The sequence below is a fragment of the Malania oleifera genome, chromosome 9 (assembly GCF_029873635.1).
Source record: "Malania oleifera isolate guangnan ecotype guangnan chromosome 9, ASM2987363v1, whole genome shotgun sequence".
Lineage (NCBI taxonomy): Eukaryota > Viridiplantae > Streptophyta > Magnoliopsida > Santalales > Ximeniaceae > Malania > Malania oleifera.
This window is the reverse complement of record NC_080425.1, coordinates 1,616,181-1,688,269: the sequence shown is the minus strand read 5'-3', so window position 1 is coordinate 1,688,269 and position 72,089 is coordinate 1,616,181. Positions and strand designations below refer to the sequence as shown.

General features: G+C 35.3%; 2 protein-coding genes and 1 pseudogene across 3 annotated transcripts; 2 read left to right on the top strand and 1 right to left on the bottom strand.

Annotated features, from left to right (window-relative positions):
• The first annotated feature begins 12,278 nt into the window (after positions 1 to 12,278).
• LOC131163646 (protein YIP4b-like) lies at positions 12,279 to 26,440 on the top strand (annotated as a pseudogene).
• Positions 26,441 to 32,646: 6,206 nt separating this feature from the next.
• LOC131163645 (uncharacterized) lies at positions 32,647 to 45,283 on the top strand. The gene is made up of 12 exons (XM_058120280.1): positions 32,647 to 33,050; positions 35,246 to 35,330; positions 36,023 to 36,074; positions 36,170 to 36,190; positions 36,292 to 36,345; positions 40,163 to 40,213; positions 41,135 to 41,197; positions 42,160 to 42,225; positions 42,388 to 42,426; positions 43,385 to 43,507; positions 43,650 to 43,742; positions 44,854 to 45,283. Exons 1-12 carry the CDS (start codon positions 32,960 to 32,962, stop codon positions 45,049 to 45,051), a joined length of 936 nt encoding a protein of 311 aa, XP_057976263.1. The 5' UTR covers positions 32,647 to 32,959; the 3' UTR covers positions 45,052 to 45,283.
• Positions 45,284 to 50,946: 5,663 nt separating this feature from the next.
• LOC131163346 (phosphatidylglycerophosphate phosphatase PTPMT2-like) lies at positions 50,947 to 67,500 on the bottom strand. Of its 2 annotated transcripts, none has more exons than XM_058119943.1 (7): positions 67,216 to 67,500; positions 66,691 to 67,138; positions 64,173 to 64,295; positions 62,145 to 62,238; positions 52,428 to 52,510; positions 52,259 to 52,348; positions 50,947 to 51,591 (listed from the first exon to the last, which is right to left on the bottom strand). In XM_058119943.1, the coding sequence occupies exons 2-7, from the start codon at positions 66,904 to 66,906 to the stop codon at positions 51,202 to 51,204; spliced, it is 996 nt and encodes a 331-aa protein (XP_057975926.1). In that variant the 5' UTR covers positions 66,907 to 67,138; positions 67,216 to 67,500; the 3' UTR covers positions 50,947 to 51,201. The 2 variants fall into 2 exon arrangements, with proteins under 2 accessions (XP_057975926.1, XP_057975925.1); XM_058119942.1 differs by having other exon boundaries at positions 67,219 to 67,466.
• Between the last annotated feature and the right edge of the window lie 4,589 nt (positions 67,501 to 72,089).

The window sequence follows — 72,089 nt, the reverse complement described above, 5'->3', positions numbered from 1 at the left end:
AGCCACACAAATTTCATCTGATATTTATATCATAAATAAATTTAAGGTAAAATATCATAATACCGTTTTTCATATTTCTTAACCCATAATTTTCAGAAATAGATTGCTATAATTTATTCCCCATACCCAACTTACTGAGATTTCGCTAAAACACCCAATTTCTACGCCCTATCGGCGTTCATAGCCCAAAAACCTTCAATTCACTTTTTTGCAAAATTATTCAACACAACTCCTAGAATAATTTCCATTTAAAATTTCATAGGTTTCATATAATCCAAATTAAATTAAAAACCCTAAAATACACCACTTACCTTGATTTTGAAATGGTGCCTTGGAGCCCCAACTTGAAAATTTGCTCCGCATACGTTGTAGAGAATCTTCCCAAGAACCTCGTGGTAGCTCCTGATCGTCAATCTGGGCTAAAATGAAGCTGAAATAAAGAAGGGAAGGAAAAAGCTTCGTGGGTTTTGGGGGGGGGGGGGAGAGAGAGAGTGAGTGATTTTATTTTGTCTTACAAAACACTTGTAGGATCCTTTTTAATACACTCACTGTAGAGAAAACCATCGCCGGTTTTCTCTGACCCTCAAAAAACCATCGCAAGTTTTCTATTTAACCAGCACAATTTTTACCATTTACCTGTTACCGCTCCACGATAAAACCATCGTCGATTTTCTCTTTTTCTAGCCAAAAACCACTTTTTCCCCATTTCTTTTATTATTTTATTTTCCCGAGTCTCTACATTCTCCTCTCCTTATAAAATTTTGTCCTTGAAATTTTCCATTTCTCACATTTCCACTTCTAAAGAAAAACACCACCATTTTATTAATTATCCTCATTTATGGCAGAAGAATACCGTGGTTATATAGGAGTTCTGGGAGATTACAACCATTGAAAGAAAATTCTCCCCAAAACCATCCAAATCCCAACACTACCTAACCTATACACATACAAATCAAATTACATAACTTTATTCGGGTTACCACTAAACGGCTGTGGGTATCTCTGGCTCATCTTTTCCTCTAATTCCCAAGAAGCTTCCTCTATTGCGTGGTTGTGCCACAGAACTTTTACCAGTGGTATGCTTTTCATACGTAGTTCTTGTTCTTTCCAATCCAAAATCTCCATTGACACTTCCTCATAAGATAAAGTATCACTGAACTCCAGTGCCTCATATTTGATCACATAGGAGGGATTTGAGATGTATTTTCTCAACATAGAAACGTGAAATTGTCACGCCCCGAACCTCGAAATGGGACCCAAGGATGAAAATATAACTAACCTGTCCTTGTATCTGATAAAACATCAAAGATACAGTACAATGGATGAGGGTCCAACCCCGTGGGGTTCCCAGGCACCCTAAACACACCCAAATACAATCATATACGTAGCGGAAAAAAGGTTATTCTATATCAACATATACAGTACCATACCAAAGTCTATACAAGAGCGAAACACAGCTCTATGAAAAACGTATAATCGGGTGCCCAAATACATCTCAAAAGGTCAACCCACCAAAATACAGTCCTAGCACTTACCCAAGTGCTAAACGCATTACACCGGCCACTACGCTCCCTACACCAGGACACTAGTTCCGGTTACTCGAAGGACCTATAAAAATGTACGTACAGCAGGGGTGAGACACCTCTCAGTAAGGAAGAACACATGTTATATCGGTGTGTGGCATTTGAGTGTTATTATGATACACTGACATGCATGGATCAATAGTCAACACAATCAAAACAGTTCTAGTATTTTCACAAACCAAGCAATACAATCTGGTGTCATCACACTCTTCAGCTCGAAGCCGGACTATCTAGTGGTATTTCATACCCTTCGGTAAAAATCGGTGATCTAGTGATATTTCACACCCTTCGGCTCGAAGCCGGACTGTTTGGTGATATTTCACACCCTTTGGCAAACGCCAGTGCCCCCGGTAACCAAGCATAGCATCAGCTTTGAACCAGTGTAGATCTGGTGTTCACACACCCTTCGGCTCAAAAGCCGGCCAATCTAGTGGTATTGTATACTCTTCGGCAAAAGCTGGATTTTCAAACCTGGAACAATTCGGAACCCCATTCCTATTTCATCAAGATACAAAATATGCATGCTCATATAACCAAACAAATCACACCCATTTGGTAATCTAAATCATGGTTTTCCAAACAAATACAGTTTAAACAAGTCAAGGCACGACTATCCCAATAACACAGTATAAATCAACATATACCCATAGGTTTTAAACAAAACCAGGGATGCAGCCCGTCGCCCCCTTTTCCCAAAACTATATTAATGAAAAACCCATAGTTTTCCCCATTAGATTCCCCCAAATGAGTAGCCAAAACACATGCAGGACCGTGAACCGCAGTTCCACCGAGTCCGATTTCGAAAAATAACTAATATAAACATAGTTCCCCTTACCTTTTCCCCGAATCACAAATCTCGAACTCCAAGACCCCTAAACAACAAATCGAGTTCCAAAACCTACAAATCACAGTACAGAATATGCTTACAAGACAGTTACTTATAAAACTATCGGATTAGAAATGAAAACCGAGCCTTACCTCGATTTTTCGCCAAAACCCAAAAATCTCCAAAACGAGATTCCAATCCGTAGAAATTGTAGAGAATCCTTCCATGATCCTCGTGATAACTTCAGATTCCTGATTCCACCAATAATCAGTGAAGAAATCTAGAGAGAGAAAGAGAGAGAGAGAGAGAGAGAGAGAGAGAGAGAGTAGGGAGAGGTTTAGAGAGAGAGAAAGAGAGAGAGAGAGAGATATATATATTTGAAGTTACTTAGTGAAGAAGTAATGAAAAATCCTATTTATAGCCCTTTGACCCGGCCCAATTCATTGACGAAATGGTGCCCTCGTCGACGAATCTTGCACTACCCTCGTCGACGAATAAGTGACCTCGTCGAGGAATCTGGCATCTCTGGTTTTTCCGAGACTCCTTGGCTTCTCCTCGTCGACGAGTCTCTGAATTTCGTTGATGAGAAGAACAAAGGTTTCGTTGAAGAAATATGGCTTTGTCGACAAAATCTGCCAAATTTTCAATTTCGCCCATCTCTTATTTATTTAGCCCATTTATCAGGGTTCAGGTTCTTACAGAAATACATCATGAATTCTAGTCAAAACTGGTGGTAACGTCAACCTATAGGCAATTGGACCCACTCTCTCAAGAATTTGAAATGGTCCAATATACCTAGGGCTCAGTTTACCCTTCCTCCCAAACCTCATAACTCCTTTCAACAGTGCCACCCGCAGAAACACATGATCCCCAGTGTCAAACTCTAACTCTCGTTGGCGTGTATTTGCGTAACTCTTCTACCGACTCTATGCTATTCTGATCCTGTCCCTAATGAGTCTAACTTTATCCTAAGTCTATTGTATCAGCTTTGGCCCCAATATTTGTCTCTCCCTAATCTCATCCCAGTACAATGGGGATCAATAGCTCCTACCAGACAATGCCTCAAATGGTGTCATCCCAATACTAGCCTGATAGTTGTTATTATACACAAACTCGACTAGTGGCATAAATCGTAACCAATTGCCTCCAAAGTCCAGCATGCATGCATGTAGCATATCTTCCAATCTCTATATCATCCTCTCTATTTGTCCACTTGTCTGAAAATGAAATGTTATGCTGAACGACAACTGAGAACCCATAGCATCCTGCAAATTTCTCCAAAAACGAGACATGCATCGTGGTTCTCGGTCTGAAACTATGGACACAAGTACACCATGCATCCTGACTATCTATTGAATGTACAATTCTGCCAATTTGTTTAAAGAGTAGTTAGCTCTGATAGGCAGAAAATGGGCAGTCTTCGTAAGTCGATCCACAACTACCCAAATGGCGTCCTGTTCATGTAGTGTCGGCTGTAACCTAGTGATAAAATCCATCGCTATATGTTTCCACTTCCACTCAGGAATATACAGCGACTGCAAAGACCCCGTGTAACGACTTGTTTAATTTACTGGGTTTTATTTATTTATTTATTTATTTATTATATACTATGACATTCTACATGCTCTGATACCATACTGGGGGTAAACCCAATCATTAGCCTAAGCAGCAAGAAGCAGAAATTACATAGATATAACCATATGTAAATATATATATATACACATATAATACCAGAGTACTAACATGTTTCCCAAAATATACACATATATTTGTTCCCCAAAATACCCTCAACTATGTTGGGATATACAAAAATTCTCCACAATACTCACTTCACTGACAGGGCACTACTGAAGCCCCTCTATCTGCGAGCCTGGTCTGCTCGCCTACCTAGATCACCTGAAAAATGATTCAACACTAGGATGAGCCAATGCTTAGTAAGAAAAAATATGCTATTACTAGTGTATGGCAAATGAACTACAATATTCTAAAAATCTGTTTTCATATAATCATGTATAACTGAATATGTAAATACAGTACAAGTGATAAAATCCACCACCCTTTCCATGTTGCTTAACATAACAGTATTGTCGATTACTATTCAAAATACTTCTAATGTACATAAGTATGTTCCCTGTTTCTGTAAATCTGTATATACGTAATAGTAGCTGAAAACTTTCCCTGTAGATAACTGTGTGTCATAATTTAACCCTTTATGATAGGGTTGTGCGGCCCGTAGGCGGGATCTACACTGGCTGGCCGACTAGGGTAAATTACTATACTCCATCAGTCTGATCTGCCCACCTCATCCCATATCTTATGGGGAGCCTGTCCACGTCAAGGGCCTAGGTGATCGACCTACTACCACGTATTATCTAAATAGGTGGTTGCACTCATAACATAACATAATATCTGTAGCGACGGTACCGTGCTCTGTAACTGCATAGTCCAACATGGTCTGATACTGTATAATATATCTCTATATACAACTATCTAATTTACCATGATTCTGAAATAACTGTAATAACCATGATACTGCATAAACTGTATAGTACTTCATACGTCATAATACTGAGAACTGTATAATCATAACACTGAAACTGCATACTCATAATACTGAAATTCAAATAATCATGGTACTGAGATTCATATAATCATGGTACTAGAATTCGTATAATCATGGTACTGAAATTCATAAAATCATGGTACTAAAATTCATAAATCATATCTCCATACTATATTCATATTCTCAAGTCACACCATACTTTAATACATAATTTTCATAATTTAATAAGCTGTATAATATTTCAAAATTTCCTAGCATAGCATAATTCCCTTACTTGACTACTGAAAAGCCCCTATGGTTTACTAACTTGACACCCGCAGGGCCTCCTACATAACACCCAGAAAGTAACATTTGCCAAAATAGAATATCAGTATTTCTTCGCCTACATCATTTCCTATAACTGTCATAAGGCCAAAAATGGACTAAAAGGCCTTACCCTGAATTTGGGATAAAATCCAACTTCGTCTCACCAACGATCTGCTTTAGCAGACTTGCAAAGAACTTCGCCAAGAGCGTCGTGGTGGCTTTCAAATCGTCGATTCGGTGACTGGTGGTGCCACAATCGAAGAGAGAAGGGAGAGAGACCGTAGGGGAGAGAGAGGAGAGTGAGAGAGAGAGCACTGAACATGGGTTAAAAATCTGAGTTTGCACTATTTATAAAGCAGATTCGTCGACGAGACATGTCACCTTGTTGACGAGTCCTTCAGTAAATTCGTAGACGAACCTTACCCTTCGTCGATGAAATTCAGAGCAGTCCAAAACCTTCGCTCGCTATTTTCTCGTCGATGAAAGGGGACCTCATTGACGAGATCCTGAAGACATTTGTCGATGAAATCCTGCATTAGTCGATGAAGCCTAAAAATTCTTAAAATTATTATTACCTCAAAATGCAATGTCGTTGATGAACGTGAAGCATTCGTCGACGAAGCCTACTGCCTCCTTCTATTTCTGCTTCCATTTCTCTCCCTCATTATCATTTAAATACTGTTATTCTTCGGGTCACTACACCCCGTCGGTCTCTGATGCTCATCTTTCACCTGCTGGTATATCAAACACTGTGCGACAAATTCAACAATCTCTCTTTTCATTCCGCTACACCAAAAAGATTTTCGAAGAACCTTGTAAATTTTAGTGCTACCAGGATGTACTGTATAAAAAGATCGGTGCGCTTCCTCCAGTATCACTTTCTTAATCTCAAGATCGGCAAGTACACATAACCTAGTACGGAACCCCAAGGCTCCATCATCCGAGATACTAAAATCCTCCTCTAGACCATCTTGTACTTTCTCTATAAGCTCTACCAGTTCTGCATCACTCCTTTGTTCTGTTTTAATTCTTTCCTATAGAGTTGGTTGCAACACCAGATTGGCAATAAATGCCTGATGATCACCCTCTATGAGTTCTATCCCCAGTCTTTCCAGATCCATCAGAACCGGATGCTGGATCTCCATTGCAAATACTGATGCACCCATTGATTTCCAGCTCAAGGCATTAGCCACCACATTAGCCTTTCCCCCGGTGGTAACTGATGGTGCAGTTGTAATCTTTTATCAACTCCAACCATCTTCTCTGCCTCATGTTCAATTCTTTCTACGTGAAAATGTATTTCAGGCTTTTATGATGAGTACAAATTTCACACCTACCCCCATAGAGATAATGTCTCCAAATCTTTAGTGCGTATACCATTGCCGCTAACTCCAAGTCATGGGTAGGGTAATTCTTCTCATATTCTTTCAACTTTCGGGAAGCATATGCTATAACTCTCACCTACTGCATCAGAACACAGCCAAACCCTTTATGCGATGCATCACTATAAATCATGAAACCCTCTTCACTTGAAGTAATCGTCAACACCAGTGCAGTAATGAGCTACTGCTTCAACTCCTGGAAGCTCCACTCACATTCATCAGATCACTCAAATTTCACCCTTTTCCTAGTCAATCTAGTCAACGGGCCCGATAATTTGGAAAAATCATCAACAAACTTGTAGTAGTATCCATCCAATCCCAAGAAACTTCTAATTTCTTGCACATTCTTCGGTCGCACCTAATCTGCTACCGCCTCAATCTTACTCGGGTCTATTAAGATACCACCCCTAGAGATCATATCTCCAAGGAAGGTAACCTGCTCTAGCCAGAACTCGCACTTCTTGAATTTCATAAACAATTTCCTTTCCCTCAGTACCTAAAGTACTATCCTCAGATGTTCCTTGTGCTCCTCTGGGATCTTTGAATATACCAGTATATTGTTAATGAATACCACCAAAAACTGATCTAGATATTGGTGAAAGACCCTGTTCATCAAATCCATAAACATTACAAGAGCATTCGTCAATCCAAACGACATAACCAAGAATTTGTAATGGTCATACTGAGTCTTGAATGCCGTCTTTGAAACATCCTCTGCTCTGACCTTTACCTGATGATACCCAGACTGTAAATCTATCTTCGAGAAAACTTGTGTCCCCTGTAGCTGATCAAATAAATCATCGATGCGGGGAAGCGAGTATTTAACTTTGATAGTCACTTTGTTAATTTCTCGGTAGTCAATGCACATTCTCATCGACCCATATTTCTTTTTCAAAAACAATACCGGCGCTCCCCAGGGCGACATGCTGGGCTGAATAAATCCTCTGTCTAACAATTCCTGCAACTGGTCCTTCAATTCTTTTAATTCCGCTGGTGCTTGCGGAGCTACTAATCGTTGTTAACAATTCCTTTCCAACTTTTGGGCAACTGACTAAAAATTAGTAGGGCATGAATTTCATTTTCAAACGTAATTCAAACCGAAGTGGGTTGATCTGACAGGTCATTGAAATTATTCAGATGTCTGCTAAAACTTTCACCTGTAGGCATGTTCATGGTAAACAACTTTTTCATTAGGTGTACCTTATTCGTGACTGATGCATGCTCATACATATTGGAGAGCGCATCCATAAGAGACTTGGTGTTGTCAAATGCTTGATATTGAAGGCAACAGACTTTGCCAGCATCATCCTGATGCTGCACAATTATTAGGAGGGAAGTTAGTATGAAGGTGTTGTGGGAAAAAACTTTACTATTGGGGAGCCAATTACATAAGATTCCATTATAGCCTTGCCGAATTCTATGTATATTCACTCAACTTAGCTAAAATTTGACACTCAAAAGTCTTCAAAATCAATGAATTAATTTCATCAAAATACTTCATAATAGAGTATATTTACTCCTCGACATTCATTCAAATCCTTTCCTCTTTTTTTTGACGTTTGAATGTGCCTTTATAAGTAGAAACCCGATCCACATTAGGCATGCCTACTATAAGCCGTCTTGAAGGTCCATAAAAGACTTCAAATTATAAATTTTCAGAAGACTTTACTTTGGACATCTTGAACATCCCCCTTGTTGTAGTCTCCTTTGTTTTGGGCTTCAATCTTCAATGACTCAATCCCTTGTATGTTTTTAATTCATCAAGCTTTCAAAAAATTATATTTAATTTACTCAAGGAAAAACAATAAATTAATCATCACTTACACCAACATGGTTTAAACTCCTTGTGACCATCCTAAGGAGGTGGTCCATTTTCAAGTATGCAACTTGGGTACTCTGTGTGTGCGTGTGCGCGTGCGTGCAAATCAATATGTTTTTTAACATTGCTTGGTTTGATGCATTAGAATTTTTTTTTAAAGTTGAGGGTGTAACACCCCAAGCCCTTAAACCCGGTTCCGGTGCGTTATATCTGATAAAATCTTGATAATCCATAATTAAATCATACATACGCAGCAGAAAACATAACTATGAACTTCAATCATACAAATAATACTATAATACTAGAGTTTACTACTCCTATCTAAAATCCATATTATCCATCCATCACCTACATTTCCATAAATACACATATCTCCAAAACATTTCAGTATTTTCACAATCATTCCTTTCTCAACAAACTTAAAACATAAAGACATAAAACATAAATATTTACATCCCCAAACTATTATAAAAAATATACCCTTTCTCTTTATAATCCTCAAAAAGGCTAAAAACCCTCGAGCTCCCTAAGTCCGACCTCGAGGATGTCCTGAAAAAGAAATAATCATATTTGGGTAAGACACATCTCAGTAAGGGAAGAAACAATATATTAAACACATTGTGTGGCTAACATGAGGTATATAAATATCATTTTAATAATATTTGCAAAGCATTTTCATAAATATTGAAATCATTCTCTAAATCTAAACAATCACATGCAAAGGTTTAATCCACGAGATTACCCAATGATAGGGGTGATTACCCGCCCATACAAGTAGCACCCCTCTGCTCTGATACTCAGACAACCTTAGGGTCGCTGCTAAAGCATACCAAGACACTCACCTTACTCAGTAAGCTCTCAAGTGTTAGATTGATCTCGTACTCACACAGTTCAACAATGATTTACTAGCGAAAGCTCCAAGGATAGGGAAATCTACCTGCCTATACAAGTAGGTTCCCTCTGCCCTAGTACGTTATGCAGCTACTGTCACATCTGAAGTTACTAGTGTACTAGCCTTTCTCAGCAAGCCCTCGGGCGAAGAGTACGCTCCACCCAATCTTAACATGTTCTACGTACATAAATACTTCTAATATCATAATACATTATTCTTTCTATCATTATTCAATCATTCACATCTATTCATGTTCATAGCTTAAACATTGCATTGCATTTCACTTTACGTAGCCTTCAACATTACATCGTCCACATTTGTCATTTCATTTCATTCATTCGTATTAGAGCCGCTCTTTAGCCGTCATCAATTAGTCCACATAGAAATGCGCTAGAATCTGCTAACACAGTTCCTTTTAACTGTCATCAATTAGTCCACATAGAAATGCACTAGAATTTGGTAATACGACTTTCAACTGTAATACATTTATATGGTTGCATTTAATATACACAAGCAGTATGGTTCATATCATATTTTATCCTTAATACATTACGTACTTAGCCTGCATCTCATACATACATCGTACATTTGCACAGAATTTACATTTACCCATGCCATACAATTTAACAATAAAATTCATACATATTCCTATAAAATAAGTCAACCCACATTTAGTGTTTAATCACAGAAAATACAATTTCCATTTCTTATATAATTACCCAAAAAATTTCTTTCACTTTCCTCAGTTCATTTTCACATATACATAGCTAAATAAATAGTCTTAGGTTCAGAAAACATGATTTACATGGTTGACATTTTATACCCACATGAAAACATATATACATAAATAAAATATAATCCATTTTAATTCATGAAAACCTGATTTAATATATAATTTCCTCTTACCTGACTTCTGAACTACGCTGGTAGGATCCTTGAACCAATACCCATAGCGTTCACTTAAATCAAAAATCCTAGTTTAATTAAAATAAATCCCAACTAACTCAAATATTAAGAAAAATATTTATTTAATATTTCTTAGGCTCCAAATAACAATATACATTAAGGAATTTCCAAAATAATTCACTTACCCTGATTTTAGGATATTTTCCAAACCTCTCAAACCAACGATTAGCTTCTATAAGCTTACAGAGAATGATCCTATGAATCTCGTGGTGGTTCCGGATTGTCGAACCGGGTCAAATCCGGCCCAAAATCGAAGAGAGAAGGGAGAGAAATTGAATTTCTAGAGAGAGAAACGAAGAAAAATCATTTTCTTCACATGGAAGCAACTTTGGTCCTTTTTATAAACGCTGCTGCCATATGGATTCGTCGACGAGACACGTGGGTTCGTCGATAAGCTGTTGAAGAGACTTCGTCGATGAGAAAATACCTTCGTCGATGAAATTCAGAGTTTCAAAATTACTCTCTCGGGATTCCTTCGTCGACGAGGAACAGGAGTTCGTCGACGATCTATAGAAGGACACTCTTCGACGAACACAGGGCATTCGTCGATGAGACTTGCTATTCTTTCAAAAAAATCCTTCCTTTTTCCCCTTATTATCCATTAATCTATTTCATTTATTATACTTCCCAATTATTTTAATAATTTTAATTTTCGGATCATTATAGGGGGAGTTGTGCAGAATTGGGAAAACCAAGGAAAGATTAACTTAGATAATTAATTGAAGTTGCTTTATTTTTTAGAATGTTTTCTAGCTTGTTACTATTTTTTGCAGTCATGCAAAAACAAGCCAAAGTTTGTGTTTTTGGATTTTTTTCTCTTTGTTCCACATGATCATAGTTAAGGATTTCCTTAATATTCATATCACAAATGAATTTATATTTCATCGCTATATTACAATAATAATTATAGGTGTTAAGTAAAAAATGGAGACCTGAAATTATATGAATGAAATAGTCTTATGGTCATCATTATTTATTGGATTGGCATTTTGATTTTGTAGCAATTCAACTTAATTTTTTTTTCTCACTATGGAAAATGCACTTGGAGCATATTCATACGACTTACTACTTTTATGATCAATCTTTTAACTAAATGAATTTAATATTAGATTGTAAATATCAGTTGGATTTTTAAAAACACTATAACCATTTTAAAATATTGAAAGTTAGCAAAAATTTGAAGCAACAATAAAATCTAATTTTTGTTTTCTTATTTTTTTTTCATTTCATGATTTATTCATACTGATTTAATTAAGATCTAAATTCGAAGACTTAGTTTATTAATAATTTAATTTTTATTAAACAATAAATATAAACATAAATTTATTAAATTTATATTTATACGTAGTAATACTATTTGTAACAATATGTAATTTTACGTGCTCTGCATGTACTTTATGCTAGTTTTTAAAAGATCTTTTCTAAGAATTTGATCATGTTTTCTTTACGAAGGGCGTTCTTTCACTGATTTTATTAATTAAGATAGTCTTCTCTTATATAGGGTTGGGCATATGGCCTTTTATAGGAAAATCGAAAAGCGCTTATGTAAAGGGAGAGGAGGATTGGCAAGGGCAGTGCACTCTCAAGTGCTACCCATGCCTCAAATCATCCCCTATGCCTCCTATGCAAGGTCTTACATTTCGATTTTAATTCAAATTCAAATTTGGAAACTACCAAAGTACAGTAACTTTGATGAAAATTTTGATTTTGATTTCAATTTGAAAAAAAATAATGAAAATATAAGATAATGTGCATAAAAAATATTCAATTAATACGAATGAAGTTTCTAAATCATTTAAATTTTACTTATTATACAAATAATGATAATCTAGATGTGAATATTTAGATAAAAAAAATATTGCTGTAAGTTTTTTTATATATAATTTCAAAATCTGTAGTAATAATTATTTTATTTCAATAAAAAAATAAAATGAAATAAAAGTTCACTTTACTTCTAAATCTGAATTCCACAGAAGATCTTGGAAAACTAAAACCTTGCTAGCATCGCCCCTGGTGTCTTCGTTCTGGTGCCTTGCTCGTTGGATCGGAGGAAAACCATAAGACGACGGACCGTTCGGAGATTCGCCTTCGCTTACAGGAATTTCTGGTCTGAGAAAATCTCCACAGATCGGCTTTTAGAAGAATCGAAGCTTCGAGCCTTCAACGAGGCGACGGAGGCTGCGAGCGTGCCGGCGGTTTGAAAGTCTGGGACTCGCGAGGTAAAGCTAGGGCTTCCTTCTTCATCTGTTCCTTCTGATCTTCATCTTTCTTCTCATATCTTTGGTCCTCTCCTCCCCTCCCTTCTGCGCATTTCCTTCCTTCACCTTCTTGGGGGAATCCTGTCCCTAGAAAAATGTCGCACGGCGACACAATACCCCTGAATTCCTCGCAGTCGGACATTGACGAGATCGAGAACCTCATCAATGCCAGCGTCCAATCAGGCCCTGCCACGGTGCTTCCCGCCGGCCCCCCTAGCCCTCAACGCGCCTCGATCCCCGTTCATCCCCTCCAACATACCCCCGCCGGCCTATCAGAAGCCTCCCACTGTTCCTGTCCCTGCTCCTCCCCCTTTACCAGCGCCGGAGATCCGATCTAGCTCCGGCCCCAGCATCGCCGCCACCGGATTTGGGCCGCCCCCGAACACATTGACGGAGCCTGTATGGGACACCGTCAAGAGGGACCTGTCAAGAATTGTGAGCAATTTGAAGCTCGTGGTGTTCCCCAACCCGAATCGTGAGGACCCCGACAAGGCTTTGAGGGATTGGGATCTTTGGGGGCCTTTCTTCTTCATTGTCTTCCTCGGCCTTACCTTGTCGTGGTCCGCATCCGTGAAGAAGGTAGCGTGTCAAATTTTGTTTGATTTGGTTATACATATGAATTCTTTGTTCTCTCGTGTGGTTGGGTTTCTTGGTTTGAATTGTGATATGCAAATTGATGATTTTTTATTTTCAAGTAACTAGTTGTGGATATGCTTGTTTGTTAGTAGTCTATTGTGATCTTGTCATTATTGAAAATTCGTTGGTAATTGATGAAACACATGAATAAACTCGTGCGTCTAAGATTAATGGTATGTTTCAAATGAAATTACTGTTTTGGGTACTGCTATGATACTGTGCTTTGAGTTCCGGAGGCCGCTTACGTTTTTTGATTTTTGGCTAAGCGTCTCTTTAAGTTAGAAGTTTCATATAGCGCTGCAGATTTATATTTGACCAAGAAACTGCTTTGATAATGTTGGCCTGAGTTTACAACAAAGGTTTTGTTGAAAATTTTTATTGTTCATTTTAGCTAAAATTAGATGTAAAATTAATTCTTTGTCGTGTAAATTATGAGAAAATATTCTATTTCCAATCCCATTCCCAACTTGGCTTATTATGGTGGGCCATGTCAACCAAGCAGCAATAAGGACAACAACAATGCATTTAAATCTCATTAGATAGGGTTAGCTATATGGATATTTTTTTTTCACCATTTTGTTTGACCTAAGACAACATCCTGTCCAATTCTCTCTTACGGTCTTAAGGGCCAAAACACTTAAAATACATGAAATAACCTAAATTAATGAAAATTCTAAAATAAGCAGAATTTTTACAAACTAAAATAAAAGTCTTAATTTTAAAGCTATAGCAATATAAGCATCTAAAGTTCCCCATCGGTGGTCCTCCATCATTTAGTCTTTGCATCGGTATTCAATTTTATGTTTAGGTTACTTGGTTTTTGTTGAACAACTTATTAAAATAGTTTCAACACATTTCTTCTGTATTGTCTTCTTTTATAATTGCACTGTTGTTGTCTCTTTTATATAGTTGAATGTCAACCTAGTACAAATGAAACTATTTATAGACTGTTAGTTACCAGATATATACTCTCCATGAAATCTACGAAAAAAGCGAAGGAAAAAAATCAGAACTGTTACCATAAAAATCTCTCATCCAAAAATTTAAGACAACGAACCATTTCTCTTTCCATTCTTCTGAAAATTTCAGCTCCTTTAAAAGTCATTGCATTTCTCTCTCTACGGGCTAACCAGCACTTCACTTGAGGAATGGATTCTAAAGGTTTTTATCTATTTTTTCCCCTCCTCTGAAAGCCCTTACTTGTCTCTCTTGCAAATCTTATTCTGGAAATATTGTTATTCATAAAATATCTTTGGAGTTTTTCTTTTGGGAGAGGGGGGGGGGGGGTGTTGTGATTATGATATCTGCAGTTATTAGAGATTTTATATTCTAAAGGTTTTTATCTATTTTTTCCCCTCCTCTTAAAGCCCTCACTTTTCTCTCTTGAAAATCTTATTCTAGAAATATTGTTATTCATAAAACATCTTCGGAGTTTTTATTTTTTATTTTTTTTGGGCGTGGGGGGGTTGTGATTATGATATTTGTAGTTATTAGAGATTTTATATTAATTTTTTTTTTATATTGTTATCACAGACTAAGGTGGATTTTGATGGTTGTTTATATTTATCTGAGAAGAGTGACCAGAGTGATTGCATACATTTATGTTTTTATATGCTAGACTAGATACAAAAGAAGGAAAAAAAGACATTTATATACTTGCTAGAGTTAGAGAAAGAAAATGTAAAGATTTTTTCTCCTTCATAGTCAGGTTTTTCTGCTTCCTGATCACCTTTCTCCTGGGCTTCACCTTTCTCCTGATTGGCTTTCTCTTCAGCTTCCCTTTTTTCCTTCTCTTCTTTCTCTTTTTGCAATCGTTCTTTCTCCTCTGCTTTCTCTATTTGCTCTTTGCGCTCCTTAAGCTGCTGAACAAGCCCTTTCAGTATTTTCTCCTCATTTTTCAGCTTTGATAACTCTGCCTCATCTTTAACTAAAGCTAATTTTGCTTTTTCAACATCATGTTTTCAGAGATTGATCCCTTCCTTACATGTTTCAATCTTCTTCTTTAGCTTGTCTCTAGCAACTAGCCTCCCAACATGTATTTGAGCATTTCACTTTACCATCATATTCATCACTCCCGTCACAGCAATCGCATATACCATCATTCACTCTAGAAGAAAATATAAAAAGTGGAACATGTCCAGCATTGTGACAGTAGAATTTCCCATTTGGGCATGCTGATGTTCCAGGCTCGTTGGAGGAATCGGGGCAGTCGCAGAAGTCGTCGTTGAGCTGAGCTCTCGTGAACTTGTTCGATCCGTCTCTGCATTTCATCATCTCCGCTGACTTGTAATACTTCTCATCTTTGGGAGCAACTCCGGGAAGAGAGGCTGATCTGGCGGCAATCGGAGATGTGGCGTAGCTGAGTGAGAAGAAAAACAATAACAACAGAAAAATAGAGATGATGACAAGATTGGGCTTTTAGATGATTCTACTTTGAATCAGGATGCAACACATGATGAACCCGCAGTTGAAGTTGCGCATGGCTATGATTCTGGAAATGAAGGAACTCTAACATTGAAGCAGCATGATGCAGATGACGTGAAGGAGGAGGCTGCAGTTGTGCATGTAGCTAGTCTTGATGGTGGAAGCAAGGTGGAGGGTGCATCTGAAAATACTGAGGAATTGTCAAGACAGGAGCTGGGTCACCTTGTTGCTTCTCGATGGACAGGAGAAAATACTGAGGGGCAAACTACCGAAAATGATGCTGTGAAAGATAGTGCTGATGAAGCTCAGGAAGAAAGTCAAGATGGCACTCATGATGAAGAATATGATGGGTATGCTTCAGAAACTGATGATGACCAGCATAGTTATGATGACGATGATGTAGAAGACCAGATAGATGATTTTGTAGAAGACCATGATGATTCTAGTTTTTCGTACAAATCTGATTTGGAAAATGACACAGATTCATCAGATATAACAACCTCAAGTAATCCAACTTGGTTAGAGAAGATACAACAGACTGTAAGAAGCATTTTACAGGCAGTAAATTTGTTCCAGACTCCAGTGGATAAACCGGAGGCTGCTCGTGTACGTAAGGAATATGATGAATCCAGTGCCAGGTTGTCAAAAATGCAATCAAGAATATAGAGCTTGACACAAAAGCTAAAGCACGATTTTGGGCCAGAGAAGGAGTTCTATTCATTTTATGATCATTGTTTTGAGAGCAAGCAGACCAAGTATGTTTCCAAAGTTTGCCCATTTAAACAAGCTTCCCAGGTGGAGGGCCACGGTACAACTCGATTGGGGCACTGGGAGAAATTGGAGCACTCGTACAGAGTCATGCTATTCTCAAATGGGGATAAATGCTGGAATGGACCTGATAGAAGCTTAAAGGTCAAGTTAAGATGTGGGTTGAAAAATGAGATTGTTGATGTGGATGAACCAAGCCGATGCGAATATGTAGCTCTGTTATATACCCCTGCTCTTTGCCCAGAAGAAAAACTTAAGGAATTACAACATAAACTGGACTCGATGAACAAGGAACTGCCAGAGAGTCATGACGAGCTTTAAACCGTCCTTATGGAACTGACCCAGTAAAAAATGTTACGGAGTATGCTGAATGCTTAAGTTGATTGTGTCACAGAGTTGCTGCAGATTGTGCTGACCTCTTAAAACAATTCTCTGTCGTCTTTTTCGGGGAGAATCATCTTGAATGATATTTAGATGCATGGTGCAGCCTTTTTTGTCAGGCTGTCAATCGAAGGTAGCCTCGTTAAGAATTTTTATGATTTGCGGATGACATTGATTTAATGGCAGTTGTTTTATTGGGAGGGGTGGACTGAGGCTTTTGACCACGAGAGATGAGTGTGAGTAGAGCTCCACGAAATTCTGATAATGTTGGGAGTATTTTGAATTGAGGTTTAGAATAATAAAATCACTGAGGATGGCACTGTTGCTGTTTTGAAGCATTTTGAATTGGGCTTACAAGAATATAGTAGTTATTGTGGAACTTTAATTTAAAAAAAAAAAATTGTAAAAATTTAGGTGGTGTAAAATGTATAAAGGACAAGAATGATAATGTCTTAATTAGAGAAGAAGACATAAAAGAGAGGTGGCGGAGATACTTTGATAAGTCTAATGAAAATCAAAATAAAATATTGAACTTGGTAGTGACAAATGAGGACAGAACTAAAGATAAAAGATTTATTCGCAAAATTAGAGACTTTGAAGTTAAGATGGCATTAAAAAAGTTGAAAGTGGGAAAATTATAGGACTAGATAAAATACCAATTGAAGTTTGAAAATGTTTAGGGGATAAAAGAATTAATTGATTAACTAATCTATTCAACACTATTATAAAAATCAAGAAAATGTCAAAAGAATGGAGGAAAAGTATATTAGTACCTTTGTACAAAAATAAAGGCGATATTCAAAATTATAATAACTATCATGAAATTGAGATTATGAATCATATTGTGAAATTATGGGAAAATGTAATTGAACATAAAATAAGATTAGAAACAAAGATTTGAGAAAATCAATTTGGTTTTATGCTTGGAATATCAACAACAGAAGCTATTTATCTTTTAAGAAATTTAATGAAAATTTTAAGGAAAAGAAGAGGGACTTGCATATGATTTTTATTGACCTAGAGAAAGCTTATGATAGAGTTCCTAGGGAAATTCTTTGGTGGGTCTTATAGAAAAAGGGAGTCTGTAGTAGATATATAGAGGTCATGAAGGATATGTATGATAGAGTAGTGACTAGCGTTAGGACTATAAGAGGTGGATCTAGAGATTTTCCAATCACAGTAGGTGTACAATAAGGTTTTACTTTGAGTTCTTATCTTTTTACTTTAATAATTGATGAACTAACTAAGAATATCCAAAATGAGATCCCTTGGTATATGTTGTTTACAGATGATATCGCGTTGATTGATGATAGTAGGAGCATAGTTGTAACGCTCCAAAAATAATTATTACAGGAGGATGTAGTGGTTCAAAAAAAAAAAATATTTTTAATTAATTAAACATATTAAATTAAATTAATTAAACAAGTAATATTATAATAATAAGAATTATGAATTAAGTAATATAACGTATTAATGTATTAATATAATATATATATATATATATAATATAATATATGTAAGATGAAATGAGATTTCCTGAAGAGAAGTAGAACGCCCCTGGCCTCTCATGCACTCTCTCTCTCTCGTCTCCGCCGGCCTCTCTCTCTCTCTCTCTTTGATTTCTTTGACCTAACGAGCGCCGATCAAAAATCAGGCTCTATTCTCCGCCATCGACATTTCTACTGGAGCAAATTTGTCGTAGGAACGACGTAGTCATATCCCCTAGGGTAAGGTAAATTTTTACTCTTACCTCAATTTTTCTTAAATCTTAAGTCAATTGAACGATCAGACACCATCACGAGAATCTAGGAATGATTCTCTATAAGTCTAGCGGAGCAGATTTCTTGTGGGGTCGTCGTAGGCATAGCCTGAAAATTGGGATAAGGGGGTTATTTAAGGATTAATTGTTATTTAATTAATATAGATTTGAAAATGTTAGAATATTGGGCATTCTGAGATTGAACTAGGTTTATTGAATGTAGGGCTCGGGTGAGCGCCGCGGGTATAATTTTGGAATCTTTGCAGGTGTAGTTTAGGAAACCAGGTAAGAAGAATAAATTATAGCAGTTATTTTGGAATATTGAATGAATTATTTTGTAAAAATAGAATATGATGAGTTACCTGAAAAATTAGTATATTGTGAGTATTAGGCAAAAGTTATGTGGCATATGACGTATATTGAAAATGTGAAATATAGTGATGAGTATTTTTTGAGAAAATAATGAAATGGGAATTATTGATATGTTAATGGAAAATAATGAAATGTGGAATTTATATGTGAATAAAAATGATTTTTATGAAAATGAGAATGTGTGAATTACTGATATGGGTATTTTGAGAAATATTGAAACATATGAATTATGATATATGCTAGTATGTGAATGAAATGAAGATATGTTTTATTGACATTGAAACGAGGATATATATATATATATATATATATATATATATATTGAAGAGTATTTTCTGAAAAATGATGAAATATGCAGTATATAAATGTTTTACTGGGAAATGTTGAATAATGTGAAATGAGATATATATGTATCATTGTGAAATGAATTTTGAAATGTGAATATTAAAAATGGGAATATTGTAATGTAAGTCTTGCAATATAAATATTAAAATGTGGAAATTGTAATGTGAACATTGTAAAGTGCGAAAGATGTAATGAGATCATTAAATACTGGGAAATGTGAACATTGTAAAGTGCGAAAGTTGTAATGAGATCATTGAAATATGATTGATGAAATGCCAATACTGCATAATGATTGCGTTAGTGGTAATGATAACTTTGACGGATGGTTATGGAAACCTTAATGATGGGTTGTGATATTGAGCACGGTACCATTGCTAGAGGTGTTAGTGCAACCACGCGGTCTCGTGGAGAGTGTGGTGTGGGTAGTCAACTGAGCCGTTTAGTAGAGTTGTTGTGCCCCCTGAGTTTGGATCAAGGCTATAGGCCGGCCAGTCGTACTACAGATGCATGGATGAATTTTCATTTTGATCTAACCGGATAGGCCAACCGCGGTTAGATCCAGCCTTCGGGCCGCACAACCCTATTCATGGGGGGAAGCATGACGTGGAAAAAAGATCCTCAGGGTAACTATGAGTTACAGACGCGATGTTGGTACTGAATACTAAGGATACTCATAGACTAGATAGTGAAATTGATAAATGGATATGTGTGAGTTAATAACATAAATAATTGAACCGAAGTTTAACTCTCCGCCTGAGGGCTTACTGAGTAAGGTGAGTGCCCTGATAGGTATCAGTTGTAGCCATACCTGGGTACATAACGTATTAGGGCAGAGAGGAGCTACTTGTATGGGCGGGTAATTTTCTCTATTCTCGGGAACTTCGTTGGTAAACTTGAGTTGCGTGTGAATGATTTTGAAAATGGAATTAAAAGCTTATGAAAATCTGTGTTTTATATCTATACGATTATGAGCATATATATATATATATATTAGTGTATTTTTCTCAAATGAATTGATGATTTGAAAAGTAAAATGTGTTATAATTGAACTCATATTGCCACACACTGTAAATAATTTATTCCGTCTTACTGAGATGTGTCTCACCCAAAGTATCTAAACTTTTCAGGGAACAGAGACATATCTGGTGATAGGGCTCCAAGATAGCGTGGAGCGGATACCTTGATATACAAGGTGAGTTTGGACTAGGGAGATGTAATTTCCCCAGGGTTGTGTTGTTCTTAGGTATGATAAAAATGCGTGTATATGTGTATTGATACTCTGGGTATTGTATTCTGAATGTTATGTACATTATGTCATCCACTGTTAGGTTAATATAAAGGAAATGCTTGTTTACCTGGTATCCAATGTGGGTCGGGTCTTGTGAGTGGTATCAGAGCTGTTGTCATCGCTGATAAGATGTTTGATGTGTAGGATTTAATTATTATTGTGGAAAAAAATTTGATATGAAAAATCGAGGCATCACAGTTTTTTAATATTCACATTTCAAAATTCATTTCACAATGATACATATATTTCTCATTTCACATTATTCAACATTTCCCAGTAAAACATTTCTATACTGCATATTTCATCATTTTTCAGAAAATACTCTTCAATATATATATATATATATATATATCCTCGTTTCAGTGTCAATAAAACATATCTTCATTTCATTCACATACTAGCATATATCATAATTCACGTGTTTCAATATTTCTCAAAATACCCATATAAGTAATTCACACATTCTCATTTTCATAGAAATCATTTCTATTCACATATAAATTCCACATTTCATCATTTTCCATTAGCATATCAATAATTCCCATTTCATTATTTTCTCAAAAATTACCTATCAGTATATTTCACATTTTCAATATACGTCATATGCCACACAATTTTTGTCTAATACTCACAATATACTAATTTTTCAGGTAACTCATCATATTCCATTTTCACAAAATAATTCATTTAGTATTCCAAAATAACTGTTATAATTTATTCCCCTTACCTGGTTTCCTAAACTACGCCTGTAGGGATCTCGAAATTATACCCGCAGTACTCAACCAAGCCTTGAATTCAATAATCCTAATTCAACTTCAGAATGCCCAATATTCTAACATTTCCAAATTTACATTAATTAATTAACATTTAATCCCTAAATAACCCCCTTATCCCAATTTTGGGGTTATGCCTACGACGACCCCACAAGAAATTCGCTCCACTAGACTTGTAGAGAATCATTTCTAAATTTTTGTGGTAGTGTCCGATCGTTCATTTGACTTAAGATTTAAAAAAAAATTGAGGTAAGAGTGAAAATTTACCTTACCCCAGGGGATATGTCTACGTTACTCCCACGATAAATTTGCTCTGGTAGAAATGTCGGTGGTGGAGAATGGAGTCCAACGGTATTTACTGATTTTCGATCGGCGCTCGTTAGGTCGAAGAAATTGAAGAGAGAGAGAGGCAGGCGGAGACGAGAGAGAGAGAGAGTGTGTACGTGAGAGGCTAAGGGCGTTCTGCTTCTCTTCAGGAAAAGATCCTTCAAGATCTTTCTTACTTATATTATATTAATATATTAATATGTTATATTACTTAATTCATAATTCTTATTATTATAATATTACTTGTTTAATTAATTTAATTTAATAATGTTTGGAACCATTACATCCTCCTGTAATTATTATTTTTAGGGCGTTACAATAGTGGAATCTAAACTAGAACTTTGGAGAATCACATTAGAGTCTAAAGGATTTAAGATAAGTTGGAATAAGACAGAATATATGAATAGTAATTTTAGTAATCTAAGGAGTAACAATAGAGAAAAGATTAAACTTGATGATCAAAAGATTAAAAGCAATGATAGATTTAGATATCTTGGATCTTTCATGCTAGATGAAGGGGAAATTGAAGAAGATGTAGTATATAGAATTAAAACGGGATGGGTACAATGGAGGAGTGCGTTAAGTGTGTTGTGTGATCATAGAATATTCTTAAAATTAAAAGTAAAGTTTTATTAGACAGCTATAAAATCAGCTATGCTTTATGGTTCTAGAATGTTGAGCAACTTAAAAACATGTACACAAAATAAGAGTTGTTGAGATGCGAATGTTAAGGTGGATGAGTGATTTAACATTAAAAGATAAAATAATTAATTGACATATATATAATAATTTAGGCATAGCACCGGTTGAAAACAAGACAAGGGAGGGGCGGCTTAGATGGCTTTTGTAGAGACCCAAACCCGAAATGAGCTGGGTTCGTCGACGAAGGGTCATGTTCGTCGACGAAGTCCTTCAGAGCCTCGTAGACGAAATTCAAAGCCTCGTCGACAAGCAAATACCAAGTGGATCGGAGAAATATCTGGAACTCGGGCTCGGCGACGAAGGGATGGCTTTGTCAACGAGCTGTGTGGTGGATTCGTCGACGAAGACGCCGCCTCGTCGACGAGTTGGATTTGGTCAAAGGCCCTATAAATATCCATTTTGAGCTGCTTAAGAGTTAAGTTTCTCCCAAAAGCTCTCTCTCTCTCTCTCTAACCTGCGGTTGTCTCTCTCTCTAAGATTCTTTGCCGTTCATTGTCCGTTTCCAAAAACAGAGGGTATTGCATGGATCAAAAGATGAAACTCTACAATTTCAGCGGATAGGATCGTCATTTCGGAGATATTCGGGTTTTTCCCAAAAATCAAGGTAAGGATCTGATCTTAGTTTTGATTGAATATTTGGATAGTAGTAAAAAATATAGTAAGATTATGTTATATGGTTTTAGGTTTTCGGGATTTCGGGTTATCGGTTTGGATCGTTTTCGAACGTAGTTTCATTGCGAGTTTAAGGCAAGGGGAATTTGATTTCAACATTATTTTTTTTTTTGAAAAACTAAATCGCTAAAAAGTTAGTTTATACTTATATGTATCATTTAACTACTTATTTGCTAAATTCTACTGAGTAGAAATGTCGATTTTACGATTTTACGATTTTTGGTAAGAATGAGGAGTTTGACGTATGATCTCCAAACTTTACAAAAATCACTTATTTGCATTTAAACTGCAGTATGAGATTTTTAAATCTGTTATTTTTCATTTAAATGAAGTTTACTGAACTTTTTATCATTTAGCGGATTTTTGGATTAAACTTGTGTGATATATGTTGAAATGGAAATGTATGAATTTTCTCTACTATTGATATAGATTATGGGAACGGAGTTCCAATTTGTTATACTGAAAATGTGGAAAACAGAGGCCAGTTATACTCCGAGCTATATATATATATATATATATGTAAAAAGGGTAAATCGAGTGGATTTGCGCTGGTTTGAACCCGATGTGATTATTTGAATTTGTGAAAATACTGGAATTGCACAGGTTACTATATTTTGCAATAAATTGTATATATGATAAATGGAGCCACAGCTTGCTACTAAAGGAGTTGAAAGATACTCCACTAATAGGAGTTGAAAGATACTCCAATGTAAGAAGTTGAAAAAGTTTCAGTGATGGAGGTGAAAGAAACTCCAATGGCAGGGACTATTCCTCAGTTGGAAGGGTACAGTGCAACTACTCATGTAAAAATCAGTGTGGGTACATAGATAATCGGCTAGCAGGTGTAATGAAACCACTGGTAAAACAATAAACCAGATGGGGGCAGTCGGACTATATATAGATACTTGACATATGCCTGTACGAACAGGGCGTTGTTAGAGATATCAGTGCAAAACCCGTGCGACGGGGTAAGTAGGCAATACATGTATGACAAGCTGATCGTTGTTCTAATAATCATATGCATGATTTAAACACTTGATGTGCAGATATATGTTATATGATACAGTATTATAAACAAATGTTTCAAACGTACGAGTTTGCATGAAAATGTGCATATATGCAGTCACACACTGTTGTAATACTTTCTTTCTTATTGAGAAGTGTCTCACCCTATTATACAACTTTTGTTTTCAGGTCCATCAATACATCGGTCTTAGTAGCTAAAAGGTCTGGGGAGACTTTTTGGTTTAGCTTACGTAAGCATTTAAATCTTGTATTAAACCTAGATGAAGTTCATTTTTGGAGGGTTGTAATAGCAAGATTTATTTTATGTCTGAATTTATGTAAATGGTGTGGATGTATTAGTAAACTCTGGTATAAGACTAATAGAAATCCCAATAGATGTTAATGTTTTTCTGCGACATTTACATCGATATTATGTATGATTTTTACTCGTATGCCCCTGATTAGGGTGGGTCTTTTACGTATCTTGAACAGGTACATGTACTTAGTATGAATGAGTGACACTTGGGTCCGTATAAAGGGCCGGGACATTACAATTTTAGCATTTGAAATGCAGGCCTAATAGAACACCTATAAGGAGAAGTGAGTTAGTTATTGTGTTTGGCATGGAAAGGGGGTATGGGTAGGCCTAGAATAAGTTGGAATGAGATAGTGAAGAAAGATTTAATAGTTTTTAATGTAGTTGAGGAAAACATTCTTGATTGAGTGAATTGGTGAAAAAGGATTCATGTAGCCAACCCCACGTAGGAGACTTAAGACTTCTTGTTTTTGTTATTGTTGTTGCACAACCCCTTCATCCAATTCTTCTGAATACAAAGGTCTATCCATGGTCTACATCAAAGGATATGTCAATTGCGGCTGGCGTTGATGGATTTGCAATGGAAGGAATGATGATGGTTATGTTGGACTGACAGCAATGGTGGGTTGGCTCTGATGCCAATGGATCTACAACCTCATGTCCTTGAACCAGGGGATAAATCCCTTATAGTAATATATTTGTAGGCCAAACATGCTTGGTAATCAAGCAAATAAATTAAGGAAACCTGATTAAAACAAAAATTCTACTTTCCAAATGGCTAGATATGTAAAATTTTCTAATCTATGACCTGATAAAAATACCACAAGAAAATATCAAGAAAATAGGAACAAAAATTACCAAAATAACTTTGGACTCCCAATGTCTTTATCTTGCTTGTGCATGACCCATATGATATTGTCCCTGTTCTTGAACTAAATTTATTTATGTCTGTGAATTTTGATATTATTGGCATTTTCTTTTTCTTCTTTAGTTAATGTGTTAAATACATGTGATATTCATCCAATTTTATATGACAGGCATAAATCATAGTTTGATGTGAATATTCTTTTTCCCCCCTTTTCCGTTTTTACCTTCTTTCATGTGGTCTGACTAATGCATCATACCTTGTTCATTGTTTATAGTAAATTTTATTTATTAGTCAAAGATTTGTGAAGTGCTTCACTGACAGTTTTTGTGCTTTAAACATCTTCCAGTCTGAGGTTTTTGCTGTTGCATTTGCGCTTCTGGCAGCTGGAGCTGTAATTCTTACATTGAACGTACTACTGCTGGTATGCCTCCCCCAACTCTCTCTCTCTCTCTCACACACACACACACACACACACAAACATGCACTCACTAACACATTCACCTTGAATGCTGTGAATTTTGAACAGCTATAGATGTTCCTGGAAATTTGAATTTTTTAAACACTGGTTTTTGATGTGTGTAGAGACTACACCATCCATATTGGATGAATACACAACCAGTGACGATAACTGTTCAAATGATTATGCAGACACTGATGTTAATATTTCAGATGTATAACTAGTTTCCTGCACGTTGAACAGTGGTTTGCTGACAGGGATTTTCATGGTCATTGTTTCAGGGTGGCCGCATAATATTTTTTCAGAGCCTGAGTCTTCTAGGTTACTGCTTGTTCCCTTTGGCTGTTGGAGCACTTATCTGCATGTTGAAGGACAATGTTATAATTAAGGTGATTGTGGTTTGTATGACATTGGCTTGGAGCTCTTGGGCTGCGTATCCGTTCATGAGTTCAGCTGTTAATCCAAGGAGAAAAGCCCTTGCGCTCTACCCTGTCTTACTCATGTATGTATCTGTTGGTTTTCTGATCATTGCTATTGATTAGAAAGTCAATTATGGCCATTATAGGAATTCCATAGCAAAAGAAATTGGGATTGCTAGCATTCTACTTGTGATTATTATTTGCTTTCCATGTTGGAATTCATGGGGTTCTTTTATATGTTTTTTTTCCCCAGTGCTGCAAGCTGACTCAATATGTTTCGAGACATTATGTGTAAATGGTTTATACAAGTTGTATGAAATATTTTATTGGAAACTGCATCTTGTGCTATGTTGTGTCGTGCCTTCAGGAAGTGGTCATTCAGTTGGGTCCCCGCCCATTTGGTGGGTAGGCTTGATACCAGATATTTTGGTTTGAGCTTGTCAACTTTTGATGGAGTTCCGCGTGTTAAAACCTTTTTTTTTTTTGGTAAAAGAGGGCGACACCTCTAAGTTTTATTAGAAAATCCCTCACTTATGGCAGAGGAATATCGTGGTTCCAATCTTGAGACTTTGGGACAATAAAAGCAAACTCCAAGACCCTAAAATTAACTTAATCAAGATAAATCAAACCAAAAAACCAAAGACTATCAATCAAACAAAAAAACTAAGAACTAAACAACTATAAGTAGAAAACAAACAAAATTCCAGAAGATAACACAAACATTATGAGCGCAAAGAAGGAAAATTCAACAAATCCAATTGAATCATTCCCTTGACTTGCTGAGGAAGATTATCCTAACAACTATATGATTGAAAAATACCAGATTCACCTTATTTGGCAAAGAAATCTGTACTTTTATTCGCCTCCCTGTAAACATGTTTCACTTTGAACTGTATGCCTCTCAATGCTAGTATAAGCTCTTCCCACAATTTTCATAAGTTCCAAACCGAGCACTTCCCAGAATTTATCCACTGAACCAACAAAGTAGAGTCATATGCAATCTCCACTTGATCAAATCTGAGATTTTTGCACAGATTAATCCCTAAAATAATCGCCTTCAATTTAGCCATGTTATTTGTTCCATAACCCAATAATGAGGAAAAAACTACTTTAAATAAATTTTTTTCATTTCTTATCACGCCTCCACCACCATAATTACCTAGATTACGTGTACAACTCCCATCCACATTCAACTTAACCCAACCTATCCCAGGTTTACACCATCTGACTACATGAGGAAGACAAACCCCCACATTTTTTACTTGAATATCTAAAGCACGAAGGACTGCAATATCTATGCAAGAAGTAAGTGCACATTTATTTAACTTGTCTGAAATGGATCTCAGCCAATATTTAATTTTAAGCCACAAAGTTCTCACCGAATCATGAATTGATTCTATTCTGGCTCTACATCGACGAGTCTAGAGTCTCTAAATGATGAGATTAGGTATAAGACCTACCAAAATGCCTAATTGTGAGGCCCGTCTTGCACAACTAAACCAGACATTAACTATGCCTTTCCAAGTACTCGTTGCCATACAACTAACACCCAATACCACTGCTACTTTTTTCCATACCTCATGAGCAAAAGATCCTGTGCAAAGCACATGGTCTAGAGATTCAATCTTGGCATTTGAACAACAATCACATCGAGAGGCCATCTGAACACCTACTTCTTTAATATGAGCATCAACCGGAAGTCAAGCGAACCAAGACTTCCACATACAAATTAACACCCTTTTTGGCAACATAGGATGCCAGATCCATTTTGCAACTGATAATTCCTCTTTATGCTCTCTTATAATTTCTCAAGCACTTGTCATGGTGAATTTCTCATATGTTGAAGGTTCCCAAATTACTGTATCTGGACCCTCCTTGTAAGAAATAGCGGAGTTCATTACTTCCTCAGCCTGATCTTCACCCAACAGATCCACTAATAAATCAACATTCCACCCATCTCTATCCCAACAATCTTGAGTTCGTAGCTTATGGTTACTGATTTCCTAAACCTTAGCACAAAGGGGACCGGAGGCTAACCAACGATCAAACTAGAAAGAAGCCAACCCTTCTTTAATTCGAACACGGGCATGCTCTAAAACTTCAGGAATCACATGAACAATCGATCTCCAAAATCTGGTTCCTTTATGTAGTTTCATTTCTCTCAAGTGGTGTTTCTTATACAAATACTTGGCTTTAAAGAATTGTGTAACGACCTAGAAAATATTGATATTCAAATATTAAAGAGAGAGGAAAATAGATACAGAAATAGAAGGAGGCCGTAGACTTCGTCGACGACATTGCATTTTGGAGAATAAAAGAAATTCAAGAAATTACAAGGACTTGTCGACGAATACAGGGATTCGTCGACGAGTGGTTAAGAAATTTCATCGACGAACACAGGCCTTCGTCGATGAGAAAATACCGAGAGGGGTTCTGAGGCAGTCTGAATTTCGTCGACGAGGAATTTGGTCGACGAATACAGGGCCTTATCGACGAAATTTGTGAAGGACTCGTCGACGAATACAGGGTCTCGTTGACAAAATCCCCTGTTCTATAAATAGTTAAAATTCGAAATATTTCTCATTTTTCACCGAGCTCTCTCTCTCCCCTCTCTTTCTCTCTCTCTCCGACTCTCTCTCCCTTCTCTCTTCATTTTCGGCCCCACCAGTCGCCGGATCGACAATCCGAAGCTACCACGACGCTCTTGGCGGGGTTCTCCACGAATCTGCTGGAATGGATCGTCGAGAAAACGAAGTTGGATTTCATCCTAAATTCTGGGTAAGGTCTTTTATTGAGTTTTTGACTTCCTGATAGTTATAGAAAATGATATAGATTAGGAAATACTGATGTTTTGTTCTGGGGGATTGCGTTTTCAGGATGTCGGGTTAGGAATCCTACAGCTATATAGCCGGATTTTTATAGGGGCTTTTCAAAGTTGAGGTAAGGGAAATATGCTATGCTAGGAGTTTTAATAGAGTTTATAGAGATTTCATAAACATATTTTTATGTCAGTTTATTATACTGTTTTTTAAAGAAAATGGGCATAAATGTTTGTGTGGCCTAAGTAGACTTTTCATGAGAATAATGAACTTATACAATTGTTATGAAACATCATACTATACTAAATACAAAGATATAGATAGTATATACATTTGATATGATTTTCTAGCATATGAGATGATGCAGAGATAGATTTATATTCGCAGAGAAATGTACATACATATACAGTTTTATATGAATAGTTCATGAAACGGTTATATACATATATTCAAATACATGTATATAGATGCTCAGAACAGTATTTTATATTACAGTTTATTATAGAATGGTATATACATATATACAGTGTTATGACATACCATGTTTTTTCCTATTACCATAACATACAGAACACAGATAGAGTATATATATATATATATATATATATATATATATATATACAAAATGCACAGATAGATATACAGAAGTAGCATCAAGATGCTACAGATACAGTGTTTACAGTACAGAAAGACAGAGTTATGGTAATTTTGGGAATACGATGAAAACAGTAAAAGAGTATATATGTATATATGTATATAGTATCAGATCCCTGAGGAAAGTTACACAGACAGATACAGATTATAGAACACGGTATCGTTGCTAGATACAGATAGAGTGCAATCACATAACTCAGATAGTATGTGGGTACCATCAGCCGTGCTCAGAGAGTATGCAGCTCCCCAGTACATTGGGTTGAGGGGGCCGGTATGACGAGGTAATAGCCAGTCCCGAGCTTAGGAGAGGATGCAGTTTGGCCGGGTTGAGGTAGTGTAGAGTATGATGACCTATCTGGAGGGCCGACCAGATAGAGTCCCGCCTATGGGCCGCACAACCCTGTCATGAGGGGTCAAATCATGACGTACAGAGTCCCAGGGATAAAAGCACAGTTATATATATATATATATATATTTACTGTTTTTACAGTATATGATGAGTATAGTATGATATTATCAGTATGAGAAATAGAAAATACAGATGTTACAATGTATTTTAAATCGAGAAGGATAAATATGCTTAAAAGATATGTTTTACAGACTGATGAATTACAGTTCAGTTGCTATATTTTAAAGTACTTTTAACTTAACTGCCACACACTAGTGATAGCATATTTCTACTTACTGAGCGTAGACTTGCCCCATTACATTACCATTTTTTCAGGTGAGACAGCTGGGTGAGCAGATCAGGCTCGCGGATAGAGGGTATTTAGATCACCTTGGGTTTTGGGTGAGTTGTTGATGAGTTTGTATTTTTGGGATAGATGATACTGGAGTGGCATTTTTGTATGGTCTGTATATTCTAGAATCTGGTATTGTACAGTTTATGTATAAATGGTTCATGATTTATGTTTCCGTTGCGTAGGACTTTTTATGGTGTATATATATATATAAATGATAAGAATTTGAGGACATTACAAATTGAGTCCACAGATTATCCATAATTAACAATCTCCACACAAACTTCATATGCAATGATTTTTTTACCTCCTCCAAATCCCTAACACCCAAACCACCCTCACAAACAGGCTTACATGACTAGGAACACCAATTCCTTTTCCTTTTGTCATTTACTCCACTCCAAAAAAAATTCGATAACATAGAATTTATCTGTGTGAAGACAGTATTAGGAATGTCCAATATTGCCAATTGATGAACTGCCATTGATGATAATACATTCTTAATTAAAATTAGGCGGCCCCCTTGAGATAAAAACTTAAATTTCCAACCCGCTATCTTTTTCCTCAATTTATAAACTAGGGGCTCTAAAATATGGGTCGTAAGACATCCCGATATCCAAGGAACACCCAAGTATGTAGCAGGGAAACCTCCTTCCGCAAAACCAGTCGTCCTTAACAAAGATCTCTTCCGAGCAAAAGCAATTCTCTTTGACAAAAAAAATACTTGACTTTTCTTTATTTATCAATTGACCAGACCAATCCTCATACTTCTTCAGAGTCTTAATAATCATTCTAATGGATCTTCTCTTGCCATTGGTAAAAATAAGAATGTCATCTACATAGAGAAGGTGAGATACCAAATGTGCCCCACGAGGATGATAGTAAGCCGCTATCTTATTCTCCATAAAATTTTTCTTTAGAAGCTGAGAGAGAACTTCTTGTAAAATAATAAATAGATAAGGAGATAGAGGAGCTCCTTGGTGAAGCCCTCGAGAAGGTTTAAAGAAACATTTATAAGTGTTATTCATCGTAATGGAGAACTAAGAAGAGGAAACACATTCCGCCACTAAACCACAAAATCTTTGTAAGAAACCAAAGCTTTTCAGAACCAAGTTTAAAAAATCTCAATCGACCCTATCATATGCCTTAGCCATGATATTATATTTAGGATTGCTGATTGGTATAGGCGTCTGCTTACGTTTTCGTTGGTGATTGAAATAGTTCAGGAACGTGATAAATAAGTTTAAGAATAAATCAAGCTTCCGCACGATAAGGTATCAAAATAACCAATTCACCCCTCTTGGGATTTCACCATTATTTTCACTATATACGTATAAAAATAGCTAAATTGTAATATAATGGGAATTGTAATATAATGGGACGGCGTTAAAATTGTAAGTGTAATTTTTAATAAATATAAATTTTAAGACCATAAACTTGGCATATACATCATTTTCAAAATTCATTGTCTGCCGAACTCAAGTAATCATTAATTACATATATATTTGACCAAAATATTCAATCGAATGTGTATAATTATTTTATTTATATATATATATATATTATATTACTTTTATATTTAAATTTCCCGTCGCAAAGAAATTGATATTTTCTATAGTCTATATGTTTGATGTCTCCAACAATTTTAAAAATCTATACTCTACATAAGGGTGTGCAAACGGTCGGTTCGACTAAATTCGGTTAATTAGTTGAATTTTTTGGTTAACAATAATCGTTAACCAAATTAACTGACTTAGTTATTGTAACTAAACCGTACTAGACCGAACCAACTTTTTGCATAATTCGATTAACCAAATTAGACCTAATAAATTTAAAATTAATTATTAAAATAAAATATGATTGCAAATTTTATTTCTAATTTACTAGTTTCAGCTTAATTAATAAAAGGATTTATTGGTAAAAGGGATATGTTAAGATTAAATATCAAAATTACTAATTTATGTTTAATTATTAATTAATTAGCAATTTGGATAATTCGATTAACTGAATTAAAGATTCCCTGTATCCAAATCAAAAATCGAATATTTGAAATTATTCAAATCTCAAACTGAATCGATTCAAACCAACCGAACTCGATCGGTTAATTCGTTTAAATCCTAATTATGCTTACCCTTAGTTTTACATATAATTTATATAAATTTCATGAATTCTATTTAAATATATCAATATTTGAGAGTGAATAAATGACGTGAAATAATATGTTAAATTATAATATTAAAATTAATTATTAATGTTTATACGGACGCTTGCTGCAGTCAATTTTTCTAGGATAATATAAATTTGATGATAAACCCTCATCATCATTACAGGAGACAAAAAGAGAAAGGAAAAGGGAAAAAAATAAAATAAAATAAACCTCCATAGCAGAAGATGCAAGCTAACAGTCATGGTTATTATTATTATTATTATTATTATTATTATCTATAAAACAATGACGTGAAGCAACTACCAGAACAACTATATATAATGGAGAAATCAAAGTCTTTTTCATCCAGGAAAGTTCCAGGAATTCACCGTCTCTCTTCGCCAATCGGTGATTCCTGCAAATTTCCCGAGAGGGGAGTGCTCTGGGTCATGAACTTTAACCCCAATTGTTTCAACTAAACCTTAATCGACCAATGGCCATGGCTAATTCGTTGTTCCTCTTTTCCATCTTCATACTTGCCTTCATCCCAATTGCTTACTCTGTTCCCTTCATCCTGCTTCACGGTACTCTCTCTCTCTCTCTCTCTCTCTCTCTCTCTCTCTCAACACTGGTATACGTAATTTTTCTTCTGGGTATCGATTGCAGAGGTACAAATTTGGGCTTATTTTTAGATATCTTTGTTTACGTCATTGCTTATTCGAAACTGTGAAATTCTTTGTCTATTTTGTTCTGTATTGGTTTTCTTCCGCTTTAAACTGATTATGGAATCCAGATACGGACTGGGTCTACCTTGAATTTGAGTAGTCACAGCTCGGATGTTGTGGATTTTATTTAATAGCTCCAGCTGGTAAGACTGATTAACTGAAGTATGTACTACTTCGTTTGGATTGACTGATTGAGTGATTTGGAGGCAAAAGAAAAGAAAGAAAACTCTTTCTCTTCAAAAATTGGTTTGGATTTCACTTTATGAAATAAGTGCAGAGAAAAGGAGAGAAAGGAAAGAGCGTAAATCCCCTCGTAATTTTTTCTTTGAATCTCTTTGAAAGTGGAGAGATTTGGAGAGAAAAGAGACCAACTTTGTCATACTTTTTTTAAAATACCAGAAATACCTCGAGAGAAAGAAAGTTTATCACCTTAGTTAAGAAATAGAGCTCAATTTGGTAAAATAATATTTAAATTTTTTTTCCCTCTTCAATTACCCAAATAACATAAGAAGAAATCGCTCTCTTATCTTTTCATTTTCTCTGATTACCCAAATAATATGGGAGAGAAATCACTCTCTTTTCTCGTCTTTCCCCCCGGTTATCCAAACAAAGTGATTGTGTTGGCAAACACTTAGTGATAGCAGAACAAGTCAACCGTTCTCACTTTCCTCTCCTTGGCTGGATTGAACAGTCATTTTTTCTCGGGCACAGGTAGCTTTATCATTCTGCAATTGGTGCAGAGGAAAAGAGAAATGGGGAAAGAAAAACCTTGATACTTGTATGTGCTTCATTGCATTTTTTTTTTTCTGAAAGATTCAAGAATGTATACAGTTGGCACCATGCGCAACCTTCCTTTTTGAGATTCTTCAATATCAAGGGTACCACTTATTTGTTAGCCACTCAGTTCAAGTTTCCCATTTTCAATTTACTCAAAACGACAAAGCCTTAGTGAAGGGGAACACATGATATTTAGTTCTTAGATTGTTAATGTTAAAGCTTGATATTCATTATTGGCCCACAAACCTAATAGCTTAAGCTCTTCGGTAAAGTGGTTGCTTAACTTGGTATCAGGGCTGGTTACTAGAAGATCTTGGGTTCTAGTCTTGTTGCCTGCATTTACAATGTGGTGTTTAAAAATTAGTATATTCTCTATAATGGGTGTTAATATTTCCACATGCTATTGGGCTGCACATGCCCTGGGGGGATGAGGGTTGGGGGGTGGGGTTGGGGGCTTAAGAATTGGGTAAAGTGGTATTCGAGCAGTTAAAAAGTACATTTTGGAGGAGGAATTTTTTAAGAGCCTATATGATAGAGCAGTTTTTGGGTACAGAGGTATGTTTATTTTACTTGGAAAAATGTTCATGTTGACAAGTGGGATGCTATCCAAATAACAAAAATTCAATTTATTATCACGTTAGTTTCTTCATTAAAATTTTATATAATTAATTACTAATTGTCTGTTAGGTTCGTAATTAAAATAAATTATTCATGGAAGTTGAATCAGTCCAATTTTTCTTTTTAAACATATATAAGATGTGAAATGTGTCTGTTGTGTTATCCAAATCATATTTCTGAACTTTTAAACTAAATGGTGCACTGAGATTTCTTGGGTTACAAGGACTGAGGACATCTCATTTCCCACCCCACTCACCCACTGCTTGGCCTATGCTCTAGCTGTGATGCATTAAGATACCAAAGGGTGATGATATTTTATACTATCTTTTGGTGATCACACTACATCCCCACATTATCCTAGAAATTTTTCATATGCTGTAAATGTGCACTGGATAGTTTCAACTTTTATGGACATTTAGAAGGCCTTAAGAGTTTTGTCTAATTTTTTTTAACATGTCCAGCATTGTTCCCTGCTTAATTTTTAGTATGTTCAACCTTGGTTATACTTTAGTATGAAGATTTTAATCTGTTTGTATCTCAGTTGTTTTGAGCAGTAGCACCCTGATTCCATTTGCTTTTTTCAAATCAATGCAATTGTATGACATCATTTATTGATTATTTTTCATCATAATCTTATTCTAATGTGTTTGATATTACAGGCATTGGAGATCACTGCTCCCATCGAGGAGTTAGACAGTTCACTGAGCTACTGATCAAATTGTCTGGTTCTAAAGGACGTTGCCTGTACGTTCATATGTTTCAATGTTTTGTTGGTCAAGAGAAGCTCTATAAGCAATACTGCTTATGAATATGATTGCTTTCTAATCACAAGAAGAATTCTATCTGAAAACTTTAGTTTGCAGTTTTAATTTCAAAATTTAGTGGTCCTTGAGTGATGCTTGCCTAAATTGATTGCTAAAGATAGTTTTATGTAAACATAAACTGATGCAAACCAATTGCTTTGCCACATAGAATAGCAAACTGTGACTTCATAGCTTTTGGTTGTATATATATTCTCTTGTCTTTGGCTGCACCCTATTCTTGGAAGTTTATTGCTCATATCACATTCTTTAATGTCATAGACAAAGACAAAAGGTACTGTTGGCTGGGGGAAGCATACAGTTTCTGTGCTGCTGTTCAAGATCCCCCATGTCACCATCTGATCAAAATCAGAAAGATAAGGGGAAAGTTGCAGAAGTATACAATCTTTTATCAGATAATTTAAAATTTTCTATTGATAACTATATGAAAAGGAAGAAAGAGGGTTTTTGCATAAATATTAGTTGTTCATATGTTTAGTATAGTTTATGTACTTACAGTTTTGCCAATAGTGTTCTCCAATGCTTTGCTCAAATCCTATAGTAATCAAGCATGGTAAGTATTGGCATTTTTCACTCACATGTATATTATCCCTTCATTTGTTTTCCTTGCTGTAGGGAAATTGGAGATGGCACATGGGATTCTTGGTTTATGCCTCTTCAGGAACAGGTAAACAGAGCATAGAAGAATTTGTTTGCATGATCTTATTGGAATTAATGTTTTTCTCCATCTAGTTATGATGTGGACCTTGTTACATTTTGCAGGCAGATATTGCTTGTAATAAGGTGGTTAAGCTCTCTGGGTAATTTTTTTTTTTTTACTATATTCATGGCCCGGTTTTTATAGTTTATTTTGCACTTTTTCAAGTTCATGATTAAACCTGCAGGTGAAGAAAATGAAAGAACTCAGAAAGGGCTACAACATTGTTGGTCTGTCTCAGGTGATGTTGGTCTTTCTCAAGTGATAATCGACCCTTTTCATGTTGGCACATTCCAAATGTAACACAACTGTTTACTTATTAAAGAATGAATTAAATGGCTATAATTAAAGAGATTAAGGAGAGAATGAGAAATTGAAGTTTTATAGTGGGCTGGTTGCAGCAGGCTCATGCTCACTTTATAAGAGCATATCTTCATAAAGCAGAAACACCATGCACCATTTGCCCTAGGCATTGGATTCTCAATTCCTACAATTCTTCACCAATTCCAGGCTCTCTGCCCTAAATCAACTTTCACAAGCTCCTAGTTCTCAACCCTAAAAAACAATAAAGGAAATCTCTTTCAATTACTCTCAAACAGAAATTACTAAAGCTTCTCAAACCCTCACTTAAGAACACTAAGTTTCAGCTATATCAAAACTTTGAGATGCCTTGTAGTCTGCTTGTACATTCTCTCATTGTGAAGCCCATAGCCAATTTATGTCAAGAATACTCCTTCATGCAATTGGACAGCCTCTAAAAAGGTGCACATTGAGTTCCAATCTGCTCTAGAGAAGGGGTCTCATATCCAATATTGTAATAATTCAAGGTCCACAAACAACAACAACAAAACCAAGCCCTAGTCCCACTAAGTGGGGTCGGCTATATGAATCCTTTTTATCAATTTATGCGATCATGGACCATTTCTTTTGATAGATTCAAGGATATTAAATCTTTACTCACTATCTCCTCCCAAGTTATTTTAGGTCTACCCCTACCCCTTCTACTACCACCCACAATTACTAAGTCACTCTTCCTCATAGGTGCACTATAAGGCCTACGTTGCAAGTGTCCATACCATCTAAGTCGTCCCTCCCTTAACTTATCTTCTATAGGAGCTACACCTAACTTACCACGAATATGTTCATTCCTTAATTTATCTTTCAATGTTATACCACTCATCCATCTAAGCATCCTCATCTCGGCAACTTTTTTTTTTTTGGATATTATGTTTCTTCGTCGCCCAACATTCCGAAGAAACATAATATCCAAAAAGTAAAAGTTGCCGAGATGAGGATGCTTAGATGGATGAGTGGTATAACATTGAAAGATAAATTCAAGGTCCACAAAATTACAAGTAAACATTTAATTGTCTAGAAAATCTGTTGTAAATTTAAAAGATCTCCAAAACAAATTCCTTGACGCACAAAGCAATAGGAGAAGAATGTAAAGACATTTAACATTTGAGTCTTATGCCACGGTGCATGGAAATTTAATTTGAATTTATAAGAACATTCCAATATTTTCCCAGAAATATATTCAAAAGATTTCTGATTTAAGCATCTTTCCAATGTTAATAGAATAAAACAAGGTATGCAAAGTGTAAACATAAGCATGATATTGCATTGGACAATTCAAAATATTTTCCAATCAAAGCATTCTAAGAAATATTCCTATAGCTAGTCTAGCATTTTTCCAAAAAGATGAGGCTTATAAGAAAAATCCCATTGTGGTCCATATGTTTGAAGAAGATATGCAAACTTTAAAATCTTCAAGATCATCTTAGCAACATAAATATTTTAAATCGAAGAGATAAAACATATATCTTCCTATTACTCAGGCATAGATATTAACTAAATGCTAATAAATTAAGTCTGCTGGCATGAAACTCACATTTAAGAAAATCTATCCCAAAGTTACCAAAAATTTAAACATGCAGGAGATGTCATGAAACATTTCACAAATTCATAAATAATTGAAAATAAAAATTGGCATTTTGGGGCTCAATGTTACCAATGAGATGCCTTGAGAGAACATCCTGAGTCATCTCATGAACTCTAAATAAACCTCTCAAATTTCATTCAATAAGCTTTCATGCACATAAATTTCATTAACAACAAAGCCAAGGATTTTTTTGGCATCGAATCCAATCCGATTGGGCTCAGCACAAATCAATTCATCAAGAAAAACTGCAAGCACAAGCTGTGCAGGGTTTAAGACTGCCTGAATTTGAGAGGCCTCTGGAGCATGTCTTAGATGTTCACAATACTATTTTAATACTTCAACTCTAATATGTTACAAATAATTGTTACACATTAGGATCTAATGTGTAGAGATGCTCAAAAATAATTTTTTGTTTTTTTTTTTGCACACAAACATGTGGTAGTTACGATATCATATCCTTTGCTCTTGCTTGATGGTGAGTATGATGGTTTTGAGCTCTTTTAAGAGCACTCTTTGCATTCAAGTAAGACCTGATGCGGTCAACAATGATCTGGCATGTCCTCCTGAGACAGTAAGATGCATACCTTGCACAACATAGTTGATCTGTTCAAGAAAAGCTCTATTAATATGCCAATTTGCCCACAATACACAGATTAGTGGATTGAGTGCAGCGTCACTGCCATGTGCATTGTGCATCCATAAAAATTGCAAGTGCACGGAGTCCTTATGCATGGTAAGGAAAGGCTATCCTAACATTTGGCCATGCCAAGGTGGCAAAACTGGAAACGGTGTAATCATTTTAAACGTGTCATCTTTTTTATGAGCTAGTGTTTTGACACACAGATCCTTGATCTTTTTCCCCCACCCAAAGAAAAGGGTTCCAACCTTGCCAGTCTGAAGAATTTGAAAAGAGAGAATTTATATACTGTAAATCTTGAATAGAGTAGATAGAAGTGTAAAGGAATAATGGCCCTTCATCAAGAGTAACATATGATGCTTCTGTGGTACCAACTTCGTTTTAATCCTTTTCCATCTGGTTCCAAAATTCAAGCCATTTCAATCCATAGGCTAAGTAATTATACAGCCTGTTGACAGTTTACATTTTCCTTTTTCTCTTGGAGTTGAGGACGACTCTCCAGGAATTGTTTTGCAAATATAATTATCACGTTGTGTGATTGGGATTAACCTTAGGCACCCTAGTTAAGTAATAAGAGAGGAACTGCTTGTTTTGCTACTTGGAGTTGAAATTTCACTTCTTTCCTTGTTGCAGATTGGATTGTAATGCAGTAAGTTCAAAATATTTAGCTGTTTCAGCATGTTTTTGAAAATCCAAATTGGAAGTCAGTAAACTAACAGGAAAAGTGGGAATGGTGTTCACCCAGAGCCTGTGTAGATTTCTGGGACCAAAGAAACATTTGAAAGAAAAATTTTAGACACCAAGTCAGTAAACTAACAGGAAAAGTGGGAATGGTGTTCATCCAGAACCTGTGTAGATTTCTGGGACCAAAGAAACATTTGAAAGAAAAATATTAGACACCAAACAATTTATTGCTCTTCGCTGTGATGCTATAACCCTTCTGATTACCTCAACGTTTTTTCCATATGTTTAACTTTCAAGGAGGGATGATCTCTCATTATTTGGAAGGTTTTGTGAACTTAAAGGGTAGCATTATTGGCACTCCACATTTATTTTCATGTATTAAATGGCAAACCTATCCCTTGTTTTTTCATTTTGCAAGTGAGAAGTCCAAAGAAGAAAGAGAGGGCGAATTTGTCACTTAATTATGAAAAGGATAAAATTGTCATTTAATACACGAAAAAATAAACATGGAGTACTGGTGGTATTTTTTGGAGTGCCAATAGAATTTCCCAACTTAAATGTAGCTTAGTTTACTAATGCTACTGTAATGACCATGGGATACTCTGCTACTTCAGAAAGGAAATATGTTACCCCATGCACAAGGCTTACATTAGGTCCGGCTCTCATTATCAGCAGTATTAATCTCATTGAATTACTTTTTAATTTGAAAGCAAATTTGTTAATACTTTTTAAATCTTCTTGTGCAGTTAGTCCCTGGATGTAGCTCTAAAACATTTCTTCTTTCCCATATTACAGGGTAATCTAATAGGTCGAGGTGTTGCAGAGTTTTGTGATGGGGGACCTCCTGTAAGAATCACCTTTAATAACTACTTATGCTAGCTTAGTGGTTTCTTGTGCTGATTGAATTAATTAATGAACTGCTGATGCATTTTTTCTACCATGTACTTGAGTCTTCCATTATATAAAATTTTGGTTTATTGAAAATGTTGGTTTTCTTTAGTATCATATGCTTGATGTTGCTAAATCATGTCAAATATTGTTTAAGCAAAATGATGAATCCAAGAAGCATGATTTTGAACCCTCAGAAAGGTTTTCAAGAGAACCAGAAGAGTTTTTGTTGTTTTCTTTTAGAGAGTACTTCCAGATGTGCATTAAAAATCCAAAAGAAATAAATTTCTGATACTTTTGTTCTATATTAATATATTTATCTTTTATTTTAAAACTTGAAAATTTGTGTGGACATTCAATTTTTTACTCATAAGGTTTACATCTTCACTTTATAGTTGATTATAATATGGGTTGCATCTCTATTTGATTATACTTTGTCCAACTCCAACTTACGTGTTTTTACTGCTTTTATTCTGTCCCAATCACTGCAGTTTAATACTGAATAAGTCTTTGTGTCCTTTTGCCCTCCTGAGACCCTCACTATGTTGGGAGCCTTGTGCAATGGTTGTTTGCATTTTCTTATATTCTATTTTCCTAGTTGAATGCTTGAATTCCGTTTTTTGCCCCTACTATAGACTATTCTGTAGATAATATATTTCATAAGAGCTCAAGTTTGTGAGGGACTCAATAGGGAACTAAACGTTTTATGAGCTTCTAAGTAAAAACATCCCAGAGCAGGAGTGCAGCAGCATCATGAGCCACTCTGCCTTCATTTATGGCATTTGTTCCTGATGTCCAGTGTCATCTTTTATACCATGTCTGTGATTGTTTCTTTTTTTCTATATGATTGTGATATCTTCATATAAATTGTTGAAACAGGTTAAGAATTTTATTTCATTGGGAGGACCTCATGCTGGTACTGCTTCTGTCCCTCTTTGTGGCGTAAGTGCTTTTATGGCCTTTCCATCATTATCATCTCTTTGACATTGCATTTTGAAATTGCTTTGAGTTCCTTGGGAAAGGTTCCTTGCCTTGAGCAATGGTAAAAAACCTTGGACTCTTTACTGCATGAGCCATCACTCCATGCAATGATGCTGGGGGTTAGGAAAATTTCCAAATCATTTCTCCACGGACCCTAGTTAGTGGAGCTATGACCATGTGATCCCTGGAATCCTTGGGATATGTTACGTGTAGCTTGAGGGGAAATCTGAGTATGACTCGAAGATTGCATGCTTTTACTAGGAAGTTTTGATGAAGCTATGAAGAACTTCTGATATGCATGAAGACGAAGAAGTGATGCAGATCCATGGTGTTTCCTGCTAGAAACAATGGCACTTCTTAGAGCTAATGTTTACTCTCCTCCTTTGTACATTTATCCCAATATCTAGGAAAGCAGGATTTGTTTTGTTATTCTGCTCCTTATGAGAGAAAACCAACTAAAATTGTGACAGACAGCTCCAACTTGTGTGATGTAAATGCTAGAAATTACAGTAAGATCAAGTTTTGTCTGCAACTCTCAAAAGCCTTGAAAAGGTCTGAAAGACGACAAACATGGATAATAGTTCTGTTTTTGTTTTTTTTTTTTTGTTTAAGGTACGTGTTGCTGTCGAGCTGCATTACTTGCCCTCCCTTAAGTGGATAGTGTCACTAAATGTAGCATCTTTGACTTAAAAAATTTTAATCATAGTGTTATCATTGCCAATATTTCGTTGCTTATGGCAGGGAAGACACTGCTTATTTTACCTACTTATTACCTTGTTAAATCTGAATAAGTGTTTAATTTCAACCTTAACGTGTCATTGCTCCATAGAATAGTACTGTGAAAATGCTTCTGCTTTTATCTCAACTCTATTTTGCTTAGTTGCCATGATTAATATTGTTAAAGGAATTTTCTGTTTATGCAGTCTGGTGTGTTTTGCATTTTTGCGGACAGCCTACTCAAGTCTCAGATCTACAGCGACTATGTTCAAGTATAAATCTTTGAGCTTTATATAATTCTGGAGCGTTATTGGTTAAAATTTATGTAATATTTAAAGTCCACTGGACATCGTTTATTTCTTTTTCTGTCAAACTTTATTCTAATTATGTCTCAAGCAAGACTAGTCTAACAAACTTCGGCTGTGGAACTGCAGGCTCATTTGGCTCCCAGTGGCTATCTCAAATTACCAAATGTGAGTAAAATATTTTGGCAGGGTGTTGGACATGTTATTGTGAAGCAGTTATACAACACCTTATTTCTTGTTCGCAATTTTCTGGAACACCTCACATTTCTAAAACAGAATAATATAGAAACCAACAGTTTTTCCCTCCCAATATTTTTTAGGACAAATGACATTGACCTCCCTTAAGGCTTGATAAAAAGACATTGATCTCCTCTGAGGTTTCAAAAATTTCAGGGACCTCCATTGAGGTTTCAAAAATTCCTGGACCTCCCCTAAGTTTGTCGAAAAGACACAAACCTGCCCTCAAAAGACTTGTCTTTTTTGCAAAGGGCAAAAGACACTGACCTCCCCTGAGATTTGGTAAAAAGACAAAGATCTCCCATGAGTTTTCAAAATCCCAGGGACCTCCCCTAAGGTCTATCAAAAATGACACAAACCTCTCATGAGGTTTTAAAAATGTCACAAATCTCCCCTAAAAAACTTGTCTTTTTGTAAAATACAATGGGAGGTTTGTGTTTTTTTGACAAAGCTCTAGGGAAGGTCCTTGAAATTTTTTAAACTTCAAGGGAGGTCATTGCCTTTTTGTCAAACCTCAAGGGAGGTTAGTGTCGTTTGCCTTTTTGCAAAATACAAGAGGAGGTTTGTGTCTTTTTGGCAAACCTCAGGGGAGGTCTGTGTCATTTTTGAAACCTTAGGCAAAGTCAATGGAATTTTTGAAACCTTAGGGGAAGTCCCTATCATTTTGTCGAACCTCAGGGAAGGTGAGTGTCTTTTACCTATTTTTTATTATATTAAAGATATTGTAGCTGGGAGAAAATTATTCTTTGAGCTTCTTATTATTGTTCTTCCCGTATTATTTCTTATTTGATGCATGTCATAAATATAACCTATCATGATTCCTTTGAATCCTTTCTTTGCTTGCAATTATTTTAGGATCTAAACATCTAAAGCAGGATTTATTTTCCAGAATATCCCTGCCTATCTGGAAAAATGTAGATTTCTCCCAAAGCTTAACAATGAACTTCCTGGTGAGAGAAACTCAACTTACAAGGAACGGTTCAGTAGTTTGCAGAACTTGGTGCTTATCATGGTGAGTAGGAAGTGCACTGTCTCCCAGCTATGAACTTGTGACATGTTCATTCTGTTGGAGCCTTTATGTTTCTCAATGTATGTAAATTTAGATGCAGAAGCAAGCTTATCTTTTATATATCTTATTCGTGTATTTTCAACAGTTTGAGCATGACTCAGTTGTAGTACCCAAGGAAACCTCCTGGTTTGGATATTATCCGGATGGTGCATTCAAGCCAACTTTGCCTCCACAAAAGGTAATATTTGTCTTAGAAAAGGAGCACGTGTATATTTGTTGAGGAAAACAAATTCTATACGCAATGCATGCATAAGCACCAACAGGCAGTCGTGCGTGAGTGCATGCACATGTTTTATATGCACTGTGCACATACACACACACGAGCATGTGTATCTATGTGTGTTCAAGAAAATAGATTTTGCATGTACTCGTGTGCGTGCACAAACATATACACTTGCACACAGAGATGTAGGCATCCAGTGACAATGGTGAGGCAGTTTATCTTCTTTCAATTAAGCTTTGTAAATATCAGCAACTTACTAAATTTCTTTGACAGGGTAGAAGAAATTGCCTTGGAAATGTGGAAAGGAATATGTTTTATTTGTTTTCTATCAGTTACTAGTGGTTTATTCAGAAATTGATGCTCTGCAATCATGTTTTATTCACATTGCATTGAATTATCGGAATAGCCTTTCATTTTTCTGTAAATATATCATTAAACTTTGTAAGTAGTGTGGCATTTTGGCTGTTTGAAGTCACTAAAAAGTAACGGGGAGGTGGTAAACTGTTGGATAAGGCGATAAACCAATTCACACAGCTAGAACTGGTGCCTGTGGAATATCATCCTAAAATTATGATCCAGTTTGGGAGCATGGATTTTATATCTTGGACTTGGATTTGTGTGGGTTTCGAGTTTGGATGAAACTTAGTACAATTTTTATTATGTTTTATCTAGATCCATACAAATCCAAATCCAAGATCTGAATTCTGAACTCCAAAACGTGGAGTAAATGTTCATTCAGAGCTCGTGTGGACCACTCTCCAAGATAATTTATAAGTGGAATCAACAATCTTAGTTTAGACTAATAGCTGCAAATCAAAGGAGTCATTGCTCAACCATATATACTTGGTGTTTTTGAATATGCATAAATCTCAATTGGTTTTCCCTTCTGTTTGTCAAGAAATTCTGGACGTAAAATCAGTTTCATTAGCGTTAGTTTGAAGAGTGTCAATATTCATGCATTTATTAATGAAGAGGCATTGTAGTTATAGAAGGCTGACTCTAAAAGTTCGTGTAGCATTGTAGTTTTTCCTCCATTACCTTCTATTCACTTATTCTCCTGCTGCAGACAAAGCTTTACGCTGAGGATTGGATCGGTTTGAAAACTTTGGATGAAGCTGGGAGGGTGAAGTTCATCAGTGTGCAGGGTAATCATCTAGGAATCTCTGAAACTGATGTGAAGAAGTACGTTATACCATACTTGATAGGTAAAGCATCCACTAAAGTTAAAGTGAAAGGATCATCATCTCATGGGTGGCACTCCTAAAATCAGAAGCTTCATTGGGGAATTTCTTGTGGGGTTGATGACAACTTGGCGACCCTTATCCTTGTGCAAAGTTAAAATTGTTGATTTCCTTTTATAAACATGATCCATGTGGTTCAAATTTATCTATTCAGATTTGTGAGGATGCTTATACCAATTTGCAGAGAAGATTTAATTATTGGGCAATTGAACTTACTGTGCTTGGAGGTAATAATATTTATGCCTTGGACTTGGATTTGTGGTTTGTGGGATATTTATACTACTTTTTTGCATTTTTGTGACACCATTCCAACTGCAAGGATTGAACATAGCATGAATGTCTTTCCTTGCTACAGCTACATCACAGGCAAAAAGTTTTAAGCACGGGTAAATATCATAATGATGGGCTTCAGCCATCGGGAATCAGTGGTATCATTCACCAGTATTCTTTCTGGCTGTGGCTTTATATCAGCCTGCTATTTTTATTGAACAATCATGTAATAGAGGTTCGGTTAACATCAACTTCACTTTCACTTTAAAAGAGGGATGAGCAAATGGTGAAACACGAGGCCCTGCTTAGAACTCAAAAAACACTAGGGAAAGGAAAGAAAAATATAATAAATTTTTTTTAATGTTTTGTTATTGAGGAAAGTAGGAAAGAAAATGGAAAATATATTGAAACAATGAATAAAAATTTGATTTTATACATAATTAATGTTTAATTTCTCTTAGTTTTTAATCATATTTGAATAAATTTTTATTTTTAGTAGTATTTGATATGGAAAGAAAATTTGGTGAAAATAACTCTTTCTTTTTTTATTTTTTCTTTCCCTTCATTAATCAAAATCTTTTATCTTAAGGAACCCTAGAAGAGCACTTGGTACAAAACAAAGTTTTGTACATTCAGGTTCTTTTCCCTTTCTCCCCCTTCTTGCAGATAAAATGGTTAAGATATATATATATATATATATATATATATAGAGAGAGAGAGAGAGAGAGAGAGAGAGAGAGAGAGAACCAAAAAAAAAAAAAAAATGTATAACTTGATACGGCACGGTGAACACTAGGACACCTCATCCATGGCCAAGTGAAGGGTTTTATAATTTCTTGTAGTATTATTAGCAATTGGACTTGGATGGAAGAGAGGATTCAAGCAAAGATTGTGACAAGTATATGAACCTTCAAACGAGAAGTTACCTCTAGATAGTAATGATTCTTGTCCTATAGCACAACTCTTTTGGGAATGGAAAAACATTTGGTTCAAAGTATTTGGAAGAACTCTTAACCATATGTTTGATTCATCCATCACTGAATTTTTTTCATAAGTAAACTTGCCATATTTGTTGATTGTAGTAGGTTTGGGCACTAAAAGGAGATTGATTTAAGGAATGATTTCTTCTTGTCTAAATTTTCAAACTTGAAAATTTATAAAACGTATTTAATAGGAAGGGTCATCACTTTTGGTGAGCAAACTATCTCCCCATACAAAAATGGCACCCATGTTTTGATTGGTTGATCCAAAGTTTGTGAATATAGCTCACATCTGTAGTACAAATGAGGCTTTGACCTCTCCATTGAATATTATAAGGATTCTTGTAGTCCTCTTAGGCTATTTTTTCATGTTTTCGCCTTCTTGCATACAAACTAGAGGCAAAGGTATCAAGCTTAAAAATATAATCGCACCTCCAAAATCCCCATATCAATAGGATTTAAGAGTTATTAGGTGTGGGCTATAGGGCGCTAGTGGCGCATTTAGTTAATGCATAAACACTTAGAAGATCAAGTGGTGCGATCTGAACCGTATAAATAATTTAACAATCAAAATAATTGATTTCCATAATGTCTCAACCAGGGCACGACCAGGAGACCTTGAAAGTGCAACCAGGTTTACCTGAACACGAGGAAAGAATTGAATATATTCCAAACTATGTCGACCAAGCCTTTACTAGGCCGTGACCAAGTCGACGCCTAGTCGATTTCAGAAATCTGCTTCGCAAATGGTAGTTAATGAAACAGATTTGAACAAATGTAATCTTTCAGAAAAGACATAATTCTGTCTATTTAAAGACAGAATTAAATCCAAGAATCATAGAAAAATATTCAATCATTCTCTCTTTCTCCTTCTCTCAAAAGACTTTCATAAATTATATTTTCTTCAATTCTAGGTTATATTTCTGTAGAAATAGAATTCCAGAAATTTGTTTAGATTCCTCTAAGGGTGTTTGTGATCAGTTTTTCGTTTATGTATGACGCAAACTGATATCAGATCATATTCTGAGTTTCATTGTATCCTAAAAACGTATTTGTTGATTCAATACACACCGATTTGGTGGAAACAAATAACGTTTTAAGGAAAACGACATTGTAACGTGTCTTGAAGCGTTTTCTGTTCAGCAGTATTTTGTACATTTATTTTTTTCCTACATTTTTTTCATACTCCAATTTATCGATTCCAAAAACAAAAAAATAAAGAAGCCCTCAAAAATGATAATGGCAAGTGGGTTTGGATTAGTTAGGAGGTGTTTTTCCTCCTTTTCCTAGTGATGATTTTTTTGTATGGATTTAGCTAGTTTTTATTATAATAAGAAATTTTTTAGGATAAGAAATTGCAAAAAAAAGGGGTTAATAACTTTGCAAATTAAAGGAAAACACTGATTCACGAATTGAGTCGACGTCACACCCTTAGAAATGGAACAAGAACATAGATCAAGGATGAACAGGAAAAGTGAAAAAGAGAGGAGAAATTAGAATAAGATTTTTTTAAAAAAAAAAGGGGGGGGGGGGGAGGCGGGGTAAAGAGGAGATTCAAGAAAGATATCACGAAAGATGTGAGACTCATTTGAACATAAAATTATAGGAGCATTATGATTAACTAAGATGCTATTATCTAATTGCTACCTTATAATAATGAGTTGTCTGAAAAACTTATTCATGTGAATTTGCTAGAGGCCTTCTTGTTGTTACCTTCAAGCTATTTATATATCATATATAGAAATAAATCTCGACTACAACACTTGAATTCAACAAATCTTTAAATATGTGGATAAAAAAAAAGATGAAAATTACATAATCTATAAATATGTGGAATTGAGGAGTTTTTCTCTCAATTAATCTCATTATAAATGCATATATGTATATGTTAGCTACCTAGTTGTTGAATAATCATGTTGTTTACAATGCCCTAAAGGAAACATTCATCTGTTGCTGCATCTCAAAATTCAAATAGGCACATTAAATAGAGCATATAGATAGTCCATAGAGACCTCCATTCTTGCGATTTTGAGCCTCTTGCAACAAGAAAGAAACCTAGCTCTCTCTATATCCCTTCCATTCCCACCTTAATTTTAGCTAGCAAGTTTTTGTGTCTTGCTCTTTAGCCCACTCTTGTTTGATTCAAGACATTTCAATACATTGACACCATTCAAGCATCACCTCTTCTCTCACATTATTAGTTAGCTCTTTTAGTTGTTACATTTTCATGCTTTAGTCATGAACTCGTGTTAATTTTTGCTTTTATACTCTAGTAAAGAAGGAAGTTGCTCAAGAGCCCCATTTGGTCAACAAAGTAGTTGAAGAAGTGAAGGAGGAAACCATGACTAAGGTCATTGTTGAACATCAAACTATGGAGATGCTTGTGGATAAAGAGATACCATTGGCGGGAAAAACACGCCCCAAAAAACAAAAAAAAAAGGAGATTCTTAACAAAATTATGAGGACCATCGGCTACTAATCACCCCAAAGAAAACTTTATTTTGGACAAGTCTTTACCATCATTCTTTCTTCCATGAATGGGAGTTCATTGGGGAAGATGCTTAATCGTTCTTTGGTCAACCACACAAAAAAGTAGGTCTTGTGGCTAGATAAGAGTACAAAGAACCTACAAGAAGCAGTAAAACCTTATTTGATTCATGCCCTATTCAAAATAATTAATTAGACTTGATGATCCTCAGCACACTATTTAAAGTTGTCAACATTTCTAGGCATCGAGTGCAAACACTTTCACCTTTAGGTTTGGCTCTCCGGTGCCTACTCTCCCTGATATCTGTCTTTGTAATGTTTAGGTTTGCCCACATGCTTTGCTAAAGCCTACAATTGAACCTTCTCTCAAGTACTACAATACTTCCTACTTCATGTTTTTGCTCGCCCATGGAGGTGAAGATGGCTCACATATTTAAAGGGTAGAGCAGGTCGTATTTTTTGTCAGATTAAATTATCTTATGTATTAAAAATTTATATTGTCAATAAAAATTGAAATTAATTTTTTTATTATTTTTTAAGAATAGATTCCTCCTTAACTACTAGAAAAGGATGCTTTTAAAAGAGAAAGGGATATAGATTAATTTGCAAGGGTTGCGAACAAATGTTAATAGTCTTTCTTCTAGTTTTAGAGGCAATATTTGCCACAAAAATTGAAAATAAAATTTCTTGAAAAGAATAAGAAAATAATATTTTTTGAAAATTTTATAGTGATAGCTAAAATTTTGAAAACGTCATGTAGTGGAAATGTATATCATTACTCGAAAATTAAATTTATATTCTCGACATATAATTTCTCTAAAGTGTAATATTTTATATTTTCTAAGCACAAATTCCTCCATGACCATTAGAAAATGACCTGTTTAAATGGAGAAGTGTTTGTAGCATTTGCAGCAGTTTTCAAGCAAACGATAGAAATCTTTCCCAAGAAAAAGGTTTGACAGAAAATTCTAGCATTAAACCTTACTGCCTATAGGGTTGGCCAGGTTCCAAAAAATTCTAATCCAAGAATTATGTGAGAGGGTGTGTTCAATTGATTCACCATATTCTAGACATTAGTGGGCACTTGTTATCACTAGCTAGTTTAACAAGTGAAACTAGCTATAAAGAAAATCATTGCTAGTTTCTGTAGGAAAAGTGAGATGTATTTATAGAAGGACCTAACCATAACGTTTCTATTTTTGTTTCAGGATCATTGGTAGTGTTATAACACTAGCTACTGTATTCCTCCGCCATAAGTGAGGGGTTTTCTAATAAAATTAGAAGGTGCCGTCCTCTTCTACCCAAAAAAAAAAAAAAAAACACTAGCTACTGTAAAATCCTGAAAGATCGATACTTTCCCAATCAAAGAAATTCCTAATTGGGGGAATGTTGCAAGAAGTCCATGGTCTGTGAGCTCAATGTACTTGCCAGCAAGGACTTCTTTGCCACAGGTCAGCCCGAAGATGGGAGGATAAATCTCCTATCATCTACCAAATTATATTTCAAAGAACAATTTCCTCCTTGACTTCTAGAAAAAGGTGGCCTTAGAAAGGGAAAGAGGTTTTGGATCATAGAAGCACCCAACCAACCACCTACAAAGAATGGTTTTGGAAGTATTTAAATAAGCAAGTCCAACGAGTGGGTTGGATCGATGATGGGCAAATTCTCCTTTCCAATATAATGATGAAAATTAAAAGAAACAACAAAAATAAAGAGGTCAAGAGCTGCATATGGCCATATTGGTTGAGGCCAGACTCTGCAATATACATGCCAATTTTCCTACAGTACTTTTTAGTACTTCTTCATGTTATTTGCTTCTTTTAAAACAAAAACTAAACAGCCCAACTCACTAGAGTATTAAATAAAGCAACCAATGTAAACCATTTCTACTATGATTCAACATAAGTTTGAGCAAACGTAGTCCGTCACCTGCAAACAGGCCAGTTCTAAACATTCATAGAGATTTCCCAAAAACAAGATGGTCCCCATGAACTAACAAACTAACAAAGCTTCACCATGTGGTTATAGCATTCCTTTGTTACTGTTTTTAACGCTGTGGGATGCTAACCCTCAACTAAACCAAAAAAGAGAGGAATAAAGCGTTCTATTTGCTTGAGCCTCCTTTCTTGGAACACATGGGCGGACCTCAGGGGAAATTGTTAGATACACATGAGCCAAATAAAAAACATTCTCGTGAGAAAGCAAAAATATTTGCTTGCCTCAGATTGGTCGTTCATCTTTATCCATTTCAATTCAAGACAAAGAACATCTCAATTTACAGGGAAAACAGAAACTGACACAAAAGAAAACAGTAAAAAGACCCAATGTTTTTGGTCCAATACCACTTTTTAAGTTTATTTACCAATTTATACACCAGAAAGGAAATAAAAATATAAGAGTTGACCAACATTATATGTGCAAATTCAGCAGCATTTCTCAGTAGACGTGTATGTCTACGCTAAGGCTGCCTAGCTGATCGGCCCTGATGGAGCAGCTGCTCCCGCTGCTCAAACTTTTTCTTGAAATCTTATGCTCTTGTGCACGGCAACGAAGCCACAAGCATGATATTCTTGCGAGAGCAGCTTCACCAGCAACCCGAACCCTGTAAACCACACTCAAATCCGCCCATATCTCTCTCCCAACACCACCTGATTCATGAGTTTGCTCGTACCCATCAAGATCTGATTCTGTTACCACCACAACTGAGCCATCATCAAATGCTACAAGCTCTTGTGCAACTGCAGGCATCGGTGTCTTCATAATTACACTGGTCATGTGGTCAAACACTCCAGCCTTCGCTGTAAGATGGTAGAATTCCTGGACAGCCTGCAATCATGGTCATCAAAGCCTTAGGGCAAAAGATTCAAGCCAAATACGAACAGGGAAAAAAGAACAAGCGCTATTGATTAGAGTGGATGCCGCTAATGGTAAACTCCATCAAAATAATCAAAGTTTTGGGACAGATGAGAACAGAAAAAAAAAATGTCACTGATTGAAATGGCAAAGCCCATAAAAAAATAATTGAAAGCAACGCTATTATTTGGTCTAACCAACCAATTTAACTAATTTTTTTAAGATGATGTCAGTTCAGTGTCATGAAAGTACTCAAACCCCATTTTTTGGAGTTCAGAATTTGGAACTTGAATTATGAATTTGTTTGTATTTAGACAAAATGCAATACAAAATTGTATGGAATTACATTCAAATCGACACAAATCCAAATCCGAAGCCCAAATCCCATGCTCCTAAACACAACCAAAGATTCCTATTTATGTTAAACTAAGAAGGACCCAAGCAGGGTTGGGATGCATGCCATACAGGTTCACAAGTCCAACTAAGAAAGACCCATCCAGGGTCCAATGCATGCCATACAGGCTAGCCAATCTACTGAGCACCACTATAAACAGCAAAATTTTTTGCATTCCTTGCACTATGTTGCAAATAATATGTACATCAGTGCAGGAATGCAAAAGCCCTATAAGTTCAGACAAACCTGCCACTGAGAGGAGGCTAGAAGCACCCTTGGACGGATTGACCTCACATAATCAAAAGCAGCCTGAGGTGCCATCTGCTTGTATTTTACCTGTGAAACAAAAACCCTTAGACAAGGGAAAAAATCCTTTTATGTATTACCTTAATGCCTTTCTGGATGTATGACTAACCAGGTAACATATAACAATGGTTGTGCTGCGCCCCCGACCAGCTTTACAGTGAACATACGTAGTTCGCCCACATAATGAGTTTTCTTTAAACAAGACAAAGTGGAGATCATATCAGTTCACAACATTTAAAACAATAGATTACAGATTAAGGTTAAAAATACAAAAAGCTTGCTCCCGCATCCCTGAAAGAAAAAGTAGCTAATATCATATTTCATTACTTGTAAAATCCTAATTCAATAAAAATGGAATATGTAATGGGGAAAAAAAGGAATTTTCATTTGCACCACAAGATTAGTTATATGGGGCCTGTATCATTTATAAAAATTGTTTTACATCTGTAAACAGAAAATGCAATATACATTCACAGGAACTGTCTTTAATAAATTTATTGGAACAAACTGTTTTTGGAAAACAATAAAATATAGTTTTCTGCATATTTAAATAATTCACAGGCAATTGAAAGCAACACAAAAGCAGAGTAAAGTTTTTTACATATCCAATGTTTTCATTTTCAAAAATGAAAATGATTTCCAAAAACCAATTCTGAAAATGACTTGCAGGACCTTAATAATTTGCAAGTTAGCAATCTAACAATTCATGACTGGATTTCCTCCCAAATGAAGATGGTGAGATATTATTTTAACAAGCTATTTAATAACAACCAAGTAGAAGGCTTAAACTTAAATTGACAAATAAGAAAAAAATAAAAAAATTGAGATTTATCAGAAAAATAAGAGTCAAGAAGTTTTATGTCCACATTAAAGAAGATCAAAAAATGGTAAAGCTATAGGACCAAATCAGCTTGGAATTCTCTAGGGGATAACAGAATTATATGGTTAAGCCAGATGAAATATAAATAGAGGAAAAACACTTCAATACCAACATACAAAATAAAGAAGATCATGGTTTTAAATAGTGGTCACGACTGTAACAGTTTTTTGGTATCACAATACCATTACACATTGCTAAATCAGTGGGAACAAAATTCATAGCCAAAACGGCCATTATCAACCAGTACCATTTTGTAATGGCCGTCATAATTGCTACTGTACTGTTACAGCAAAAAATATATATTTTTTACTGATTATTTTTTTCTTCTCATTTTTTCCCCTCTTCATAAGTCATTCTTTATAAGCAATGTGAAGAGAAGGCGAAGAAGATTATAATGAGGATGATAATGAAACAAAAATTATTTATTTTTATTAATACTCATAGAGATGCATTAATAAACAAATCTCTACGAACTATTTTGTTAAAACAAATATTTATCTTGATAATGTTATTAATTTGATATTTATTTTCAATATTTTTTTCCTTCAAACTTCTTTTTTCTAGTTTTCTTGTGTGCAAGTTGTTAGTTCTTTATTTATCTAATGATAATTTTTTATCATATACTATTTATAGCATGGGTTATAGTTATACAATATAACTTGCTAGTTTGAGACTTTAAATTTATTAGATTTTAATTCCTTAAACAAATAAAATAATAAAACTTTTAAATTTACTGTATTTTTGTATGTCTTATGTGGCAGATTAACAAAGTGCACAACATATTCTATTTTCCACTGACAATGAATGCCCACAGCAAAATGGATATCATCTCCAGCATTATATTGGAGAGTGCACCCTAAAAGAAGCCGAGGAAATCAAAAAGAGCATTTGCGAGTTCTATAAAATCCTCCACTCAATCTGAAGAATGTAGACCTGTGGTAGATGGTATCAACTTCAAAACTCTCAGCTCTTCCACTGCAGAGTGGCTAGAGACCCTTAGAAGAAGATATCCTCCAAGTCATTAGAGATTGCAAATTTGCAATGAGGATAATGTGCCAGGCCTGGATGGTTTCTCTTTAGTGTTCTCTCAGTTTGGTGGGAAACATTTATAAGATCCTTGCTGAAGTTTTTGCTACAAAGATCAAAACAGCCATTCCAGAAGTCATTAGGCACTTCTAGCATGCCTTCTTGACTGGGAGACAGACCATGGATGCTGCTGTTATTGCTAATGAAGTTCTGGATTCTTGTTAGAAGGTAGGAAAAAGTTGTGTCTTGTGCAAACTCGACATGGGCAAAGACTTTGACCACATCAAATGGAATTTTCTCCTTCACCTGCAAAGGAAAATGTGCTTTGGGGAGTGTTGGTGCAACTGGATCACTCAATGCATCAACACTCCAACCTTCTCAATGCTCATAAATGGATGTCCTTCCGACTTTGCTGCTCACGAGGTTTGAGATAGGGGGATCCTTGTCTCCCTTCTTGTTCATTGTGTTGATGGAGATGTTGAGCCTCATGCTAAAGAAGCTACCAAAGGAGGACTCATTAATGGTCTCAAAGTGAGCAAAAATGGAAGACCCACGGAAGTATGTCATCTTTCGTTCTCAGATGACCATTACTTTTTTTATGTGATGGTGACCCCTCCATATTCTCAATGTACAATGCATTTTGGCAGGTTCAAGGCCGTCTCAGGCTTAAAAATTAATCTTCAAAAAAGCAAATTCATTCCGATTGGAGACAATATAAGAGGCCTTTCCTTGCTGGCCTTACGGGCATAGTAGTTAAAAGCGCAAGGCGCAGTGAGGCGATGAGTTCGCCGCCTCATATCAGGTGAGGCGAGGCGACCTGCAAGAGGCGAGACGAGGCGCAGTGAAGCGCGAGGCGCAGTGAGGCGCGCCTTGTGTATTTTTAAGCCATTTAAAGGAGACAAACGAACAGAGCCCTAGCCCCTTTCGACCCTTCGAAGCCCTTCGTGAGTTCGTTTGTGAGCCTTTGAACCAGCCGGAAGCCTTCGCGACTTCGTCTTCGAGCTTCGACCAGGATCGTGAGTTCATCTTCGACATTTTGAAGAAGCACGACCTGCGCAACTTCGTTTCGAACCAGCCGGAGCCCTCGCGAGTTCGTCTGCCTGCCTTCGAAGCAGTCGTGAGTTCGTCTGACTGCCTTCAAGCACGACGTGAGTTCGTCACGTCGCCTTCAACACTTCGAACCTTTGTAAGTCTTCTTCTTCTTCTTCTTCTTCTTCTTCTTCTGCTGCTGCTGCTGTTGCTTGCGTCCCGCTGCCTGCTGCTTCTCTTCTCTTCTTCTTCTTCTTCTTCTTCTTCTGTTGCTGCTTCTCTTCTTCTTCTTCTTCTTCTTCTTCTTCTTCTTCCTGCTGCATGCTTGCTGCGTGCTGCTGACGGCTGCCTGCTTTTTTTCTTCTTCTTCTTCTTTATATGTAAGCTTACTGTTTTTTAATTTATAATATTTAGTTTAATTAATGTAAGCTTATAAATTATAACTAATAACATAATATTTATTTTTTTCACAGAAATTTAGCTACTGTTTTTTAATTTATAATATTAACTTCAATTAATGTAAGCTTACAATTTATAACTAATACATAATATGTATATTTTTTACAGAAATTTAGCTACTGTTTTTTAATTTATAATATTAAATTTAATTAATGTAAGCTTACAAATTATAACTAATACATAATATTTATTTTTTTTACAGAAATTTAGCTACTGTTTTTTTAATTTATAATATTTAGTTTAATTAATGTAAGTTTATAAATTATAACTAATACATAATATTTATTCTTTTTATTGAAATTTAGGTACTGTTTTTTAATTTATTTGGAAATGCATTATGTAAGTCTTAAATTATAAATATATGATGCATTGTTTTTTCAGTTAGGATACGGGATACCAAGTCTAAAATCTTAAATGGATTCTAGTTCTGGATGTGAGGCCTCGTCAAAGAAAGATCCCGCATGGAAGTATGCACATTTGGAGGATCAAAAAAATAGAAATAATTTGACTTGCAATTTTTGTACTAAAGTCACAAGGGGAGGAATATTTCGAGCAAAACAACACATTGTCGGAGGATTTCGAAATGTGAAAGAATGCTCTAAGTGCCCTACTCATGTACGTGAGGAGATTAAAAAGTATATGTTGAAGAAAGATATGGAAAAGGAGGAAAATGAGTTATTGCCCGACTTTGATGATATAGATCATTACGGTGAAGATGAAGAAAATGAAGTTCAAGAAATTGACATTCGTGGCAAGAGAGTGTTTACTAGTGATGGAAGTAAAAGATCATACCAATCCAACTTGAAGAAACCAAAACAGAAGGGGCCTATAGACTTGTTTTTTACTCCCGATCCAAAGAAAGCGATTCAAGCTAGGAAAGAAGGGAAGATGAAGCAAACATCAATAAATGAAGCGTGCAAAAAAGAACTTAGAAAAAAGGCAATGGGAGATTTTGCTAGGTGGATGTATGATGCTGGGATACCATTTAATGCTGTACGTTTGAGCAGCTTTGCAGTGGCACTTGAATCGATTGGACAATATGGTCCTGGAATAAAGCCACTTAGCTATCATGAAGTGAGAGTTCCTTACCTAAAGGAGGAAGTCAGTCGAATGAAAGAGTTGTTGAAGGTCCATAAGGAGGAATAGACAAAATATGGCTGCTCAATTATGTCTGATGGTTGGAGAGATTCAGTTGCTAATAAAGACATAATCAACTTTTTAGTGAACTCTCCAAGGGGATCAGTATTCATCAAGTCTATTGATGCTTCTAATATTGTCAAGAATGCAGATAGAATGTATAGATTACTTGATGAGATGGTCGAAGAAATTGGAGAATCAAATGTGATTCAAGTGGTAACTGACAATGCGTCAAACTATGTTGCAGCAGGTAAGAACTTATTTTTAGAACTACTTTCTATAGTGTATATATTGTTTATTTTAATATTTTAATGGCTTCATTCCTTGATTTTTCAACAGGGAGATTGTTGGAAGCAAAGAGGCCACATTTATATTGGACACCGTGTGCTGCTCATTGCATTGATTTAATTTTGGAGGATATTGGGAAGATGCCTTCAATTCATGCAACTTTGAAAAGGGCAATTTTTTTGAATGGCTATATCTATAATCGTGTTGGCGTTGTCAACTTGATGAGACAATTCACTGGAGGAAAGGAGTTGCTAAGACCTGCAGTTACAAGATTTGCAACTGCCTTCATCACTCTTCGTTCAATCCATCTTCAAAAGAATAACTTGAGGAAGATGTTTACTTCTGAAGATTGGAATACTACTAAATGGGCAAAGGAGGCGGCTGGCAAAAGAGCAGCTACTATTGTTTTGATGCCTACTTTTTGGAGTACCATCGTTTATGCTCTTAAGTTAACAGGTCCACTTGTTCGTGTACTCCGTTTGGTTGATGGGGAAAAGAAGCCTGCAATGGGATATATTTATGAAGCAATGCATAGGGCTAAGGAAGCCATAGCTAAGGCTTTTGGTGAGAGAGAGGATAAATTCAAGGAGGCATTTGAAATTATTGATACGAGGTGGGGATGCCAACTCCATCAACCGTTGCATGCAGCTGCACACTACTTGAATCCAGAATTTTTTTATTCAAACCCCAACATTTTGCAAGATGAAGAAATTATGTCGGGTTTGTACAAATGTGTTGGAAGGTTACTGCCAACTATTGAAATGCAAGATAAAGTTTCAAATGAGTTGGAAAAATACAATGCCGCTAGTGGCGTCTTTGGAATTAGTTTGGCAGTGAGACAAAGGAAGACAAAAGCACCAGGTAAAGTGGCATTTGTACTACCTCTTCATTTTTGAAAATTATTTTTGCTATTTACCTAGTAGGTATTCATTTAAAATTTATTTTATAACAGCGCAATGGTGGATGGCATATGGATCAACAACTCCAAACTTGCAAAAGTTTGCTGTGAAAATTCTTAGCCTCACGTGTAGTGCTACTGGCTGCGAAAGAAATTGGAGCATATTCCAACATGTAAGTCATTAGTATATCATGGATTAATTATTAAAGAACAAGAACTACCAATCTACTGCTTTTTAGAATCATTATTAACCATATTACTGTAAACTTTTTGCAGCTTCATAGCAAAAGGAGAAATAGGCTATCCCAGCAACGCTTGAATGATTTGGTATTTGTGAAATATAATCGAACTCTGAGGCGTCAATACGACAAACATGACACCATTGATCCCATCCTCCTGAAGGACATTGATGATAGTAATGAGTGGTTGATTGGTAGGATGGATGGTGATTCTGATGAGGATGATGAACTTGTGTTTGAAGATGATAATTTGACTTGGGATTCTGTTGCTAGAGCCGCTGGACTAAATAACCCCCCCGCATCACACTAGATCAAGAATAAGTACAAATATGCCATCATCGTCTAAAGGAAGAGGAAGAGCTTCATCTAGTAGTGCAACCACTGCTAGGGGTCGGACCACAATGTTGGAACTTGTAGATGAGGATGAAATCCAAGTGGATAATGCAGAGGAGACGAAAGAGGAAAAAGATGTTGGAGAAAACAGTTCTAATGATGAAGAGGAAGATGATGATATCTTCACCGACCTAGTTGATGATGAGTGATGAGTGATGATTGAGGAGGATTTTTAGATTTTATATTTTGAAATCTTTTATTGTACTCTTTTCTTTTGATGTTGAACTATGTTGAATTGTTGAGGCTTTTGGGCTTTGTCTTGGCAATTTTATTAAATTTCCAATTTTTTTATTGAATGTTTTGACATTTTAAATTCTAATATGACTAGATATTCATATGTTCATATATAAATTACCCCAAATAGATATTTTACACCATTTTAATAATTGTGCGCCTCACCTTCGTGAGGCGCGCGCCTTCGCCTCGCGCCTCGGCTTCAAAGACCCTTTGCGCCTCGGCTCGCCTCGCGCCTCTGACTACTATGCTTACGGGATGTAAGATGGGATCTTTCCCCATCAATTATCTTGGGCTTCCTCTCGAAGCCAAATTCAAAGATTGAGCATTGGACCCCAATATTGAGAAGTGGCAGGATGGAAAAGGAATTTCCTATATAAACGTGGCAGACTCCCACTGTTTAGAAGTACCTTAACAAATCTCCTCACTTTTCTCATGTCTCTCTTCCCTCTTCCGGTTTCAGTTGCCAGGAGGCTTGAAGAAATTCAAAGGAGGTTCCTTTAGGAGGGGTGTGGGAACGGGGATCAGATTTCACCTTGTTAAATGGGGCATGATCAAACAACCCATTTGCTCAAGAGGGGCTTGGCGCTAAAGTCCCTTCTCATTTTCAACAAAGCTCTTCTTGGGAAAATAGTTGCGGAGATTTATGAAAGAGAGAGACCATCCTTGGCAGGGTATTATTGCTGCCAAACACGGGTTAGAGCATAATGAATGGATTACTGTCAAAGGTCCAAATGGTGTTGGGATGTGGAAATTTATTAGGAAAGGCTGGGAGGACTTCCCTTTTATCAGATTTCAAGCGTGGAATGGGAACAACATTTACTTCTAGCATGATGTGTGGCATGACCGGGAGGCCCTAAGTGCTTTATTTCCTGCTATCTACAACTTGGTCCATGATGAGGAAGCTCTAATCAGCCATCAACTTCAAACATTCCCTTTTCTAGAAATGTGGAAGATTGGGAACTCCATCTCATTAACTTTTATAGCCACCTCTACACCTTTCAACATCAAAACATGCCCAATCAACCAAAGTGGACCCTAGACAAAAAACAGGGTCTTTGCAGACAGATCCTTCTATAGGAAGCTCTCACCAATGGAAATGAAACACAACAATCTCCCTTGGACTAACATTAGGAAAACGGCTGCCCCTACAAATGTAGCATTCCTTGCTTGGGAGGCAACACATGGAAATATCTTAACCTTGGACAATTTGCAGAAAAGGGGGCAGACTGTCGTCAATTGGTGCTCCCTTTGCATAGCTGATGCAGAATCAGTTGAACATATCCTCCTTCATTGCCCTTGGCCAAGGAACCTTTGGAATATGGCTTCAACCATGATCAGACGAAGGTGGGTTTCTACCAGATTAGTGGCAGGGGGGCTCTGGGCATGGAAAGGGATTCGATCAAGGAGAAGAGAAAGGCTTCATCCCTCATCCCTTTTGTTATTTTCTGTGTGCTTGGAAAGAAAGAAATAGGAGTGTGTTCAAAACTATCTCACACCGCTTCAGACTAGTAAAGAGCAGTGGATTACTGCAGTTTCCAGCTGGCATAGTAGGATTGCAGTGAATGACCATAATGTAATTTCAGATTTTTGTGACATCCTACAAGAGAACTGACTCTCTGTATACCAGGTCAGCCCTTGATGCCCTTTTAACAAAGTCATTTTAATGATAAAAAAAGCATATTCTATTTTATTAATTTATCACACATGATTAATGAAAAAGTGAAAATTATATATATATATATATATATATATATATTCCTGTCAAAAGCAGTTTAAAACAAATGTAAAATTATTGTCATTGCTAAACAGTGTTTGTAAGTTGGACTTAAGGTCCCAAAATACACTCTCTCTTTTCAAGAAGGGTTAAGAGCTTAAAACATAGAGAATCATAGATAAACCAATATACATAAGATTGTGTGAGCTTGAAAAAAGTTCATGGTAGCTACATCCTCTCCCAATTATGTGACAATGGCTACTCCAGCTTCCCACTGCTACCACTATTTAAAATCATGAAGGAGATACTCAAAATTGTAATAACTATTGTGGAATCAAACTTTTGAGTCCTACAATTAAATTTTATAAAAAGATTAAGGAACAAAAGTAAGGCTAAAAACATGGGTTTCAAAAAACCAGTTTCATTATGCCTAGGAGAATCATCTATAAAAGCTATAAATCCAGTAAGCAGATTAATGGACAAGTTTAGGTAAAAGAAGGGCCTGAACAACGTTTTTATTGACCTAGAGAAAACCTATGATAAGGTACCCAAAGATGTTCTAAGATCGGCTCAGGGGGAAAAAAAGAATAAAAGGAAACATGCAGGTGCAGTGGGTATATATAGATGTAATTAAGGACATGTATTATGTACGATAAGGCAATGACCACTCGTTAGACTAGAGGTGGAGAAAGTATGGAATTTCCATTGCAATAGGTGTACATCAAGGTTCTTTTTGAGCCCTTATCCTTTTGCAGTAGCAATGGGATGAAGTTGCCAAAATGAGAATGCTAAGGTTGAGGAGCAGTATAACTATAAAGGATAACTTACAGAATGAACACAATCATGGTAAGATAGGTGTAGCACCTGTAAAAGATAAGGGAAGGGAGATTAAGGTGGCCTGGGCACTGGCAACATAGGCTAAATAACACAAGTGGGAAAGAGCAAGTTAATGTTAGTGGCAAAGTAAGGAGAGTAGACCTAGAATAACTTGGCCTCTGATAGTAACGGTCTGACAACCCTCCATTTGTCAGAGGATATAGCACTAGATTATGTGGAATGGAGAAAGAAGATTTATGTAGCCAACTATGTAGCCAACCCCAACCACTGGGGCTTAATGGTTGGCGTTAGTGGAGGTGGTTGTGTTCAGCCAAAATATTATTAATGATCCAAATTTTAGATGGTACAGATAATCTACCTACTAAATTTCTCAAAATGTTCTTCACTTATTATTGGATATTTCAATGTCCAGCTAAATATATCCTGCTTGATTATTTCACATATTCAAACTCTGCACAACTACTATATTCACAATTTACAGGCAATAAAAAATTTAAGCAGCATATTAGTTTATTACTATTACTAAATTCCCAATTTATGACTTTAAAAAAAAAATCGCGCTTTTCCTCCTACAAAACATCAAGGCTGGTTTCTTAAAAAAAAAGATATTATTTCATCAGTATAACAAAAATGCCCAACAAAAAATCAAATAGTTTACAGTAGACAAGTAAACTGTTTCTAAAACTTACTGTAAATGAAGTCCACAGCTTGGTATATATCACCCATTGATGGTGCAAAGAGGTAATCTCTTGTTGGGATCACCAAATGATCAATTCCATAGGTCTTCCAAAATCATATGAATAACCAAAAATAAGTACAATAAGAAATAAAAATAAAATAAAAAACTTGTCCATGAAAAAACTTCAAACTAAAGAAAATAAAAACAAAAATGATAACAAATTGTGCCTAAATACTGTACATTTGTAGAACAATCATTTCAGAACATATTTCATCACCCAATCTGAAGGCCTTGAACATCAACATTTATCTCCCAAATTTAACCCATAATGCAAGGATTAATTTAACAAATCTAGCATCAAACAAAATCTGAAGCGAAAATTCAATTGAGTCCAGACATGAGTATAAACACACGAACTCGAACCAGGGGGGGGGGGGGAAACAACAACAAAAACACAAAAACAAAATAAAACTTTAAAAATTGAAAATTGGAACTGATTATGCATGTACATTTTTGTGCATTGAACTACTAAATATCCCATCATATAAGCAACATAGATTGCCTCTGGAAAGGCTAGAGGCATATATGAAGTACTGCATCACACATTCATACGTAAAAACAAAGCTTCTACACTAGTAAAACAAGTCACAACAGATCAGTATATGCATGCATGTATAACAAACAGGAAACAACAAACTGAAGCTGGGTTCAACAGAAAATATGTATCCACATTTCGATGGTAAAAAAAAAGGAAAATAAAAATCTATCCACATTTATCATCTGATGATGCATTCATCTATCTGGAACAACGTTGCTGAGAACTAAAAACATTTTCTAATTTGTGAAGCTCAGGAATAGCAACACTCAATGGCACACATGCTCGAAAATGTGACATGTTAGAGGTACACTTACATAGATATGTTTTATTAACGTCCCAAAAAGTAGTACATTTTCATTCCTGAATGCCAAATCTAGTGCTCTGAAGTTTCATTTCAATATTTTCCACACAACAAATTTCCCCTAAGTGGAGAATTATCAGATTGTAATTCTATTTGCAATCATTATCAGTCTATTTTACAGAAACGAGATCTCTTGTAGATTTAGAGACGCCTCAACATCCTTTCCAAAATATACAGGGCCTGACACACCTTTTTCACCAATACATTGTTAGAAGTACACCCTGGTGTGCCACAATCTAGAGCATGTGCTGTACTGCAATCCTGTGCCCATTCCATGAACGAGCATGTTCCACATTTCACATAATATTTTCGCCTGTGTAATGGCAGTAAGAGATGACGTTGACTATTTCTAAATCAGTTTATGGTCTTATTATATCAATTATATGGCCCAATAAAATCAGCTACAAAAGCTTATGTATTGTTTGCGGCTTAATTGGGATATTTAATGTGTGCTATGCAACTCTAATGAGTAGTGACTAAATGAAACAGGATAAGACCTCATAATTCATAATATTAGTGACAACTAATAGATTTCATGCAAAAGGGGTATACCTCTCGGTTAGCTGTTGAAACCGGAAAAAAAAAATGATTTTTGGGCTCTTGGGCTTGAAAGATGCACAACGACCAAAAGATTTGTCTGATTTTTCGTTCGTAGAAAGTAATTTTTCTTGTATTTTTAGCTCAATCTTTTGTTTTTGTTTTTTGTGCATGTTTTTTTTTCCTCCCGGCGGGGGGGGAGGGGGAGGTGTTAAGGCTGTCTAATCTTCAAAGGGATTGGAAGGCAGCATTATTGTAATTATTTGATTATGCGGAGGATACCTTATCCACCATCTCTTGTACTTTTTAAGTCTTTAATGGAATTTTTTCCTATCTACAAATGAACATCACAAATTTGATACTTTCTGTGAATAATTTCTTAAGCACTATTGATCCATTACTTTCTTCCAAAAGAATGTAAGCTTAGAAATAAGAAGCAAGCATCAGGGAAAGCCAACGAATCAATAAATGTATAGAATGCATGCCCATGAAAGAAGAAAGTAAGTGAAGCTGCAAACAAACCAAACCAAAGACAAACTTACATAATATAAGGATGTTGGTACCAAGGTCTCATATGGCTCATTCAGTGTGATTACTCCACGAACACCAAGATCTTTCAGGCGTGAAACATCAGCAGGAAATGGAACAGCACCTAGCAATAAATACTGGACATAGACATATTAGGAATAAAAGCAAAAATAATTAAAAATTGGATAAAAAAGCCAACATATCATGAATAATTTCACACGGAGAACAAAAATAGTATAAACACACAGGATATTAAAACTTTTAATAAGATCCAAAAGTTGGAACTCAAGAGTACACAATTCATTAATGAATTGCTGATGTTCTTAACTCTGTGCATGATGTATGCGTACGTGGTGCAAAGAGGAATATTCCCAACAACAGGCACACATTCGCAGCTTATGTAAAGAAATTCAAAAAAGAATTTTGCTCACTGATAAAACCAGTTCAAATAAATTACAAATTAGATACTACAGAGATTCTTGGCCTTGCAAATAAAAAGAAAAAAATGCAAACAACAGTAACAAGATACCTAACATTAAAAATGTAAAATGAAAACAACATTACTGTTAAGAAATTCAGTGAAGAATAAAAATATATATATAATATATCAAGACCATATTGGAAAATGACAATGAAAATTGAAAGAACTCTACCACAACAACCATTATGGAACTTCATAACACAACAACAAAGCAGAAGCTACCCAAGATATCCAGTAACACAACTCAGAGTCCAATTTTAACTGAAAAAAGAACATTGTAAACATTAGCTGAGTTTAAATTTCATTCTAATTTGAGAAATGACCACAAACCAATATAATAAGCTTCTGAAAATTTTTCCCACCCTTCTCAATTCTTTCCCTCTGCTAAATACAAACTTATCTGCTAGATATTTAAGCAAGGGGGTGAATTTTTCGCCCACGACCATGTAAATTGGGAAAAGGATTCATGTAACCAAACCCATCCAATGGAACTTGAGGTTTGGTTTATTTGTTGTTGTTGGTCTGATTTTATATGAATCTTGATTTCTTCACTTGGAAATCATTCAAAACATCTGTTCAAATTTTGAACTCCATTTTCCCACATCTCACTCCAAGTGAACTCCTCAAGGACTTCAAAACACAAATAATCTAGGTGGAATGTCGACAAAAAACCTTCAAAATCAGAATTTTTTTTCATTTTTTTATTTCTTTATGCTGCTAGTTCTTTATATAAAATTTCCTTCTGCCCCTCATTTTTCTTACAATCACAACCCCTATACTAGGACATCATCATCCTCAACTTCTTGTGACTCAAGCTTCTTAAAATAACAGTAACTTTCTAAGGCCACAACGCATCTTGGGAATTAAGAGAGCTGCATCTAGGAATAACACTCACACTTAAAATTCCCAATGTCAAAAAGTATATTCTTATTCTTCTTCTAGTTATTTGGTTATTCGACGAATCCTTCGCCACAATTTAATTAGAAATTGCATAAGAGTGTAACCATTTAAAGTGCTTCAACTTCTTCCTGCTTAATTTAAAACCAGTATCCCCTTATTTTCCTGTTAGAGGTTGTGCTCCATTCACCTAAATAATCTTTGCAGATGTCAATAAGTGCAAGAAACATCAATGGCATAAAACACAACACTGGCTCCTAACTTAAAATTCATTTGTTTAAAACTTTTGCCTGTGTCTCCCATGCCAGTACGCCGTACGGTTCTTTTTTTTTTTTTCCCTGGGCACATGCACCCAAAGGCCTTCTTGCAAAATGGTTGGGTTCACTATTCAAGAAAAATAAATTAGTTGCAATTTTTTATACATTTGGTTTGACTCATTCATCTAACTTTTTTTATTTAAATTTGGTTTAATTTATATATCTCAAATATTTATGCATTAAATCCATTTGATGCCTCCTGGTTCACACAAGATACAAAGCACATGAATTTGGGAAGATAAAATGGCAAACAACTTCAAATTATTTAGAAAGCATGGATTGGCCATTTAAATATTTAGAGCTGCTTTTTCACATTACATTTCCTCTCTTTCTAAAAGGAAATTCATAACTGTTTTAATTTCACTATTTTTATTCCTTCAGCAATCCAACAACTTCACTCTTGTATTTTTCCTTAAAGTAACTGATCAATAACATAAATTAGAGCATTGCACACGCACAATCGTTCATAACTCATTAAAAATACTCTCACTTGAATGTTACTCATACTAAACAAATCAGAGACTAGCCTACTATCATTTAAGCAATGGCATATTTTGATTTCGCAAACTTCGGTTTCCCAAATTGACACAATTATTTTCCTAGCGCACTATTGTAAATTTTAAATTAATGGTAAAGCAGTATTTCAACATAAAAATACCCAACTACCATCACTTGTATCCCCACAAGTATGCAGAAGCACAACCTCAATTACAAAACACAAACCATTCCTAAGAAGAAAAACACCTCCCTACAAATATATATATTCATGCACAGGGGCCCAAAAGCACTTCAAATAAGACATTTCATAAACCAAGCAACAAGCACATAAAATCTTACCTCATCAACCCTATCCCACCACCGGAATTCTGCCTGAATCTTATTTCTCAAAACATTGTAAAGCAAAGTTGGGTAAAAAAGCACACGTGCCCCCGCCCCAATCAAGGCTCTTTTTGCGTCGGACACAACAATGCCTCTCCCAAATAGATCATCAGCAGATGAATTTTCTTCTTCCCCACACCCCACCTCCCCACCCTTCAATTCCTCAATATGCATAGCCTTAATTCAAACACTAAAAATCATAAACAGTCCGATCCTCCTACAAAACCCTAGCCGCACCTCAACTCAATACATACCACAATCACTCATATACACTCAACACACCAACACACACTACAACAATCTTTACATCCCTTAAATTTCCCCAGAACTTAAATCGATAAACTTCAAATTTTCCCTAATTCACAGTATACCCCTCCGAAACTCTACAGACGTCGGCAGAGAAAACCTGAAACTTTTACAAGAAATCAAACTGTGAGAGATCGGACAAGGGCTTGATCGAGAAATGTTGAAGTCGTAAATTACCACCATAATTCGCCCCAAATGTATGGATCAGACAGGGACGACGGCGCGAAGACGGCGAATAGGAGCCGCCGACGGCGAGAAATCGGTTATCAAGCGATTTGGACAAGATCAAAAAGAAGATTTTGAGCCCGAGATTTCGTGCAACGTAGGAACCCTAGGTTCTACTCCACCACTACCTTCTGCTCACCAAACTCTGAAACGGAGAGAGAGAGAGAGAGAGAGAGAGAGAGAGAGTAGAGGTATTTCAACGGAGGGGAGGGTATGCGGAGAGTTTTGGGGTTTGGTGAGAGAGGGATTGGGGAACGGGTGGGTGAGGTGAGGAGTGTGAAAGGGGTTCAACTGGGCGACACGTGTGGTCCTATATGTGAGCGAAACATTGTCAACTAGAAATATCAAGAATTGTTAGTGGTATCAATAAATAAATAATACAAATAACTTAATGTCAATATCTATTTACAACATACACTAAAGTTGAGTTTTATTATGTTCACACTTGCAAGAGCAACACACTTACTAGTTTTATTTTATCTTCATCCAATGAATAAAATTGATTTGAGTGGAACTCATTTTTTATGAACAAAAATATATTAAATTTTTTAAAACTTTGATAAAAGTTTAATTTTTTTAAGATTTAAAAAATCTTTTGTACTCTTCCTAATTATTTTTTTAGACATTCAAGCTCTCAAAAGATTTGTCTCTCTACAAAATATAAGAAGAAGCTGTGTTATTTCAGTTAACTTCAAGAAATGGTTTGTAAAAATTTTGAAATTTTAGATATTATATCTTTTTAGCTAACTTTGAGAAAGAATATGTAAAAAATTTAAAATTTTAAGGGATACCCTTAAATTTTTGTATCTTAAGGAAGGCCAATCAGTGTGTTTTTACTAAATTTCATAAAAGGTTAGTGTTTTTTATCCTTTTATTATTCAATCGAATTATATGTCTCTTTTAACTAGTTATGTGAAGAGGTTTGTTTGGGAAAGCATATTTGAACAAGAGGGTTTTTTTTTATTCCTTATTTTAGCAAATTGTATTGATTTTTACTTTAAATTAATCTTGCATGAAAAGTATGTAATTTTCTAGTTAATTAATAATAATTTATATTTTTTTTAAAAAAAATAACTCTAATAAAAGCTCACTCTTTTATGTATGTAGTCACGTTTTTTTTATCGCCACCTTTTTTTAGAGGACTTGTATAGTTTTAAAAATGTTTCAAAAAGCTTCAATTTGAAAAATATATATATTTTAATAAAATTGAAAAATTAAATCAAAAGTAATTGTGAAGTCAAGAATTATCTTTAAATTTAAAAAATAAAATAAAAATAATCATGAAATGAGGAGTTTCTTTTATAAGAGTAGAGAATAATCCTATTTTTTTATTTTTACCATTATATATTTGTTGATTTTTTTTATCAATAACCAAAATAATGTGGGGGAAGTGGGTACTTGTCTCAAATTGAAATTTGAGAAATCATCAAATAAAATATCTACACTGCGTTTAGGAGTACGGATTTTAAACTTTTAATTTGAATTTGGATAGATTTAAATAAAATTTGATATAATTTTCGTATTATATCTTATCCAAATCCACTACAAATCCAAATAAGACTTCTCTAAATAGAGGATTACAGTTAATTTGGATCAATGATTTTAGTCGGAAAACATAAAGGAAAGAAAAATAAAGAGGAAACTCTTTTTTCTTTATATTTTTTTTCTATTAAATATTATCAAAAATAAAAATTAAAAAAAATTAAATATTAATGATATGTAATATCAAAATTTGTCTTCCTTTATTTAATTAATAGTATACAAAAATAAACTCGTACGTTTTTTACTACTTAATTTTGTTATACGCTTAATCCGCTTTAATGATCACAAACTCATAAAGATGAGTGACTGTACAAATAATATAATATTTTAATTTGTACCCTCATGATGCAAGAAACTTGGCATGTCAAGATATCTTGCAAAAAGAATATAATTATAAGTTTAAATCAATAATTCCTACCGCAATAAAAAGATCCAAATCAGCTGTTTAAATTTTATAATCAAACTATTATCGAAAGAAAAATATCTTTCTATAGTCGATCTCATGTGATAAATTATTTTTTTGGGATTCTCTTTCGACTTTTCATTTCTGCCTATTTGCATTTCTACCTAAATGCAAGTCCCCTCCCTCCTCTCCCCCTAAAAAAATGTTTTTCATCTCCAGTGATTCTTTCCCGATTCCACAATGTTTCTTTTCCTCGCGTCTCTCCTAGAAGAAAAGACTTATAAATAATTGTTCTTACAAATAAGATTTGGAACTCGTTAATTGTAAAAAGGAAAGAAAATAGTTGAAAGACAATTTTATTAAGAGCACAACACAAATTTAGAACCAAATGATTATAATTTCATGAAAATACTTATAGGGATAATTCCCTCGTGTAGGATTTAGAATTTACCAATTACAAGATACTGTATTTGCACTTGAATTCATATAAGTTAGACGTACTCATGATTTGGTATGAGTTCTAATAATATGGATGTCGTATCAGTTTAGTGGGTCTAAATATTAATATTTTAATTAACATTTTGTCATTGGTAGATTTCAAATTCTATGAAGGAACCGATCAGAAGTAGTAGAATATCAACACAATGTATTGTACAAGAGACATTCATAGCCAACTCATATTTATAGACTAAACGCATAAGGGCATTTGGTGTTGGAATTAACTTTAATCCATAAATCTAACAATCAAAGATCATCATGTTATTCAATTAAGAAAACTAAACGCGAAATAAATATTTGGATCCATACTAAACGCGGAATAAATACCTGGATCCATAGATGTGTCTAATTTGATTGTCCAACAACCTTTAGCGGAGAGTTTTGATCTTCTACAGTCAAATTCCTAAGGACCTCACTTGTGTTCTTTTTTTTAGATGGGGAAAAGAAAGAATGTGAAAATTGTTTCTGATTTGAATTAGGTATCATAACCCTATTATTTTTAACTTAGTATTGAGCTTTTATACATTGCAAAGCTCATGCCCAATAAATGTTAAAATAATTTAGTAAAATAATTGTTTTTATATATATGTAAGTCCACAATAGAAAATTAAAATTTCTTAACATTTGGTTCTTCAAAGCATAAAGTGAAACGTGTGCAATAAGCATTTTATTCAATTATACTATGTCATAACTTAGTGCGACAATCCAAATGTTATGCAATGGTTTTGGTTCAATTCCAATGAGATATTATCTACTTTGGTCATTAGACCACATGATTTTATCGAAATTATTCTTATATGACAAAAATCTCTTTAATTCACATGTAATGCGAGACTTAGTTTCTCCATGCATGATGCATACATCATCATGCTCTAAATGTTTTTTAATCAAAACATCATGTTATAAATATTAGGAATAACAGAAAAGAAATTCTGCAGTTTGTAATTATTTTAAAGTTTGATTTTTCTAATTCTTAAAGGCTCCATTTGGAATTCAAAAAGATTGGAAAAAAGAAATGAAAATATCAAGAAATCCATATTTTTTGTGTTTAATTACTTAAAAAAGCTGCAAAGAAAATAAAAAATAGACCAAATCTATAAACAATATTTTGATTTTATACACCATTAATATTTAATTTTTCTTAATTTTTAATCATATTAAAATAAATTTTATTTTTGATAATACTTATAGAGAATAAAAATATAAGGAAAATAAGTTTCTTCCTTATTTTCTTTTATTTTCGTTCCCCAAACAAATTCTTAATCCAAACGCACACAAAATGTCCCAATAATTTCTCATCCCCTTTAATCGATCAAAGAATATAATAATTAAACTGACATTGCAATTATTTTTGAAAATTAATTAAAAAATAAAATGGTGAATAGAAAAGAATATGTATACCCATGGTCGGGTTTGGGCGGTCGTCAACGGATAGGGAATAAATGGGCTTAGGTTTGGGTTCGAGTAACTTGTTTACTAGTGGGTGATTAAAATATAAACCTAAACCCGTTTGTTTAATAAACGGGTCATAAACAGATACCCGTTAAGAACCTGTTTAAAAATATAATTTCTTTATTTATAATTTTTTAAAACATTTCATATAAAGTGACATTAAAAAAAAAAAAAAACAACAGCACTCTTTTATTTTATCTATTAATATCTTAACAAAAAAAACATAAAATATAGAAAATAGTACAACTCTTTAATTAATACTTTTTAATGTAATATATATATATATATATATGAAATTAAATGGGTCACTCAGCGGGTACCCAACTCAAATCCACTAACTCGTTTATTAAACAGATCGGATTTTGATTGAACTGTTTATAAATAAGTCAAATTTTACTAACTTCAAACTTGATTTCTCGTCACGGGTCATCAATCAGATTCTGACCTATTTTGCCCCTAATTACTATACTACAAGTCTAAAAATTGAAGATCAAAATCTAAGTAGGAACCCAGGCCCAAAACTTTGATGGGTAATATGGGGAGTAGTGTGCACTAACACTAATTCCCATTTTGAAGAAACCAAATCAACATGTCACATCCTCTAAACCCTTAATAACGCAAGAGGGGATGGACATTGGCAAGCAAGGCCAAAGGCATTGGTCAACATCCAAACCGCCAAGAACTCACTCATGGATATGGTGATGGGGTCCTCCAATCTTTTCCACTTATCTAACCTCCATTACTATGAGGGCTTTTTAGTCTCTTTATTTTTTTCTAATTCATTAATTAGCCTCAATTAATTAGTCACTAAACCTATATTTGTAGAGATTTTAGATTTAGAGTTATGTTGGATTTTAATAAGATGTAATATAAAATTATATTAAAATTTATCTAAATCTACACAAATCAAAATCCATGCTCCCTAAGGTCC

What these genes read in the sequence shown, in the direction of transcription:
- LOC131163346 (XM_058119943.1), bottom strand. Translation starts at nt 66,906, where the DNA reads ATGCATATTGAGGAATTGAAGGGTGGGGAGGTGGGGTGTGGGGAAGAA. An exon ending in TACCAACATCCTTATATTAT is followed by an intron (nt 62,239 to 64,172) that starts GTAAGTTTGTCT and finishes TGATTTTGGAAG; the next exon opens with ACCTATGGAATTGATCATTT. An exon ending in TAGCCTCCTCTCAGTGGCAG is followed by an intron (nt 51,592 to 52,258) that starts GTTTGTCTGAAC and finishes CCATGATTGCAG; the next exon opens with GCTGTCCAGGAATTCTACCA.
- LOC131163645 (XM_058120280.1), top strand. Translation starts at nt 32,960, where the DNA reads ATGGCCATGGCTAATTCGTTGTTCCTCTTTTCCATCTTCATACTTGCC. An exon ending in GGTTCTAAAGGACGTTGCCT is followed by an intron (nt 35,331 to 36,022) that starts GTACGTTCATAT and finishes TCCTTGCTGTAG; the next exon opens with GGAAATTGGAGATGGCACAT. An exon ending in CAGATATTGCTTGTAATAAG is followed by an intron (nt 36,191 to 36,291) that starts GTGGTTAAGCTC and finishes TTAAACCTGCAG; the next exon opens with GTGAAGAAAATGAAAGAACT.